This window comes from Watersipora subatra, chromosome 4 (genome assembly GCF_963576615.1).
Source record: "Watersipora subatra chromosome 4, tzWatSuba1.1, whole genome shotgun sequence".
NCBI lineage: Eukaryota > Metazoa > Bryozoa > Gymnolaemata > Cheilostomatida > Watersiporidae > Watersipora > Watersipora subatra.
This window is the reverse complement of record NC_088711.1, coordinates 30995791-31067879: the sequence shown is the minus strand read 5'-3', so window position 1 is coordinate 31067879 and position 72089 is coordinate 30995791. Positions and strand designations below refer to the sequence as shown.

At 36.5% G+C, this 72089-nt stretch overlaps 1 protein-coding gene across 1 annotated transcript; it reads right to left on the bottom strand.

The window, feature by feature from the left end:
• Positions 1-54524: 54524 nt before the first annotated feature.
• Positions 54525-55820, bottom strand: LOC137394145 (DNA repair protein RecN-like). Its single transcript, XM_068080865.1, has 2 exons — positions 55685-55820; positions 54525-55213 (listed from the first exon to the last, which is right to left on the bottom strand). The coding sequence occupies exons 1-2, from the start codon at positions 55818-55820 to the stop codon at positions 54525-54527; spliced, it is 825 nt and encodes a 274-aa protein (XP_067936966.1).
• Positions 55821-72089: the final 16269 nt, after the last annotated feature.

Sequence of the window (72089 nt, the reverse complement as noted above, 5' to 3'; positions counted from 1 at the left end):
CTAACCACTCACCATGATCTCTACTGAATAGAAAAAAGCACTTCTTGAGAAGTGTGGTGTGAGATATAAAAACCCACTCAGATCACGTCACAAATGTACCTGGAAAGGTAACTGAACCATCACATGTAGCGGTGCACTAAACATGGTAACACTAAATAAGAAAACAACTAAATATCACTTTGTAAATACATATAACAAGAGTAAAACAGATTAACAAGCAAACAGTGATTATCCTACCGCCTATGTGAAGGTATCTAACCACTCACCATGATATCTACTAAATAGAAGAGAGCACTCCTTGATAAGCCTGGTCTGAGGCAAAAAAACCCATTCAGATCACGTCACAAAAGTACCTGGAAAGGTAACTGAACGATCACATGTAGCACTGCACTAAACTTGGTAACACTATGTAAGAAAACAACTACATATCACTTTGTAAATCCCTATGGCCAGAGTGAAACATATTAACAAGCAAACGGTGATTTTCCTGCAAATTGTGTGAAGGTACGTAACCACCCACTATGATCTCTACTAAATGGAAGAGAGCACTGTTTGATAAGTCTGGCGTGAGGATTCAAAACCCACTCAGATCGCATCACAAAAGTTCCTGGAAAGGTAACTGAACCATCACATGTAGCACTGCACTAAACTTGGTAACACTATGTAAGAAAACAACTACATATCACTTTGTAAATCCCAAAGGCCAGAGTGAAACAAATTAACAAGCAAACAGTGATTATCCTACTGCTCAAGTGACGGTATCTAACCATTCACCATGATCTCTACTGAATAGAAGAAAGCACTTCTTGAGAAGCGTGGTGTGAGATATCAAACTCATTCAGATCACGTCAAAAAAGTGCCTGGAAGAGTAACTGAACCATCACATGTTGCACTGCGCTAAACATGGTAACACTATGTAAGAAAACAACTACATATCACTTTATAAATTCCTATGGCCAGAGTGAAACATATTAACAAGCAAACGGTGATTTTCCTGGAAATTGTGTGAAGGTACGTAACCACCCACTATGATCTCTACTAAATGGAAGAGAGCACTGTTTGATAAGTCTGGCCTGAGGATTCAAAACCCATTCAGATCGCATCACAAAAGTACCTGGAAAGGTAACTGAACCATCACATGTAGCGGTGCACTAAACATGGTAACACTATGTAAGAAAACAACTAAATATCACTTTATAAATCCCTAAGGCCAGAGTGAAACAAATTAACAAGCAAACAGTGATTATCCTACTCCTTATGTGACGGTATCTAACCACTCACCATGATCTCTACTGAATAGAAGAAAGCACTTCTGAGAAGTGTGGTGTGAGATATAAAAACCCATTCAGATCACGTCACAAGTGTACCTGGAAAGGTAACTGAACCATTACATGTAGCACTGCACTAAACTTGGTAACACTATGTAAGAAAACAACTACATATCACTTTATAAATTCCTATGGCCAGAGTGAAACATATTAACAAGCAAACGGTGATTTTCCTGGAAATTGTGTGAAGGTACGCAACCACCCACTATGATCTCTACTAAATGGAAGAGAGCACTGTTTGATAAGTCTGGCCTGAGGATTCAAAACCCATTCAGATCGCATCACAAAAGTACCTGGAAAGTTAACTGAACCATCACATGTAGCGGTGCACTAAACATGGTAACACTATGTAAGAAAACAACTAAATATCACTTTGTAAATACATATAACCAGAGTGAAACAGATTAACAAGCAAACAGTGATTATCCTACTGCCTATGTGAAGGTATCTAACCACTCACCATGATTTCTGTTAAATAGAAGAGAGCACTCCTTGATAAGCCTGGTCGGAGGCATCAAAACCCATTCAGATCACGTCACAAAAGTACCTGGAAAGGTAACTGAACCATCACATGTAGCACTGCACTAAACTTGGTAACACTATGTAAGAAAACAACTAAATATCACTTCATAATTACATACAACCAGAGTAAAACATAATAACAAGCAAACCGTCATTATCCAGCTAATGGAGTGAAGGTATCTAACAACTCACCATGGTTTCTACTAAATGGAAGAGGGCACTTGATAATCCAGAGTGAGGCAATAAAACCCACTCATATCATGTCACAAAAGAACCTGGAAAGGTAACTGAACCATCACATGTAGCGTTGCACTAAACATGGTAACACTTTGTAAGAAAACAACTAAATGTCACTTTATAAGTCCCTATGGACAAAGTGAAACAAATTAACAAGCAAACAGTGATTATCCTACTGCTTATGTGAAGGTATCTAACCACTCACCATGATCTCTACTAAATAGAAGATAGCACTCCTTGAGAAACCTGGCGTGAGATATCAAATCCCATTCAGATCATGGGACAAAAGTACTTGGAAAAGTAACTAAACCATCACATGTTGCACTGCACTAAACATGGTAACACTATGTAAAAAACAACTAAATATCACTTCATAATTACATACAACCAGAGTAAAACATATTAACACGCAAACAGTGATTATTTTACTGCCTATGTGAATGTATCTAACCACTCACCATGATCTCTACTGAATAGAAGAAAGCACTTCTTGAGAAGCGTGGTGTGACATATCAAATCCCATTCAGATCACGTCACAAAAGCACCTGGAAAAGTAACTAATTCATCACATGTTGCACCGCACTAAACATAGTAACACTATGTAAGAAAACAACTAAATATAACTTTATAAATCTCTATGGCCAGAGTGAAATATATTAACAAGCAAACAGTGACTATCCGACTGAATATGTGAATGTATCTAACCACTCACCAAAACTTCTACTAAATGGATAAAAGCACTGTTTGATAAGACTGGTATGAGGAATCAAAACCTATTCGGATCACGTCACAAAAGTATCTGGAAAGGTAACTGAGCCATAGCATGTAGCGGTGCACTAAACATGGTAACAATCTGTAAGAAAACAACTAAATATCACTTTATAGATCCATATAACCAGAGTAAAGCATCTTAACCAGCAAACAGTGATTATCTTACTGATTATGTTAAGGTAACTAACCGCTCACCATGATCTCTACTGAATGAAAGAGAGCACTGTTTGATAAGTCTGGCATGAAGAATTAAAACCCATTCAGATAACGTCACAAAAGGTACCTAGAAAAGTAAGTGAACCATCACCTGTAGCGGTGCACCAAACAAAATAACACTATATAAGAAAACCACTAAATATCACTTTATAAATACTTATAACCGGATTGAAACAAATTAACAAGAAAACAGTGATTATCCTACTGCCTATGTGAAGGTATCTAACCCCTCACCACGATTTCTACTAAATAGAAGAGAGCACTCCTTGGTAAGCCTGGTCTGAGGCATCAAAACCCATTCAGATCACGTCACAAAAGTACCTGGAATGGTAACAGAACCATCAAATGTAGCACTGCACTAAACTTTGTAACACTATGTAAGAAAACAACTAAATATCACTTCATATATACCAATAACCAGAGTGAAACATAATAACAAGCAAACGGTGATTATCCTGCAAACTGTGTGAAGGTATGTAACCACCCACCATGATCTCTACTAAATGGAAGATAGCACTCATTGATAAGCCTGGTGTGAGGCATCAAAACCCATTCAGATCACATCGCAAAAGTGTTTGGAAAGGTAACTGAACCATCACATGTAGCACTGCACTAAACTTGGTAACACTATGTAAGAAAACAACTAAATATCACTTCATAAATACCTATAACCAGAGTGAAACATATTAACAAGCAAACAGTGACTATCCTACTAATTGTGTGAAGGTATATAACCACTCACCATGATCTCTACTATATGGAAAAGAGCACTCTTTGATAAACCTGATGTGAGGCATCAAACCCATTCAAACACGTCACAAAACTACGTGGGAAGGTAACTGAACCATCACATGTAGCACTGCAATAAACATGGTAACACTATGTAAGAAAACAACTAAATATCACTTTATAAATCCATATAGCCTGAGTGAAACAAATTACCAAGCAAACAGTGATTATCCTACTGCTTATGTGAAGGTATCTAACCACTCACCATGATCTCTACTAAATAGAAGAGAGCACTCCTTGATAAGACTGGTCTGAGGCATCAAAACCCATTCAGATCACATCACAAAAGTACCTGGAATGGTAACAGAACCATCACGTGTAGCACTGCACTAAACATGGTAACACTATGTAAGAAAACAACTAAATATCACTTTATAAATCCCTATGGCCAGAGTGAAACAAATTAACAAGCAAACAGTGATTATCCTACTCCTTATGTGAAGGTATCTAACCACTCACCATGATTTCTGTTAAATAGAAGAAAGCACTCATTTAGAAGCGTGATGTGAGATATCAAAACCCATTCAGATCACGTCACAAATGTACCTGGAAAAGTAACTGAAATATCACATGTTGCGCTGTACTAAACATGGTAACACTATGTAAGAAAACAACTAAATATCACTTTATAAATCTCTATGGCCAGAGTGAAATATATTAACAAGCAATCAGTGACTATCCGACTAGATATGTGAATAAATCTAACCACTCACCAAGACCTCTTCTAAATAGAAGAGAGCACTCATTGATAAGCCTGGTCTGAGGCATCAAAACCCATTCAGAACACTTAACAAAAGTACCAGGAATGATAACAGAACCATCACATGTAGCACTGCACTAAACTTGGTAGCGCTATGTAAGGAAACAACTACACATCACTTTATGAATCCCTATGGCCAGAGGTAAACATATTAACAAGCAAACGGTGGTTTTCCTGCAAATTGTGTGAAGGTACGTAACCACCCACTATGATCTCTACTAAATGGAAGAGAGCACTGTTTGATAAGTCTGGCGTGAGGAATCAAAACCCATTCAGATCTCATCACAAAAGTACCTAGAAAGGTAACTGAACCATCACATGTAGCGGTGCACTAAACATGGTAACACTATGTAAGAAAACAACTAAATATCACTTTGTAAATACAAATAACCAGAGTGAAACAGATTAACAAGCAAACAGTGATTATCCTACTGCCTATGTCAAGCTATCTAACAACTCACCATGATTTCTGCTAAATAGAAGAGAGCACTCCTTGATAAGCTTGGTCTGAGGCATCAAAACCCATTCAGATCCCGTCACAAAAGTACCTGGAAAGGTAACTGAACCATCACATGCAGCACTGCAATAAACTTGGTAACACTATATAAGAAAACAACTAAATATCACTTCATAATTACATACAACCAGAGTAAAACATATTAACGAGCAAACCGTGATTATCCTGCTAATGGAGTGAAGGTATCTAACAACTCACCATGATCTCTACTGAATGGAAGAGGGCACTTGATAATCCAGTGTGAGGCATCAAAACCCACTCATATCACGTCACAAAAGTACCTGGAAAGGTAACTGAACCATCACATGTAGCGGTGCATTAAACATGGTAACAATATGTAAGAAAACAACTAAATATCACTTTATAAATTCGTATGGCCAGAGTGAAACAAATTAACAAGCAAACAGTGATTATCCTACTGCTTATGTGAAGGTATCTAACCACTCACCATGATCTCTACTAAGTAGAAGATAGCACTCCTTGAGAAGCCTGTTGTGAGATATCAAATCCCATTCAGATCACGTCACAAAAGCACCTGGAAAAGTAACTAATTCATCACATGTTGCACCGCACTAAACATAGTAACACTATGTAAGAAAACAACTAAATATAACTTTATAAATCTCTATGGCCAGAGTGAAATATATTAACAAGCAAACAGTGACTATCCGACTGAATATGTGAATGTATCTAACCACTCACCAAAACTTCTACTAAATGGATAAAAGCACTGTTTGATAAGACTGGTATGAGGAATCAAAACCTATTCGGATCACGTCACAAAAGTATCTGGAAAGGTAACTGAGCCATAACATGTAGCGGTGCACTAAACATGGTAACAATCTGTAAGAAAACAACTAAATATCACTTTATAGATCCATATAACCAGAGTAAAGCATCTTAACCAGCAAACAGTGATTATCTTACTGATTATGTTAAGGTAACTAACCGCTCACCATGATCTCTACTGAATGAAAGAGAGCACTGTTTGATAAGTCTGGCATGAAGAATTAAAACCCATTCAGATAACGTCACAAAAGGTACCTAGAAAAGTAAGTGAACCATCACCTGTAGCGGTGCACCAAACAAAATAACACTATATAAGAAAACCACTAAATATCACTTTATAAATACTTATAACCGGATTGAAACAAATTAACAAGAAAACAGTGATTATCCTACTGCCTATGTGAAGGTATCTAACCCCTCACCACGATTTCTACTAAATAGAAGAGAGCACTCCTTGGTAAGCCTGGTCTGAGGCATCAAAACCCATTCAGATCACGTCACAAAAGTACCTGGAATGGTAACAGAACCATCAAATGTAGCACTGCACTAAACTTTGTAACACTATGTAAGAAAACAACTAAATATCACTTCATATATACCAATAACCAGAGTGAAACATAATAACAAGCAAACGGTGATTATCCTGCAAACTGTGTGAAGGTATGTAACCACCCACCATGATCTCTACTAAATGGAAGATAGCACTCATTGATAAGCCTGGTGTGAGGCATCAAAACCCATTCAGATCACATCGCAAAAGTGTTTGGAAAGGTAACTGAACCATCACATGTAGCACTGCACTAAACTTGGTAACACTATGTAAGAAAACAACTAAATATCACTTCATAAATACCTATAACCAGAGTGAAACATATTAACAAGCAAACAGTGACTATCCTACTAATTGTGTGAAGGTATATAACCACTCACCATGATCTCTACTATATGGAAAAGAGCACTCTTTGATAAACCTGATGTGAGGCATCAAACCCATTCAAACACGTCACAAAACTACGTGGGAAGGTAACTGAACCATCACATGTAGCACTGCAATAAACATGGTAACACTATGTAAGAAAACAACTAAATATCACTTTATAAATCCATATAGCCTGAGTGAAACAAATTACCAAGCAAACAGTGATTATCCTACTGCTTATGTGAAGGTATCTAACCACTCACCATGATCTCTACTAAATAGAAGAGAGCACTCCTTGATAAGACTGGTCTGAGGCATCAAAACCCATTCAGATCACATCACAAAAGTACCTGGAATGGTAACAGAACCATCACGTGTAGCACTGCACTAAACATGGTAACACTATGTAAGAAAACAACTAAATATCACTTTATAAATCCCTATGGCCAGAGTGAAACAAATTAACAAGCAAACAGTGATTATCCTACTCCTTATGTGAAGGTATCTAACCACTCACCATGATTTCTGTTAAATAGAAGAAAGCACTCATTTAGAAGCGTGATGTGAGATATCAAAACCCATTCAGATCACGTCACAAATGTACCTGGAAAAGTAACTGAAATATCACATGTTGCGCTGTACTAAACATGGTAACACTATGTAAGAAAACAACTAAATATCACTTTATAAATCTCTATGGCCAGAGTGAAATATATTAACAAGCAATCAGTGACTATCCGACTAGATATGTGAATAAATCTAACCACTCACCAAGACCTCTTCTAAATAGAAGAGAGCACTCATTGATAAGCCTGGTCTGAGGCATCAAAACCCATTCAGAACACTTAACAAAAGTACCAGGAATGATAACAGAACCATCACATGTAGCACTGCACTAAACTTGGTAGCGCTATGTAAGGAAACAACTACACATCACTTTATGAATCCCTATGGCCAGAGGTAAACATATTAACAAGCAAACGGTGGTTTTCCTGCAAATTGTGTGAAGGTACGTAACCACCCACTATGATCTCTACTAAATGGAAGAGAGCACTGTTTGATAAGTCTGGCGTGAGGAATCAAAACCCATTCAGATCTCATCACAAAAGTACCTAGAAAGGTAACTGAACCATCACATGTAGCGGTGCACTAAACATGGTAACACTATGTAAGAAAACAACTAAATATCACTTTGTAAATACAAATAACCAGAGTGAAACAGATTAACAAGCAAACAGTGATTATCCTACTGCCTATGTCAAGCTATCTAACAACTCACCATGATTTCTGCTAAATAGAAGAGAGCACTCCTTGATAAGCTTGGTCTGAGGCATCAAAACCCATTCAGATCCCGTCACAAAAGTACCTGGAAAGGTAACTGAACCATCACATGCAGCACTGCAATAAACTTGGTAACACTATATAAGAAAACAACTAAATATCACTTCATAATTACATACAACCAGAGTAAAACATATTAACGAGCAAACCGTGATTATCCTGCTAATGGAGTGAAGGTATCTAACAACTCACCATGATCTCTACTGAATGGAAGAGGGCACTTGATAATCCAGTGTGAGGCATCAAAACCCACTCATATCACGTCACAAAAGTACCTGGAAAGGTAACTGAACCATCACATGTAGCGGTGCATTAAACATGGTAACAATATGTAAGAAAACAACTAAATATCACTTTATAAATTCGTATGGCCAGAGTGAAACAAATTAACAAGCAAACAGTGATTATCCTACTGCTTATGTGAAGGTATCTAACCACTCACCATGATCTCTACTAAGTAGAAGATAGCACTCCTTGAGAAGCCTGTTGTGAGATATCAAATCCCATTCAGATCACGTCACAAAAGCACCTGGAAAAGTAACTAATTCATCACATGTTGCACCGCACTAAACATAGTAACACTATGTAAGAAAACAACTAAATATAACTTTATAAATCTCTATGGCCAGAGTGAAATATATTAACAAGCAAACAGTGACTATCCGACTGAATATGTGAATGTATCTAACCACTCACCAAGACCTCTACTAAATGGCTAAGAGCACTGTTTGATAAGACTGGGATGAGGCATCAGAACCGATTCAGATCACGTCACAAAAGTATCTTGAAAGGTAACTGTGCCATCACATGTAGCGGTGCACTAAACATGGTAACACTATGTAAGAAAGCAACTAAATATCACTTTATAAATCTCTATGGCCAGAGTGAAACATATTAACAAGCAATCAGTGACTCTTTGACTGAATATGTGAATGTATCTAACCACTCACCAAGAACTCTACTAAATAGAAGAGAGCACTCCTTAATAAGCCTGGTCTGAGGCATCAAAACCCATTCAAATCCCGTCACAAAAGTACCTGGAATGATAAAAGAACCATCACATGTAGCACTACACAAAACTTGGTAACACTATGTAAGAAAACAACTACATATCACTTTATAAATCCCTACGGCCAGAGTGAAACATATTAACAAACAAACGGTGATTTTCCTGCAAATTGTGTGAAGGTATGTAACCACCCACTATGATCTCTACTAAATGGAAGAGAGCACTGTTTGATAAGTCTGGCGTGAGGAATCAAAACCCACTCAGATCGCATCACAAAAGTACCTGGAAAAGAAACTAAACCATCATATGTTGCACTGCACTAAACATGGTAACACTATGTGAGAAAACAACTTAATATCACTTTGTAAACACATATAACCAGAGTGAAACAGATTAACAAGCAAACAGTGATTATCCTACTGCCTATGTGAAGGCATCTAACCACTCACCATGATCTCTACTAAATAGAAGAGAGCACTCCTTGATATGCCTGGTCTGAGGCATCAAAACCCATTCAGATTACGTCACAAAAGTACCTGGAAAGGTAACTGAACCATCACGTGTAGCACTGCACTAAACTTGGTAACAGTGAGTAAGAAAACAACTAAATGTCACTTCGCAATTACATACAACCAGAGTAAAAGATATTAACAAGCAAACCGTGATTATCCTGCTAATTGAGTGAAGGTATCTAACAACTCACCATGATCTCTACAGAATGGAAGAGGGCACTTAATAAGCCCAGTGTGAGGCATCAAAACCCACTCATATCACGTCACAAAAGTACCTGGAAAGGTAACTGAACCATCACATGTAGCACTGCACTAAACATGGTAACACTGTGTAAGAAAACAACTAAATATCACTTTATAAATCCCTATGGCCAGAGTGAAACATATTAACAAACAAACTGTGATTATCCTACTCCTTATGTGAAGGTATCTATCCACTCACCATGATCTCTACTGAATAGAAGAAAGCACTGCTTGAGAAGCCTGGTGTGAGATATCAAAACCGATTCAGATCACGTCACGAATGTACCTGGAAAATTAACTGAACTATCACATGTTGCACTGCACTAAACATGGTAACACTGAATAAGAAAACAACTAAATATCACTTTATAAATCTCCATGGCCAGAGTGAAATATATTAACAAGCAAACAGTGACTGTCCGAATGAATATGTGAATGTATCTAACCACTCACCAAAACCTCTACTAAATGGATAAGAGCACTGTTTGATAAGACTGGTATGAGGCATCAAATCCTATTCGGATCACGTCACAAAAGTATCTGGAAAGGTAACTGAGCCATAACATGGAGCGGTGCACTAAACATGGTAACAATATGTAAGAAAACAACTAAATATCACTTTATAGATCCATATAACCAGAATAAAACATATTAACAAGCAAACAGTGATTATCTTACTGATTATGTTAAGGTAACTAACCGCTCACTAACTGAGCCATCACATGTAGCGGTGCACTAAACATGGTAACACTATGTAAGAAAACAACTAAATATCACTTTATAAATCCCTATGGCCAGAGTGAAACAATATAACAAGCAAACAGTGATTACCCTACTCCTTATGTGAAGGTATCTAACCACTCACCATGATCTCTACTGTATAGAAGAGAGCACTCCTTGATAAGCCTGGTCTGAGGCATCGAAACCCATTCAGCTCACGTCACAAAAGTACCTGGAATGATAACAGAACCATCACATGTAGCACTACACTAAACTTGGTAGCACTATGTAAGAAAACAACTACATATCACTTTATAAATCCCTATGGCCAGAGTGAAACATATTAACAAGCAAACGGTGATTTTCCAGCAAAATGTGTGAACGTATGTAACCACCCACTATGATCTCTACTAAATGGAAGAGAGCACTGTTTGATAAGTCTGGCGTGAGGAATCAAAACCCATTCAGATCGCATCACAAAAGTACCCGGAAAGGTAACTGAACCATCACATGTAGCGGTGCACTGAACATGGTAACACTATGTAAGAAAACAACTAAATATCACGTTGTAAATACATATAACCAGAGTGAAACAGATTAACAAGCAAACAGTGATTATCCTACTGCCTATGTGAAGGTATCTAACCACTCACCATGATCTCTACTAAATCGAAGAGAGCACTCCTTGATAAGCCTTGTCTGAGGCATCAAAGCCCATTCAGATCCCGCCACAAAAGTACCTGGAAAGGTAACTGAACCATCACATGTAGCTCTGCACTAAACTTGGTAACACTATGTAAGAAAACAACTAAATATCACTTTATAAGTACATATAACCAGAGTAAAACATATTAACAAGCAAACAGTGATTATCCTGCTAATGGAGTGAAGGTATCTAACAACTCACCATGATTTCTACTAAATGGAAGAGAGCACTTGATAAGCCCGGTTTGAGGCATCAAAACCCATTCAGGTCACAAAATAGCCAGCAGAAATTAAGAAGTAAAACTCTCAACAATAATTTAATTATAACAATAAATTAATTCAAACTACTTAAAAACATATCTAGGGTGAGCTTTGATTGAGATTTCTATAACTCACTTCATCTCTGAACCTGCATGTAGCTAAGTCTACATTTTCATTTATGTCTCTAAGGCTACATAAACATAGCACTATTTATATAGGTTACTCTTTTAGTAGCAACGTTTAACTTAGATATTTTCATATGTTAATATGATGCGCTAGTTTTAATGCTACTACTGTTATCAAGTTTGTTGAGCAGATATACTAATCTATTAAACTTTAATCTTACCTTATAAGAATATCTGCTGGTTTACACATAAGTACCAAAGATAGGAACAGATTATTTGGCTATGTCAAAGTTTGCTAAGAACTTTATTGCTGCACATACATCTATAAACACTCACAATATACCAAGCCATTAATTGCATATTCACTTTAGGGCCATTATGTGCAGATCCGCTGACAAAACAATAGCATAAACTTGCAGTGAAATTTACAAGTAAAATATGCTATGAAAGCCAGATGACCAGTTGATTATGTTAACAGTAATACACCATTCTCATTCAATACGTGAATATGTAATAAATGAACTTAATACTATGGACTCCTACAGCTCTTTGAACAAGATCTACAAAAGTATCATCCTTTGTGAATGATTAGCTGGAGATCTTATGAGACAGTCAGGGTTGACATCAACTGCTAACAAACCTCTTACAGAGAATTTCACTCTATTCAAATTTGCCTACACATCTAGCTGGCATGAGTTGGTACCACCAGAATAACCGTGTGAACAAATGTGAATGAGCCACACCTTAACATGTGACATGATGAAGTTGTAGACGGAACTAGTGTTTATGCTAGATAATGTATGTCAGAGTCAAAATTCAATAGCCTATCCACATATCTCTGCTTACTAAAAGCAAACTCAACCAAGACCCCTTGTGTTGCATAGTTAGTTTGGATATTGATGCCAGGATCAAGGCATCTCTAGTGGACACAGAGAAACCTAAAAAGATGAAGCAGCATGAGGATAGATAAGTGAGCTGGGAGTATATATTGTCACATACATTAGATAACACACTGAATACCGTACATGAACAATATGTACAAACCAGGACCATCGTCCCATACAATATTACTGTATTCTAAAGTACCACTCTTTAGAAAGGATGCCAGATTGACCGACTCCTCCTTTCCTCATTAGTACAGATATTTCAGAGATAATATAGATTAAATTGTTATTTTGGAGTCTCGTCTACAAATGAAAAGGCTTTGTTAATAATACTGAGTAACAACAGACTAATTCATAGCATAGCTCTGTAGTCATAGCAAAGCACGAATGTAGCCCTTTTTTTTAAATAATAAAGATACAATTGTCTATTAAATATCACGATGAACAATTTTTCAAGTGAAACATTTAGGTAGCACCATGTTGATACAAAGGATCTCAATTGGGTAGCACCATGTTGAAACAAAGAATCTCAATTAGGTAGCACCATGTTGATACAAAGGATCTCAATTAGGTAGCACCATGTTAATACAAAGGATCTCAATTAGGTAGCACCATGTTAATACAAAGGATCTCAATTGGGTAGCACCATGTTAATACAAAGGATCTCAATTAGGTAGCACCATGTTGATACAAAGGATCTCAATTAGGTAGCACCATGTTAATACAAAGGATCTCACATAGAAACCCCAAATTGCAGGTTAATAGAAACTTGCATCAGTTCTCCAGTAACTGGTCAAAATGTCCAAACATATTGGATAAAGTCTCAAACACCCACTACATTCACGGCCAGTGATTTGATAATATAAAAGAGAATTGTATGCTATTGTTTAGGACAACTGACCATTATAAGAATTAACTAAGTTAGCAATTAAGCTACTTGCTTGGTGTTTGCATAGCACACCATTTATATATAATCAGTAGAATATAAAAACCTCATCAATTAAACATAACTACATGTATATTCTAAACAGCCGATGAGAAGCTAGTAATTTACCGTAGGTCTGACATTGTGGGCCAGCCTTGTACAAATTAAGTACAATTAGCTTCGCTCAGTTAGCTAAGTGAACAAGTGTGTTCACTAGGTTACACCTAAACAAAGCATCGGATGCAAAGGTTTTAACGTTATTGAAAAGTAGACCACAGGGAGCTAGTAATAATGTGCTATAAATATTGTTATATTTTCATGCTGTAACACGTTCAGGAATAAAGAAACACAGGCTAAATAGACTACTAGAAGTTATAGCTACTGGAAACTATGGCTTGGACGGCTATTAGGCTACGGGTTAGAAGTCTAGGAGACACGTGACCTCCATCGATATATAGTGACTGGAGACAAAGCTGACGGCCTCTTGTGATCTTGAGTTCACAGTGACTGCTTAATTGCTCCCCCGAGCAATATAACATGTCGTCGTAGGCAGTCTTGTTCGGGGAGAATTGTGATCGGTAATACTTTATTATATAGTGGTGTAGTGGGGAATAACTAGTGATATCGGCGATCGATAGTGGTGATACAGTGGTTAGTGATTTTCCGTGGTGTATTTTCTGTGATAAGTGGGTGATACTATACAAGGTGAGTGGTAATTACACCGTGTTATAGAGGTTCCGCAGGGTGTTCGGAGGTAAGTTTAAGCTATTTTGAGTATGGCTAAAAATTTGAATTTTAAAGATTTTCCGAAACTAGTAATTTGTAGCGACGATGTTAGTGGATCATGGAAAAATTGGTTAAATGGTTTGATTTAAGCGTTGAAATGATCACACTGAGAATAGGTAAAGAACAAGTTACAATGGATGGTGAGAAAGAAACTGCTGATGTATTTAGAGATAGAATGAAATTAGTATCTTTGTTGAATGCCATAGGTAAGGCAGGTAGAGCAGCTTTGACATTTTTAGGTTTTGATCAAAAGATTGCAACTTCTACATACGAGGGAGCCATGGAACTTTTGAAAACTGTTTATGAATCTTAAGAAACTGTTTATGTTACAACGATGATATTGGTAACCGCTAGTCAGGCTATAGGAGAAAATAAAAATGATTATTTATTACGAATTGAAGATTTAAGAAGAAAAATGACTTTTGGAACTGAACATGATGCTTTGAGACAAGAATTTGCTTTAGCTATTGCAGTATATGAGATGAGAGAATCTTCTCTTCGATGTCAGCTGATGCAACAAAATGACTCGAATTGGACTAAGTTTTCAAGTATATTGAAAGCTGAAAAAATAGCTAGAGATTCAGAAAGAGCTATGGAAACTTGAAGCAGGCAATTTAAATGTGAAGTTGAAAGTATATGCAGTAGAAAACAAATCAGAAGGCAAGGATAATCAATTTGAATTTGACTCTGATTCGGAGATTGAAAAAGAAGTGAATAGAGTATCTTCTAGAGATAAATATAAATCTAGAGGGTATGGTAAGGATAGGAAATCAAGCAAATACAATAAAGACTATAGTAAAGATAGAAGCTCTAGAGACTATAGTAGTTCATCTAGGGACTCTGTTAGAAAAATACCACTTGAATGGCATAAGAGAAGTAGAGACAGGTATTCCCCGAAGAGATATGATGATAGATCTGGAAAAAGTTCTAGACGGTATCCATCTCTAGGGGCAGATAAATGCTATGGTTGTGGAGTGAGAGAACATGAAATCAGATTTTTTCCCGAGGTAAAGTGATTTTTTGTGCTACCAAAAGGCACACAATTAAGGACTGCAAGGTACGTAAGAGTCAAAGGAGAGATAGGTACAAAAGTAGTGAAAGTAGTGAAGGTAGAGAAGAAGAAGTCCTACTCCCAGAGTAAGGTCTTCTGAGTCTAGTAATAGCAGCTGACTAGACGAGAAATTTGTCAGAAATTCATCTGTAAATGGTAAAGATATGGATTTTACTTTTGACACAGGAGCCGATGAGTCTACACTGACTGAAAAAGCTAGTAGAATACTTGGCTTGAATTTAAAAGAACCAGAGCAAATTTTGAAAGGAGCTGATGGAAATAGATTGAATGTTTTAGGAGTAGCTGATGTAGCTATTAAAAGTACTTACAGAGCTATTGATACTTCTGTTTACATACTTGAAGGTTCTAGAAGAAATCTTTTAGGTATGCCCAAGATCAAGAGGTTGAATTTGTTAGCAGTTATTAATGCTTTTTGTGCTAACAAATTTGACCTTTTGAAGGAACTTCCTAAGACTTTCGAGGGACTAGGAACAATGCCTGGTATTTTCAGTATTGACTTAAATAGGAATGCTGAACCTGTCAGATTGTATGCACCTAGGCCTATTGCAGCAGGCTTGCGTGAAAAAGCTATAGGAGAAATTGATAAAATGTTTGAAAGTAAGGTTATAAAACCTATAGAAAAAGCAACTGATTGATGTTCTGGTCTTACCATTGCTCTAAAACAAGGTGGTAAGATTAGAATGTGTGTAAATTTGACCAATTTGAATAAATGTGTTAGGAGGGAAGTATATCCTTTACCTAGGATATCAGATATGTTGAGTAAATTGGCAAAAGGAGTTATGTTTTCCAAACTAGATGCTAACTCTGGATTTTGGCAAGTTAGACTTGATAAGAAATGCAAGGAATTGGCGATTTTTGTAACCCCATGGGGTAGATTTTGCTTTAAGAGTATGCCTTTTGGAATGTCTTCATCCCCTGAATTTTTTCAGAAAGAAATGGAAAATATATTGAAAGGTTTAGATGGAATTGTACGTTTGATGGATGACATTTTAGTTTACAAAAACTGTAACCAAACATTGGCAACAGTTACATAAAGTTTTAAATAGAATTGAGAAGTCTGGAATGACTTTGAGAAAAGAAAAAATGCTAATTTGGATGTACCGAGGTAAAGTTTTTAAGACATTTGGTTAGCAGTTCTGGTATTAAACCAGACCCAAGTAAAATAAAAGCTATAGTTGAAGTGAAGCCTCCAAGGAGCAAGGAGGCCAGGAGATTTACTGGAATGGTTAATTATTTGATGAAGTTTAATAAAAGGTTAGCTGGTTAATGTACTGCTATTTATGGAGTAGCGGGTAGTAAATCGAAATGGTGTTGGGGTCCTGACCAACAAGAAGCTTTATAAACTGTTAAAAAAGAAATTTCTAATAGTCCAGTATTATGTACTTTTGAAATAAATGCTAAACATAGAGTTTCTGCCGATGCTAGTAGAAATGCACTAGGCACAGTTGTGTTACAGTATAACGAAGAAGATGCGTGGCAACCTGTAGAATATGCTTCTAGGAAACTGACTGAAACTGACAGTAGATATGCCATTGTTGAAAAGGAAGCTTTAGCTACGGTATGGGCATGTGAGAAGTTTGATTAATATTTAGTTGGTAGAAAATTTGAAATAGAAACTGACCACAAGCCTTTAATTGCAATTTTAGGTGAAAAGGATTTGTCTAAGCTACCTGTAAGAGGACAACGTTTTAAGTTAAGACTAATGAAATATGATTATGACATTTTTCACACTCCTGGAAAAGATATGTTTATTGCTGATTTGCTTAGCCATCCGAAGAGTGGGGCTGTTTGTGATGAGGTAAGTAAAACTCTTTGTAATAAGCTAGAAGCTTATGTCAACTCGATAGTTTGCTCTTCTGAATATGGGGATGTTAAAGAAGAGAAACTAAGAGAAGAGGTTAGTAAAGATTCAGACGCTCTCAAGTGTATAGAGTATTTTTAATCTGGTTGGCAATCTGAATTGGATGATTTTCATAAAGAACTGATAGGTTTATATGGATCGTGAGAGATTAAGTAGTTATAATAATATATTGTTATATGACTCTAGGCTGTATATTCCTAAGTCATTAGGACTAAAGTATTTAGAAATTTGTCATGAAAGTCATCAGGGCATAATGAAACGTCGTAGACGAGCTCAGTGCCATTTTTGGTTGTCTGGTTATAGTAAGGAAATTGCAGATTATATAAATAGATGTAATGTTTGCATTATGCATAGTAAAGTCAAACACCAGCCTATGGTGATAGGTTCGGATATACTTATGTTTGATAACGAATATTATCTGATAGCTATAGACATACTCGTGTGTGCTCGTAAATGACTCCAACCTATTTCCATGCAGCAATTGGTCAGGAAGACGAAGCTCTCGACCCAACATCAAATAATTGGGTGTTTCCTTAGTGGCGGAGTGCGGCAGCCCTCGCAGTGTCTGCATGATCTGTGGCAATAGTTGATCCCAGTCCTCTTGTCCTCTGCCCAGAAAAAGTGCTCGTAGGGAGTCACCCAATATTCGATTGTTTCTTTCAACCACACCATTTCCTTCGGGTTGGTACGGAGTAGTCCTAGATTTGTCGACTCCCCACAAGTCACATAGCTCTTGAAACAAAGAGGACTCGAATTGGCTCCCCTGGTCGGTGTAGATAATTTCGGGCAGACCGAAGTAACTGAATACTCTTTCATCCAAGACTTGGCCACCGTTTGAGCTGTAGCCTCAGGGATAGCTAAGGCTTCCGACCACCGAGTGAAATGGTCAGTGAGTACCAACCCCCAGCTATTTCCTCGAGGTGTCTGAGTTAGGGGTCCCACTAAATCGACTGCTAGACGTTGCCATGGCCTCCCAGCGTACAACCGTTGTCGATTCCCGGAGGTCCGGGCCTTTCCCGTCTTAGCCCGCTGGCAAACTTCACAGGAGAGAACTGCCTTCCTGATATCTCCAGTCATGCCCGGCCAGTACCAATCCAGCTGGACGCGCTTCAGGGTCCTTTCCACACCGCAGTGAGTTTGTTCGTGGGCCTTCCACAGAATCTCCTGTCGCAGAGTTTGGGGGCATACCACCACCACCCTTTCTCGCCCATTCTGAATGAGATGAAGGGTCAATACACCTGATTCGTCAATCTAGAGCTGATGGAACATCCGGGCCAACCGCTGCAACTCGGAGCTGCCTACTTGTAATACTGCCTCTTCGACTCTTGTCCGGTTCCTGACGGCCTGGTAAATTATCCCTAGGTCGGTAGCAGGTTTCTGTTGCAATGCTCGTACTTCATCTAGTGAGGTTTACACTACTGTCAACAATTCCGGAACCTTTGGGGCAGCTGGCGGTGAGAGATCTAAACTCGTGGCTCTAGCGTCTGATTGTACTGCAACTTGGTCATTCTCCACGCCGAGTCCTGGCTCACCTGCCACCTTGATGGCCCGTAACCGAGGGTTTTGAGACTTTCTGAGGGGGTTGTCCAACACTCTGGGTGACCCCGCACCGCATGGCAGCCGTACTGGAACTTGGCTGGCTGGTGTGGGAGTCAGGAGGCTGGGCCCTGATGTATGTCTGCTGCTGGGTAGTCGAGGCCATTCGTCTTTGTCCAACTGGTGGGCGCTAGGACTGGGTTCTCCCGTACCTCTTGGTGGTTGTACTGGAACTTGGTCCACTAGTACAGTAGTTTCCCAATTAGTCCCTGGGGGTACTAGCGAGTCACACACTTGTAACCTAGTTGGCCCCCGATCCCGCTTCTCAATGGCAGCACACTGCCGGCACTCGATGCACTGTTGTCGACTCAACCCATCGGCGTTACCGTGCTTAACGCCTTTTCGATGGATGATTCGATACTTGTGCTCGGCTAGGCTTTCCAGCCACCGGGCTACCTGGCTAGAGGGTTCCATTCTCCGGTGCAGCCAAACCAAGCCTCGACAAGGTCGACAAGGTCGACCGGCGGTCGACAGTGTTTTTACAAGTCTATCCCCACAGCACAGTCCATAGACTAGGTCCTTGGAGATAGCTATATGCCGGGGTGGTTCTGGTATCACGCAAGGTAGCAGAAAGAGTATGGTTCCAAATGCACTGCATGTATTGAACGAACATAAAGTGCCGAGGCCCTGCCTTAAGTACATAAAATTATGCAAATGAGATGCTAAGACCAGCCTCCCTTAGGGGCGTGGCTACAAAAGGATAAAAAGGGAACATAACTCCAGTTAGAAACTGTACAAGAAGGATAGAAACTTGGTGTTCCACCACAGTTGTAGGGCCCAAAAGTGTAGAAATGTGATTACAAGCTCTAAAAATCTCAAAAACGAAAAGCCAGTGTAAATTGGAATCTTTTTATTTCTCTGACGTAGTCATGATAGTTTGGTTATTGTCTAGTGGCGCGATGTTCTCACGTGAATTGAAAGACTAATAACAAGCTCAATAAAAACTTATCGTAGCACTAGTATATGACAAACATTTCGGGTTTTACCAAAGACCCCGTATCAACTATAGATGCTCGCTACTTTACAGTTTTGTTTCGGCTTGAACTAATTGTCGAGTCGTAATCTGATCATGTGACCCAATACTTTGAAAATAATTTTTGCAGCACTTTTCAATTATCACAGTTGACCAACAGGCTCGTCATGCTCATCAGACAATGATATGTACGCCTTTGAGCTAAAGTTAAAAAGGTTAACAAATTTTTATGATTCGTTACAAGAGATCAGTGCTAAATCTGACAACATTACAATGAGGATGAAACAGAAGTGTAATAACAATAGACATGGTTTTATTGAATGCGTGAAGTATATTTGTGAAAATATTTTGACATATAAGGTTGCATGACAGTGTAAACAAAAACCATCTACCACAGCTATGTCATATTGAGCCGTTTTGGCAAGAGAATCCAAACTTCAGTGATCTCGTGTGGCTGCAATTAACTGTTCCTTTTTTGCTTTCGAGAGCTTGTAATCACATTTCCACATATTTTGCACCTCCAGCGCAACAGAGTAAGCCATGGTGAATCTTTTCATATTAAATAACTGTAATGTGAATTTTGTTACAAGTCAACCTTTAATTAAGCAAAAAGAGTTTTGAATTAGTTAGTATCACACATGATTGCACTGTAATGTATCCTTGTGTCTAGTTTCCTCATAAACTGCAAGTATTATCAACAGACTCATTTGATTATCATTATGAAATAAAAAACCTGTTAGTATTCAGTACAAGAGCTATTCTACAGAACTAAACATTCCCAATTTTCAATTACCATAATTATTGCAGGTCTACCATAAACTATTCACTCACTGAGTGTCAGTGTGTGGTACAGCACGTAACTTAAAGTGTGATCTACTGCCATATGTGTAGCAGTTACGAAAATGTTTCTCAAACAGTAACTTTATGATAACAAATAGTTCTGACCCATGATAGTGGTTACTGCCTATAATATTCCATTCGCTCGCCTTCTATTTGAACACAGGTAAATGTAATTTTCAAGTTTAGTTACCAAACCTCAACTCTGTCCACACTAACAGGAGTTTGATTCATTGTTTAGTGTAAAATTGAATATATTAACATAATGTGTAATTATAATTGCTTGAAGCTATTAAACAGTATCAGGACATTTTAAATAAATGACAATATACCTCAAGGTCATCATTGCAAACTTTCTCTCCACAGTCTACACAGAAGTTGTATGCTGTATTATTACATGTCGGTCTATCACAGGCCACTGTTGTTGGATGCTCTGACTCAAGAAACATCGCAATCAGCAGACTCTGAATGTCAAGCTTCTTGTACACCTTTGCTAAATATATATGCAGTCAAATTTCAAGATGTATCACACCGACTAGTGCCAGCTATAGCATGTAAGTTGGTGTAAATTCGGAATATATATTAACAATAGCATCTCATAATTATAGTTATGAGATATGAAGTTATTATGCGCTGTAATGGACTCTATTGAATCATATTTACTTCTTGAACATAGATAGAAATCGTCAGATTACCAGAGTGAAAGTAGCTTTTCCTATAACAGACCAATAAGGTGAGAGCATGTTTTTACTATTACCTACAGTACTTATTGATGGACATTTGCAAATTAAATCACAGAAAGCCTCAGATACTAGATAAAAGTTTCCATCCTCTTTCATACAGCTTTGCTGTTAGGTATTACCATGGTACATGGTAAAAGGGATGAAGTAAAGCTATGTGGTAATATATTCTATTGAATATTCTATTAGGTTTGCGACCTTGTTGAATATTCTATTGGCTCACTTTCAAACAATACTTCAGTACTATTGCTATTCAAGTGAGTGTAAATATCTAAAAATTACATTGACTACATATTACAAGGTTTTACTTACTGGCAGGTTTCACATCTAACACCTTTATGTATCTTGTACTTTGCCTCTAAACACGGGGTGCAGCTGATACGACCACATGGTAGGACACGAGGTTCTGTCAGCTTTGGTAGCTTTCCCCAACAGTGAGAACACTCTTCTTCTTTGTCAAATGTTGTGGCTGATGCCATTTTGAGAGGGAATAATATTTACTTGTTCTAACTGCTGATTGGCTGTCGTTATGAACTGGGTGCTTGACACTTAACTCTATATTCTTATCAGTAATAGATAAGGAATTGATTAGTATTCCATATTTGGTGATTACAATTCGTAATCAGTGACGATGATGTGTAGATGCCACCTACTTAATTTCTATTTAGTCAAGGTCATCTCCTTTAAGGGTCAGCAACAGGAAGCCGACTAAGTGCAGAGCCAGTAGTGAACTGGGTGGTGAACTTGGTGGTGAGATAATGTTCATTAGAAACGAGGCAGAATAAGCATAAGGTGTGTTCAAACTAAGAAGCAGTAAGTCATATCTAAACATTTAAAAAGTTTGGACATTAAAAATTGACTACTACACAGTTATAACCCAGTAATAGCACAGTAAATAATAACGCAAATTCTTTCAGATTTATTCACAAACACTGACAAAACATTTGAAAAGTTCGCCTATACTCTGGAACATGCAATGCTAGCAACATAACAAGTTTTCTATTGGTCAAGTCATCCTTCGGATAGAAAAAGTTGCAGCGAACCAGAGTCTAAATTCGAGATATTGCCTGAACAATTTAAAGTTGAAGAAAAAGAAATCTGAAAGAGGGGAGGGTTGACCGTATTGTAAAAGCATAGGGCCAACTGAAAGGTAAAAGCGGAAGGTCGACTGTAAAGTAAAAGTGGAGGGTCGACTGTAATGCAAAAGCTCACATAATGCAAATACTGATCAACCCCAGAGCTCTATGTCAGCTATTTGTAGCCTTATCACTATTTTATGGTATCACAGGTAGTATATACCTTATTCTGTGCCATGTATGCAACAAAATACCTTATATTGCTATATCAGCTTCATCAAACTAATAAATCATGCCCAACGCTTTCTTACTGAAAGTGAAAATGTTTAAGATTGTTGATTTGAGTAACAGAAGGATTTTATGTTATTAGCTATATATAAACATGGATTCATGATGTACTAATTCTATGGCCTCTTGTTTACATTAGAACTTTTACTTGGCTTAAGAATATTAGAAGAGCTATTTCAACAGAGAAAATTTACTAAGACTCGGTTATGATGTGCATTATAAAAACAATATGGTGACAGCACATTCGTATCTAATGCTAAAACTAGTGTTTCGTTACATCACTAAGGTATTCTTTCCTTTGCAGTATGAAAGAAATGAGTTTAGAAATGATCATGCATCCAAACCTTGATTTGTTAAAGTGATGTGTACAAAAATATCACTACACAGACTTGACCTATGTAAGTATGAGGTCCCTAACAGTATTAGAAGCCAGAGATAGCTGGTTTCAGTCACACTCCATAAGAGGAAAAAACTGCCTCGACCTAATCTTATTCAAGTTCTAAAGTGTTTGGTAAGAGACCAAGACATACATGTAGTTAAACAGAGCTGAATAAAAAATAACTTCAGGATAAACTGACTTCTCTAAGCAGCCACCCAAACTAGCTAGCTAGTACGTCATTTTTTACTACCTAGTATTAAGAAGTAGGGTTTATATTAAACCCCCAGTCACATAACACCCTGTAGATTAGAAGCTATTAACAACTTCACTATGTACAAATCTCGGAAATACTGTCTGAACTTCCAAAAAGTGATAAGGTGTAGCAAAAATCTGGGCTGGATGAGAATATGCTTCACCATCATATAATCTATGGCCTTGACCCTGTAGAAACTTACTCATGTTTATACTAGTCATTTTGTCACAAATTCTTTATCTCAATCCTCTTACACGAAAATATAGGATTTTAATCAATGGGTTGTGATGCGCTCAGCTATATCTGCACCAGGATAATCCTGACAATGAGTATTGGATAGGCACAGGTATCATGAATAGTTTTGATAATATGCAAGAATGAGCAATGATGACTTTACCATTCGAGATATAGTTTTTGTTGTCGTAATTTTGATGATTACATGATATAGTAATCATCGTTGATCTAAATGACAATCACATGCTCATCCCACTTACAAAGGAGTCTAAATGGTTGTTACAATGATGAGAGTACAAAGTGGTGTATGATAACTGAGTGGAGTTTCTATACCTTAGACATGAGCACTAGTAATAATGTATCATTCCTGCTGTAAACTGAGTCTTGTTTGTAAACTATGATAACTTACCACTTACTGTGTAACAAATATATTTGGTAACTACTAAAGTGTTTGCTTCTAGCAGCTTTGAAGCTAATTCAAAACATACAATCACAGAATAGTCAGAGACTGATGAGTGTCATGCTCAAAAAAATGTTGGAAATGTCACACAAAATAAATTTCAGTAATAAACCATCTAGCATATAATAATGAATCTAAATTAATATCGGTGTTTGTCTGATTGTTGGTCACTGAGTTTTGTGTCAAGTTATAGCGATACAGTTGTAGGAGCGAAAAATCTACATCGCACTGAATTTGAACTCCGATCCTCCAAGATTACAAGCAGAAATTCTCTTTACTAGGCTAAGCTGCTAAATAGCTAAACATAGTAATAATCGTGGTCATATTCATTACTTAACTATTCATTACTTATTCATGACACGTAACGATTACAAACTGGCTGCATGGCTCTTAGAATAGTAAATATTTAGACAAGTTTATGTTACTCAAAATAGTCATCTTGCTTATTTTGACATTGGCTAATTAGTCAACTTAGCCAGTACTGACTACATGACCTGTCACTTTTTATAAGCTGGCACTGTAATATACATGTATGTACTAGCAACACTACTACTGTATCAACACTGCACACTCTGCACTAGGTAATACCACAAACACTGGTTATTATGTATGAATAAAAAGTTGTACTGTGTTTATACGGTACACTGCATGTTCGACTTACACTCCGCTGTTACTCGACATAAGAAAGAATGTACATATATGTACTTCCTGTTGCACGCATAAAGCTAGCATTATGAAGGAAGATTTGACAACTCATCGATTGCATAATGAGTTTTCTATGAAATATTTACAAATATGTGTTACATGAAGACCCAACGCACCAGGTTTCATCTTGCATGCAAGCGCAACAACAGCAACAACAGCAACAACAGCACCTTGCTATGCTACATGCCATCAGATAGCATTATTCCAGCCGTTACTCTAGAATGGAGTCAACTTTTGTAAAGTAACAAAAACAATAGTTTTACATTTTTATGCTACAAGACGTATTCAGGCTACGCGTTAGCAACTAGAATTTATTATATATAAACATAACCGATGGCAAGAAACAAAACAGATTAAATATTTCACTAGATACTAACAGAAAACGACTAGATTTTGTACAGTACATGGCTAAGCCAAGGTTTAGATAGGTAAATGTTTGCTAGATCGTGAAATGATACGCTACAGCGAAAGGTCTACCCATTCAGATTTTGTGAATCAGCTGCTACATCAAAATGCTTGTTCTTGATGTCAAAGTGAAGCTCAGAATGTGCTTCCAAACGTCATAGAAACAGAATTTTGATATCGACTACAAAACTAATTTTTGAGCATAAGAATTGATACCGATCGATATGACAAAACTGTAACCGATGATTTACAGAATAACAAAAAAGGTATCGATTTCAGGTATGCAAGCAAAGTTTCTCGAATCTTTCAAGAGAATGTTCCCAACCAACTGCGAGAGAAGGTCAACCTTACCAATCCTATCTTCAACTGCTTGTTTGTAGTTGCTGTTGACTTACTTCAGCAGTTGGTCAATTCGCTACTCAACCTTTTCAAGAGTATGAAACTGAGCAACTGCGAAAGAAAGTAAACCTTACCGATTCCCTTTTCAACTTCAGCTCTTTATGCCACTGTCTCTGTTGCTCAGTAGTTCTGCAACATGCTGTTGATCTACTTTGGCAGATGGATGAAAATAATCTCAACTCTTTCAAGAGATTGTTCCTAACCAACTGCAAAAGAAAGTCAACCTTACCAATACTATCTTCAACTTCTGCTCTTTATGCCGCTGTCTCTGTTGCTCAGTAGTTCTGTGAGGTGCTGTTGACTTACTGCTACAGACAATTAGCCTTTTTTTCACATATTTCAAAACAAAAAGGCCAATGACCTACAGCAGAAAGTAAACCATACCATGCTATTGACTTATTCGGTCTTGACTGATTCTCCTTATCTTCAATCTCTGCTCATCTCGCATGCAACTATTTCTTCTTACCTACAACCCACCCAAAATAAGTTTGCACTCTATATACTTTAATCTTACTGCTATTGAATACTACTATGTATAATACTCTAACTAGCATTTTGCTATACCTCTGAATTAGACACCATATCATCCGGCCGCATAGGTTACTCCTTCTTTATGCCGCTGTCTTTGTTGTTTTGTAGTTCTGCGACGTACTTTCGACTTCCTCTGGCTGCCACTGACGATCTTTCTCTTCAATCTGTCCTCATCTTTGGTATCTGCATGCAGTAATGACTTCTCACCTACAAGCAGACCGAATCACTTTTGTACCCTAAATACTTCAGTTCTAACACCATTGAAGACCATCACAGCCATCGTCAAACCCACTGTCACTGCACGCTTACCATACCACTGGGTCTTTGGGCAGCGTCACCAGATTTTCCCATTCAAGCATTCGTTCGCATTCTGAGTACTCACATTCGCACACCGCTCCAACAATCTCTCGTCTGACAATCATTTGTATACAAGATCATACTCAACATCGCAATCGGCAAGTCAGGTTTCGAAGGCAACATGCCGAGATTCTTATACCAGCACTAGCTATCACGAGGGCAATAATCATGCTGCGGGTGCGAGTAATCATACGTGATGTGATACAGCGCGGCAGAAATTGCTTTTTTCATTCCGTCAATGTCGCCTGAATTCTGAGTGATGGCGTTGCGATAATAAGACTGCAAATCTCGCATCAATGTGTCTGCAAGCTTGCCTTTACCGGAAATAGGCGTCAACGTCTTTTTATATGAAACGTTGAGATTTTTCAAGTGAGTCCTCAAACGTTTAGCAACATGATTTATACACTCTTCCTTCTTGACACTGACATCACCGTATACGTTTAGACTACACACCGCATCATACGCTAAACTGTCACCATCACCAAGAAAAGCAGTATATCGTAAAGGCCCTGTTGTAGATCTCTGCCAGATGATCTTTGCTGCGTCTCTCCATAGCACCGCTCGAGCCCCCATGGTTCTTCTCGCAAGCATCTTGGTGTTTCTTCCAGAACTCATTGTAATCACTGTCATCCTTCTTCGGTCCTTTCTCACATACCTGGCAGTAGTTTGACATCACTTCAAAGTCTACAACATATCCAGTAAGAACATCTATAACAACAAATACACCATTGTGTGAACTATTTCCACGCTTCTGCCATGTACCGTCATAACTTACAGCTATATCTACAGTATCTACATCAACATCAGTCCTACGTTCCTCAAGCTTTAGATGCTCTTCCTTTACAATAATCCTAATGATTCTAAAATGCTTCTCTAAAGCTTTAGTGCATGCAGTAGTTAACTTATCTAACTTAGTGTAGTATGCACAAGAAGTAGTAGGCTGAGGTAAATTTAGATCTGAAATAAAGCTACACGCCTGTGCATATCCTACCCCGTTACTCTTACAAGAATAAACATCATTGATATCATAAGCCCTACCAATTACCACACTCGGGGATGTGTGCTGCGACATAATTGTGGCCTCACAATCTTGACAAACTACTTCAAATAAACTAGACATACCGTAGACATTAGCATTCTCAACTAACCCTACATTCGTACTAGAACAGGTGTAACAAACTATATAAGATACTATGCTATTTAGAAATTCTAAACTAACTACCCTATAGCTGCCTGCACAGACACTGCTTGCGGCAGCATCACCAGAAAGAATGTCGGCACTAGCATAAATAGGGTGGCCAGCAGTATATTCCCTGAAGGTCTCCAGCTTGCGCTTGGACGCAGCAACTGGAGTAGCAGCAGAAACTGGAACAGCAGCAGAATCTGTAGCAGCAGCAGAATCTGAAGCAGCAGCAGAATCTGAATCAGCACAAACTGGAGCATAAAATGTTGATGGTGCTGGTGACAGAAGAGATGTGCTCGGCGGTGTTGTGGCGGCATCAATTTTCTAGAAATAAAAAAAATAATGATGCTTAGGAATTATCGGTTACGGATAATTAATTTTTTTGCTGAGCCTTCACATTTATCTTGAGTTCATATTCGGCCATGTAGACAACATAAAAAGCATACTGAAGCACCATAGCTAACTTCACCACTGATAGAAGCGCTAATAGGAAATCTCCAACACGAATGTTTTGTAGCGAATAGCATAACACCAACTAGGTATTATCGATACATAACCAACATTTTATATTTGATACTGTTGAATTCTTTGGTTTAGCCTAATGAAATAGATGGACGCTGAAAAGATATCTAGTAACTAATTAGAACTAGTCATAGCGACAAAAGATTGAATCGAAATAAATAAAAAATAGCAAGACGAGAATACTAACATCATCATCAGTTTTTTTAGATGAAAGACTCTTTTCTTTTTCTTCTTGCCGTATGAACTGGGTGTATATGTCTTCACCATCTTGTAATTCGAAATAGCAACTTGTAATAATGTGTGAGAGTTTTAGAAACGCGTACAATTGGGTCTTCGGTCAGAGACAAAAGAAATGAGCTTATCAATGGCTTCGCAATGTTTACAATCGCTAGCTACATCCGCACCGCGGCATTCCATTGGTCAATTTTAATTATGCGTTGATTTCATTTGATAAGAAAAAAGCAGCTCCGACGCAAATCAAACTAGCAGGTTTCACTTGCTTCAAGGTTATTCTTTTGGCGGGAATAAAAAGGCTCTCACTCTTTATTGGTTGATTGAAAGTGAATATTATCAGTACGATTGAAAAGATCACGTGTTGAGCTTTCGCTTGGTGTATAGATTTCATTTGATAACGGCCGATAAGGAGCCATTTATTATGCCAATAAACAGGTCGTAAGGGTTGCATTTTTTGCGGTTTTCTTGCGGTTTGGTTTATTACAGGGTCGCAATATAAGGCTTATTTGTATAGTTTGCATTAGTTTCTGTCAATAAAATGCATACCTGTTGAAAGAGCACATTCTACTGCTTACAGTACTTCATAAATCTGCAATTTTAGAAAATTTGACAAAAAGTCAAAGATTTTGTACAAAATTGCCATTACATTACATTGGTTGGATAGAAGACTGCCCATAAAGTACATCTAGTGATTCCACCTGCCATAAAGAGATACCAGATTGGTCACTCTCTATGAGAATAACAAGTCCTTAGCTGTAAATGAGTCAGACAGGCTGATTTTCAGTATGTTGGGAGAATACAGAAAGTAGATTAATGTTCTAGGGAAACTAAACAATCAAACAAGGATTTAATATTTGTTTCAAACAAATTTATACCAAATGTTAATTGTATATTAGATCTCTTTTAACAAAGGTAATTCATTATAGAAAACCCATTGATAAAGGAATTCATCGTTAAATAGGTCCATCTCATTCTCACTCGGCAATATGGCGCCGTTATATTTGTTCCTCTTTTACACATTAAATTCCTATTCACTGCTTTGGTAGTATATTAAAGTATCATATTAAATATGAGAACTTGTTTAGTAGTATGAATTAATGAAACTCGATTAAAAATTGATTATTTTATTCTTCTAGTTCAGAATCTCATATCAATCAGAGTGAATGTGTAAACATTGTCTATGTGAGGAAGTCTATGAAACAAAGCTCCACCTACCTGGTGGTGTGACCTGTTTAGTTGATGAAGGTACTCATTAGTGAAATGTAAATGCAAAAACATGAGAGCAAACCAGCATCCTTTGATTTGAACCACAGCAGCCATCTTTATAGCTACCTGGATAATCAGAATTATTTCAAATAAAAACTAAGAAATAAATTATTTCAACTAAATAATAGGATGATTATGTTAGTCTTTTAGTTCTGAATCACATATCAAACAGAATGCATGTGTAAACAATGTCTATGTAAATAAGTCTATGAAACTAAGCTCAACCTACCTGGTGGTGTGACCTGTTCCATCAATGCAGGTACTTATGAGTGAGATGCCAAGCCAGGAGAGCAACACAGTAGAGTTGGCAGTATCCCTTAGTTTAAACCACGGCAGCCATCTTTCTCGAATATCATCTGTCCACAGCTAAAGGGCAAGTTGAAGAGATAAAGTAGTTTCAAAAAATCGGTATTTGCTCTACCTACAAGGGAAGATAAATACTCTGTAGCATTTGAAGAATACGATAGCAAAATACAAGTTGATCAAAAGTAGATCTATGTATGAAAGAACCTGTCTGCCGAGAGGGTGGGTAGCCATGCTACAACATCCCACAAAGATTATGGGTTAAATATTAGTTACCCTAGGACATAGTTACCCTATAATTCGCTAATATTTAGTTTCGTGAGTAGCATACAGAGTAAAGTATTACTGCAACTTAACTTCGCAGCGCTGGAGAGTGCGAAAATATAGTGATGTGAAAATAAAAGCAGTGGAACAAACAATTAGATTCCACAAGTTCAGTTCACTGCAGGCCTGTATTCACTAGTTGCAAGTTGGGGTGGCTAATGTTAGGCGACTGGTTATGAACACCTGGGGGTGTGGAGGGGGCGGTGGAAGCCACCAACAGGTTTTTTTTAAGTAGGGCCTCAGCCGGGCCTCTTGTGTTAGGTTTTAAAAAAAATTATCGGAAAATATCAACATTTTTCTATCTTTTTGAGATTTGTTTTGTTTTAGGTGATGTAATTGACGAGACGTCTTTAAATTGAAATAGGCAAAACTTGACCGCAGTTGAAACGCTCAGAAAAAAGACATCTTTTTCTTTTGAGCGTTTTAACAAAGATCAATTTTGCCGATTTTATTTTAAGTTTATACGGAGATTTCCACGCTTTCGATGGAACATGGCCAAACGGATGTTTGGTAAAATTGATATTTTGCAAACCTTTATAAAGATCGCGAACAAGAATATTTTGCCACTGATGAGGATAATAATGATGCCTAAGAACTACTGAAAGGTGATGTTTGTCTATATGGCTTCGAATAAAGTGATATTCTACAGCGATAAAAACAGTTTCCATAGCCGTTGGGCAAATAACTTTTCGAATAAACGGGATTGAGGTCGAGTTATCTGAAGCAATTTATCATTGTGTGGGAATGGACCAAACAAATCCGTTCGAGTTAACCTTGTGTTTGAGATGAAATGTTACATTTTATTTGAGGGCGAGTTATCCGAGTTTGACTGTACTTAGCCGCAGAAAGTTCCTAAAAAGTTGGAATGGCTCAGCTGGCCAGCCGCCCCAGGGAATACGGGCCTGGTTCATCGATAAGAAAAACATTTCAATTTGGGAACTGTGAATAATTGCGGGTAATTGTGAACTGCAGGTAGAATGGCGTGGGCGAGGTCAATAATGCAATTTGATCGCTTGCTGCCATTTGTTTTTTGGACTATCAATGAACAAAGCTATTTAATTTCGCGTTTTCGCTCATTCGTTATGATAGTTTAGTTTCGCACATTAAATTTTCGCGGGAGGATGACTCCGCGAAAATACGAAGGTTAGATGTGGTGAATACATAAATGTCCTAGGGTATATAGGTCTGACTACAAGATTAATCCATCCAATCACAGAAGCTGTTGTAAGACTACCATGTGGACATATCTAGAAAAGATTTTGTTTTACAAAAGGTCACTAGTCTGCAGTATGCCAATAAGATGGCAATTTGCCAGATTTAACAAGTTCTTCCATAAGCCTGGTTCCCATATCGATTGCAAGACTCCGGCAGTAACACGCCCAGCAAATCGCTTGCGCCGCTCGCTCGCATCTGTTCACATAAAGCCACATCGTTAATAATATCGTAAACATAATTGCGTTATCAAATAAAATACTCCAATGCCGTTTCTATAATGGTGACCTGTACCCGTACAGTGCATTTCGGGAAAGTTTTGCCTGCGGTCTTTGGCGAAATTTGAGCAGTGCAAAACTATTGCGATGCCGCCGGCAACTACCGGTCGTACCCGGCGCGTAAATTCCCATTTCACCGCTAATAGCTTGCGGTACTGATGGGGTGCTTTGCGATGTATTTGGGAACCAGGCTTTACTGAATTACTTGGGACCACCAAAGTTGTTCACAGTGTCACAGTTGTTCACAACAAGTCAGTTAGTTTTACCATAGTAACTATGGCACGGTTGGATATTCACATCTAGTTGAATGCTAAGGGGAGGGGTTGATGATGATACCCAGCTATGATCATGATACCATGTGACCCGTTATGATTTTGATACCACGTGACCAGCTAAGCCGTGATACCATATGGCCAGGTATGCCCGTTATACCATGTGACCAGCAATGACTACCAGAGCATTCGACTAGCTATAACTATGATAGCTTGTGACCAGCTGTGATCATGATACCGTGTGACTAGGTAGGGGAGTTATACCATGTTACCAGCTATAAAAATTATATCCTGTGAGCAGCTATGAATGTGATACGATGTGACCAGCTGTGACTGTTATACCAAGTGACCCGCTATGACTGCAATGTGCTCGACAGTCAGGACATCAAAGAGTTAGATTGAAAGTGAGTCCATACAGCGAGGAGATCAAATATCCTTTTTAGTCTGTAGTTATTTTAAGAGCAGAGACAGAAGGTCTATGACTATAACTGCTATCAAAGTTGGCTGTCAGAAGATACGACCTGATTAAAAGCTATAATCTACTCAAGTTTTAAAAAAGTGATATACAGTACATACCTCCTAAACAGCTAGCTATAAAGTACACCATGATGGTTATAGAAACCTCACCTCTTCTGATCTACAAAGTAAATACAAATAGAGTGATAGTATGTATGTCCAGTGCTTATAATGATACAAAGGCCTGAACTAGTTACAACTAACTATAGATCTAAATATTGTTATTAATAAAGTTAAACTTACAAGAGATGATGTGAGTCTATGTCAGCGTGGAGCACTTTATTGCTATAAACTATTATAAAAGTATTTTTAAAATAAGAGCAGTGACAATAACCAGAGTAAGATGTACACACATTATATAACATTGAGGCATGACGTCATGCAACCTTTGTTAGCCCTGTGTAAGGACTGCTGAATTTTCATAAGTAGAGTTTAGGTGAATCTTGATATGGCTGGTTTAACCAGCTTCGAAAATGACCACCATATTGACTTTGTTCTTGTTACATTGATATCGCTATCATCAGGAGTTGTGTTTACCTTCTCGTGTTATCTTAACCTAATATAAACAAAACAAGTTGTGAAAGTCACCAAAATGACTCACTCTTTAATTATTACCATTCTGGCCACCAACATCTACATTGTATAGATGGTGTGTAGATAACAGAACAAACAACTACTCTGGTAGTAAATATTTTCTTTTTAAAGACAAAGGGCTTGTTATTAGTTACATTCTTTGTATCTATTTTAAAGCACGTAAATTACATAATATTTTTATTTTGTATTTTAATACATCATAGTCTTGGCTTTCGAATGAGCCTATATTCAATACACAAAGAATGATAGAACTATAAAAAAACGGGGTGTCAAAAGTACGTCCTGCAAAAAAAAACACTTGGTTCAGGTACTCAAAATGTGACGCCCTAATTCTCATTTAGCCTTAGGTCGTCAATCCCTTTTGCCGCCATTGAGGCCGCGTTTATCTGTGACAATCGATGCTGTTAAATCCGGAGAGCGCTAATAATAAACTAAGATTCTAGATAATCAACAATGCCCGCGATCGTGCTAACGCCCAACCAATACAAACACATGTTCTGGGTTAATTAATTATGCTTGAATAAATGTACTGTTGTTGATAGAGGTAATGAAATCACATCGATTAAATTATGACCTGCGGTTGCGTGGCCCTTAGACTAAATGTCAACCGCATTTTCGCCGAGATCACGCAATGCTTAAAATTAATTAGTCTCAGTCGTCACCCTCAACATTACATTAAAAATAAAGAGCTAGCGCATAATATCATCGGGAAATTATAGTATGGTGCTTTGAGTCTGAGGTACTTATCATAGAAATAATATGTACGTGGAGAACTAATGACACTGACTGATTTGTCATCTTCATTCGTTCTCTGGAGTTATCCTACCTTAGCCTGCCACTAGCGTCATTATCGCCATTATCGTAGTTGATAAATAAACAATAAGAGCACACAACAACGAATATGAGAATTGCGACATCACAATTTTCGAGACTATGCCAGTAAACTCTTTCGCGGTAGAGCTCTAGGGAAATCCTATAAACACCAACCAATGTCTGTCTCACTATGGCAAACAATAGCTAATTTGAAAGCCAAGACTCTAATGTATTGAAATATACCATAAAAAAATTATGTAATTTATGAGCTTTAATGTTAAAGGTTGACTTGCAACAAAATTCACATTACAGTAATTTGGTATCGGAAAATTAGCTATGTCTTACTCTGCTGTGTTGCAGGTGCCAAATATGTGGAAATGTGATTACAAGCTCTAAAAAGCTCAAAAACGAACAAATAATCGCCGCCATCACAAAACCGCTGCAGATTAAAATTTCTTTAAAAAAGATCTTGAGCTTTTAAGATCTTGTAACCACATTTCCCCATATTTTGCACCTACAACACAGCAGAGTAAGACATGGTGAATATTTTGATACCAAATAACTGTAAAATGAATTTTGTTGCAAGTCTATCTTAAACATTCTTTGAAATTCTCTTCATATGGGGGATATCTATTTAGCACGTGTGCATACTAATGTATTTAGGAGGTGTCATTTATGTTACAACCATATCACTGTACAATAATTACAGCCGTTATATTCTAATGACTTGGGCGCGCAATGTTACATTTGTCCTTGACCTTGCACACATATTAATAACCACCAATATAGTCAGTTTGTAAACCATGGGGTGAAGGAGATAGCGGTAAAACAAAAATATACAGACGCATAGATATATTTGGTTCATCTTAGGTTTTATGCAGACGTTACCATCAATAAATGTTTGTGATATACCTACTTTCAAATGTTAAAAAATAACTATGAGTAGGAACTGTCAGAAAGCTTTTGGGATCCTACAGTAAGCTGAGGGATCCCAACAGAAGATCTCGCAGTGAGTGGGATTCTCTGTTGGGATTCCACTCACTATAGCTGGTACCCTGCTCTGGTGAATGGGACCAGTTCACTAGAGTCCAAACTGTTAATGAACTATTTTAATGGTTTTCCATAAATACTGATCAATATGTTATGTTTACACGCCAAATAAGAATTAACTGCAGTCAGAAAAAATGGAACAAATCTTGGAACGTACCTCCAGCTGTCTCACTATTTTGCAATTCATGAATTTATACGCTTCCTGATGTGAAAGGCATTCAAATCTGTCACAATCTATAGGTTGAATACGACTGTAGATGGTGAAGGTATAGAACTTGGTCTGGAAGTTGAGGTACTCTTGACAATCCTCTTCAGCTAACACTAAAGGAGACAGGGTAAGGTACAACATGACAGTTCTTTGGTTCAACAAATTACAGAGGAAAACAGCTCATCAGTTGACTACCTGAAGAAAATATAACAAATTTTTGTATTACTAACCACCAGTGATAGAGCTCTAGTCACAGCTTACTGTCTACTAAGCTGTGACCAGAGGAGAGGAGCTTTAATAAAGTGACTAGAACTAACAGAACTACACTCAAGACACACTAACACCCACAATGCACTAGTCTGTTCTTTGAAACTTCCTGTTAGGCACAATCAGTCTTCTCTACTTGAGAGAGATTTTCCAATATCTACACTAATATATTTCTAACCTTCTGATCAATAATATTTTCTCAGTGTATTCCAAAGTTTCTCACATAGTACTCGGTTAGAACTAGCTTGAAAACCTTACAATATACTTCAACTTACGAGTGCCCCAACTTACGAGAAACTTGAGATACAAGTCAGCTTTCAAGCAAGTTTTAGCACTACCATACGAGCCATGTTTGATATATGAGCACCTGAATCAGTTGCCCAGTACGTCGAAGGTGTTTTATGAGAACAGCATCGCGCTATATTTTTCAACTGCTCTGGTTACACTTTTGTACTGTGTTTTTGTTGTGCGCAATTTTCAGTGCAGAATCATGTGAATTAAAAGTACTGTGCGCCGACGGAGTTTTTGCCAGTAAAATAAATAATAATGCAAAAAAAACTGAATGATAGCAATTGATATTAAATGGACAAGTATTGAAAAATAGGCGAAATTTGTATGCGTGATTGAGCTAGCTCAGTAAAATGACAGAAATACATCCACAATTATCAAACAGAAAGTTTATGTTCAGGGCATTTAGTTTGCTAAAGGCCAACCATAGTTTCTACACAACACAGCGATCTTCACGACCGCTGATGGAGAGACTGCTCAGGTATTGAATTAAAGACAAACAATTGGCCGGCGACAGCGTAACTGAAACGATGCTATGTGAAAAAGCCAGTGATATCTATCACAACTATAAAAAATAGACATTCGGACAAGCTGGTTAGTGGTCGTGCATTAACCCTTTGTGATGACACATGTGTTTGTCCTAATTGCAACATATTGAAAGGGCGACAAAGGCAAATGTCCTTAGACAGGTTTCGGTTAAACAGCCAGCTGGTCGTGAGAGCGAAACAAAGGAAAATTAGCTAACTAACGTGAAACTAGAACCACCATACCATACCAGAATACCATAGAACCTTACAATAGATCAAACAGCATAGAATGTTACAAAGATCAGCAATCATAGCACCTAAAGCCGGGTTCCCATATACGTCGCAAAGCACCGGCGACACACCGCAGGCTATTAGCGATGAAATGGGAACGTATGCGCCGAGGACCGCCGAGGATCGCCGAGGATCGCCGGTAGTTGCCGGCGGCATCGCAATAGTTTAGCGCTGTTCAAATTTCGCAAATGACCGCAGGCAAAACCTTCCCGAAATGCACTGTACGGGTAAAGGTCATAGAACCTTACAATAGATCGGGTACCATATAATCGTACAATAGATCAGATACCATATAACTTTACAATTTATCATGTACCATTGCGGCTTATAATAAATCAGGTACCATATAATCTTACAATACTGACATTAAATTTGATCTTGATCGAGGATGTAACAATAGAATACATATATCAAAGCAAAAAATTGCATTAGATTATTGTTAGCCTGAGTAACTTACGTTAAAGTAAAGCTAGTTGCATCTCTGGCGCTAGGTTCACGACCTTCAATTAGATTAAAACTAACTTGTGTGCATTGCTCTATGTTAAAGTTAGTTTCAGAAAGTATGAGTTATAGCTTCATTTAAGACCTTGTACTGAATCACAAGATATTTGTACTTACTAATAATACCGGATAGAACGGAGTTGAGATTGACAATCCATCTTTGAAGACAACCCAATGTCCCGGAGTTGATTGAACAGTATCACAGCAATCAATGAACCTCCGATAAAAACATGTGGTTGGCACTATGGATCCAGCTGCAATAGAGGTAACTCTCAAATCTAAGAGACATTCTCTATAGATAACACAAGCTTAACAGCAACATTTTAACTAGTACCCAACTATTCCTCTACAGATTTAGAGTTTATAGAGAGAAATTTCTTATAAGTTGACAGTGAGATAAACATCAACTATTAATCAAATAATATACTGAGTTTATATACTACATGAACATGTCTAATATACCATATTATACAAATGTGGTACTTTATGGTTGAATTATTAAAACATAAAATGATGGCTTGTAATGTTAGAATTACTGAGACAAGCTTGTGAAGAGAGTTTGGTGCTTTGAGTTAACAGCTAGGAGTGAGGCGGAACAATGAATGAAACACCAGTGAGACGCCGACTAACCTTAACGGTATTCAGAGAGTGAGTTGCCAGGCAATCAGCTATTCCTAAATCAAACAAAGTTAATGGGCTAGATATTACTTTGTTGATTCTGACCCGCAATGGCTATGACACCGTGTGATCAGCTTTGACTGTGATATCATGTGACTAGTTATGAACATGATACCATGTGATCAGCTATGATTGTGATACCATATGATCGAAGTGACCAGCAATGATGCAGGAGCATTCGGCCACATAGCATGATGTAAGGTAAAACAGTCATAGCTGGTCACATGGTAGAACTCCTTAGTTGGTCACGTGGTATCATGGTCATATGTGGTCACAAGCTATCATGGTCAAATGATGGCTTGTGACCAGTTATGATTGTGATACTATGTGACCAGCTATGACCATAGTAATATCATGTTTGCACGAGGATGAAATCTGACAAATATAAATTATTTTTATGTAAAAAATACATTAATAAGCATATATCAAGAGTTACATTGCCAGAAAATGAAAAAAAATTTGAGTTTTACGTGACGCTAAAATAGCTTGAATCTACAAAACTTGATAAAAATAAGGCCCGCTGACCTACTTTAGCGACCTCTGACCCTAAATGACAGCCTCCGACAGAAAAGTTTTTAAATGAAAATGATAGATCACATGTGGAAGAAGACAACTAAAAATTCAGATTATTAGAAGATATAGTTTTCGAGATATTTGTTATCAAAAAACCTAACAAATCCGACTCGGAGTTGCCCCTCCTGAATGGCAAAATTTGAGGTGATGCCGGCAGCGCCACTAAATGTTGAGAGGCTAAGAAATTTAGATTCCCACCAAGTTTGACATGCTCTTTAACATAGAATTAGTTTTAACCATATCTGTGACAGGTCAGCACACACATTGGACCAGTCCCCATGGAATGGCCCTTATGCATGAGATAGCATGGGACTAACTAAGACAGTGATGTGATCAACGGCCAGCATATCAAAGAGTTGCACTTAAAGGGAACACTAAAGTTCACCTCAGAGTTCTAATACCCTTTTTAGCTTCTGCATGTTTTAAAATTGGAGGCAGCAGATTATGTTACTATAGGCAACCCTAGTTGTTCGGACTAATATCGGCACCTAAGAAACTGGTTAAAGATCACTAGCCCGCATCACTTGGCTCGTCTGTCATGACAACATCTATTGGTCAGAGCCATCATTCTTCAGACAGGCCTGGCGTATCGAACGAACGACTGGACAACTGAATGTTCAGAGTTGTCAAGATTTATAGAGAGGATCTATGGGTATATCTACAAACAAAGTTGACTGTCAAAGATGTAACCTTATCCAATACTATCAGTATCTACTCAAGTATAGTAATGACATACAGTACATACATCCTATACAGCCAGCTATAAAGTGCATCATTTTGGTTATAGAAAGATGGAGACAACCTGTGATATCAAACACTACCTTCTCCAGTTCTGATCTACAAAGTAAATACAAATAGAGTGATAGCATGTATACCCAGTGCTTATAATGATACAAAGGCCTAAACTAGTTACAACTAACTAAAGATATAAATATTATTATTAATAAAGTTAAACTTACAAGAGATGATGTGGGTCTATGTCAGTTTGGAGCAGTTTATTACTATAAACTATTATAAAAGTATTTTTATAATAAGAGCAGTGACAATAACCAGAGTAAGATGTACACGCATTACATAACATTGAGGCATGGCTTCGTGTCACCTTTGTTAGCCCTGTGTAAGGACTGCTGGCTTTTCATATGTGGAGTTTAGCTGAATCTAGATTTGGCTGGCGAAACCTGATTTTACAATGACTACCATATTGAAACTGTGGTACGTGTTACTACTATGCGCTACCGTGACAACTATGTGTCATTTCATATAAGCATGCACATATTAGCAAAAGTGTACAAACTATGTATCACATACACAATTTTACATACGACATTTGAAGGTTTTGAAATATTTCAGATAAATCTATCACCAAATTGTAACAGAGACTTCACTTAGTTTACTAAAGCTAACAATAGAGTGTTTGTTGTGATATAAAGAGAAACTTGGAGGCATATAAAACTACTTGGTAAGCACACAATAAATTCGTTAAAACAATAGATAGTTTGACACAAGTGTAGATACAGATATGATATATATACAAATACATGGACATGTTGAATATAGATAGCAACTGATCATAAACAGGAAATGAAACTATAGGTAAACAAGTAGAGTTCTCACTGTATGACCTTGCACGTAAAGCTGACAGAATCTACTTCACTTTTTTGTTCTCAAATTAATTTTTTTTCACTAGGACATACTTACATACTTGTTAAAACCTAATATTTCATTAAGGTGCATCCAAAGTTCAAAGCTTTTGAACAGCACGGTCTTTAAAGGTTGACTAGCAACAAAATTTCCATTACAGTTATTTGGTATCAAAAGATTCACTATGTCTTACTCTGCTGTGTTATAGATGCAAAATATGTGGAAATGTGATTACAAGCTCTTGAGAGCTCAAAAACAAACGGTTAATTGCGGCCATTACAAAAACGCTGTGGATTAAAATCCCTTTGCAAAACGGCTCAAATGGGACGTAGTTGAACGAGATGGCTCCCGGTTACACTTTCATGCAACCTTATTCGTCAAAAAATTTTCACAAATATACTTCAAGCATTCAATAGAACCATGCATATTGTCATTACGCGTCAATTACATAATCATTGTAATGCTGTCATTTTGAGCATCGATATTTCAAAACCTAACGTAAAAATTTGCTTAATCTTTTAACCTTAGCTCCTAGGAGTGCATATCATCCTCTGATAAACATGACGAGCCTGTTGATTACCTGTGATAGTCGAAAAATGCTGCATAAAATTATTTGCGCTGCTTGGCAGGAAGTATGGGTCACATGATCAGATTACGACTAGACGATTAGACCAATCCGAAACAGAACTGCAAAGTAGCGAGCATCTAGATTTGACACGGGCTTTTCGGTAGAACCCCCGAAGTGTTTGTCATAAACTAGTGTTACAAAACGTTTTATATTGAACTTTTTATTAGCCGTTCAATTAACGTGATAACATCACATGTCAAAACAATAATCAAATTGTTTGAATACGTCAGAGAAATAAACTAATTCCAACTTACAGCGTTTTGTGATGACGGCGATTAACTGTTCGTTTTTGAGCTTATAAGAGCTTGTAATCAGATTTCCCCATATTTTGCACCTACAACACAGCAGAGTAAGACATGGTGAATCTTTTGATACCAAATAACTGTAATGTGAACTTTGTTGCGAGTCAACCTTTAAAGTTTATTTAAAGGTGTAAACCTTTTAATGTATTCCGATATACTGTACAGTTAATCAGCATAAATTGGTTTTACCAACCACAAAAATGTCCGAAATGTTTTGCAGGAATTGCTTGGACATTTTCAAAGCCAGTTTAGCTTCTACCGCAAGCACGTTCATCTCAGACGAGCAATTAATATTATTACAGCGTGCAACATTATTATTACTAAAAAAGTAAAATAATAATTCTCAGTAGAATGATTGTACAACTTATATTAATCTGTGAATGATTTGGTCAATCGATACAAATATATACAATTATGCCTATTCATAAGGCTAATGGTCTGAGATGATTATATTTCTTTTAATGTATGTTCATTCATTTTTGGAAATTGAAATATATTTACTGACTATCTCAATAAAAACAATTTAATATGGTAACCTGCCAGGCTGTTCTAGAAGGAATTGAACTTACCACAATAATGTGGTACAGATCATTCAATACCAGAGGACGTGTGAAGCCACAAAAGTAAGTTGTTCTATGAGCAAATACTCTGTACTATAATTTATCAAGGTAAGTATATTAATACTATAAACTAGGACTAAAGAACTGAAGCTTTGTAGACAGTTGTAGATAGGTACTGACACTTAGTGTTCAGTACTAGCTTATGATTGGCTTAGCAAAATGACTAAAATCTCGTTCTTTAGACTTATTTTGCCTTAACTTGTCCAAGTTTTGGACAAACACAAATCTGGTATTCACATGTTACAGATGAGGTTGGACCAACTATTTTGTTGGAAATACATATCATAATCATTATGAATAATATTGATTGTGTATAAAGCAATAGAAGACAATTTTAACAACCAAACTCAACCTTGGTTGGGAATATATATAAATTAATAAGCAACTAACTTACATCTATTATTAACAGTAATTCTCAAGACAGTTTGTGAATTTTCAGTAGAAGTAAATCATAGGGTTTAAAAACATACTTGGCAAATTATTAAAATTTGTCGTTTGATTATTCGATTAATAATCCATAATTAATTAAACATATGACTATATGAGTACCTAATGTGAAAATAATTGAATGCTAAAAAAAGTGCATTTCCTCTAGTATCAGTTCTGTCACAAAAAATCCCAAAGAGATACTATTTGTACATCATCTGGCTTTTTTAAAATGTTTTTTTATCATACTTTTTTTAAATAACTACACACTGACATATAGACAAAGATTTTAATGGATATTATTTTACAAATTTGATTCGATGTGGGAAAGGAAATTGTTATCTTATCTCAAACATTCATTACCTTTATTGACACTAAAGTTATAATTATCTGATTTTAGCTTGATATTCTTTATTCTGTTTGATACTTATAGAAAACGTCTGTGCAAATAGGAAAGACAGGCATTGCCATATAACTCATTGGCTTATGGTGGTAAAAGGTTTAGAAGATGTGTTCTTTAAACTGAAACCAGATGTTTCATGTGATAATGGACTCAGCTTTGCTGTAACAATGAACTAGCCAGATGGAGAGCATCAAAAATACAGCTAACTCGTTGTTTTATTGCTTTAAACTTCCTTTTCGATTGGTTAATTCTACACAGCAAAAGTGCTTCGTGATTATGAAACGACCTTCAACAAAACCTTGAATGTTAAATGACAGCATTTTAAAATGATTTTAATTTCTCCAATTATAATAATGATATATCCTTGTTCACCAAAGATTTTGAACTTGAAAAATCAAAACAGTTTGGAAAACACAAAATAATTATGATGGAAGCTCTATGCTGTGACACAAGGTCACTTGTTTGGTAAAACACAGACATATTATATGTGATGTCAATACCGAGGATGAGCAATGTATGATTGCAATATATTTTTACACATTTTCTATCATCCAGATGTCAAACTGAAGGCTTTGATTGCCAAAAATGGCAGATAATCATAATGTGAGGTGGAAACATATTCCACAAAGTTCGAAAAAGGTTGCTTCGTATTTATACGCCCAGCATTAACTTTTAAGTGGAGGTTATAGAATTCTACTAACCAGCTTGTGAGCTAGCAAAATGTTCTTTTACACAAACGGGTCCATTAGAAAACTCGAATTCATCAAAGTCGTAGGGTTCGTAGAATTAGCTATTCTCAAATTGTTTGTTCAAAACACAAGTTTTAAACAATAAGCTTAGAAGATGTGTCAGTTTTAATGCTTGAGAATTGCTTCCATCTTATAAACACTTGCTTTGCCTTCATGCTCAAAGATAGTCAAGTTTAAAAATGAACGTTTTAATATGATTATATAATATTGCAACTATTTCTAGTCAAAATTTCCCAAAGCTCTGTCTATTTTTACAATTTAAAAAGTTGATAAAAACCAGTACATGTTTAAAGTTACACAACAATATTACTCAACCACTAATCTGTAATGTTATCTCTGATTATTAATACAGTAACAGTTTGTGTCATCACTGTACTTTTAAACAGGCCATGATAAGTGAGTGTTGTGTCTTGTTACCATATTAGCTGTTGTGAGTGTGTTTTATCAGAGCAGCTAATCCGCACTTGAATATGATAGATTATTCATTGTATAAAATAAACGTGTACATGGTCATATTTTTATAGCAGCCTCCTTAATGGGCTTAAAATAGGCAATAAACCTATAGAGTTGCATTTCACCAGATATTATCTACTAAGAAGTTCTTGTTTTACCACCACACTTCAATTTTACACAACATCTGAATTCTCAGTAGTGATTAGCCCATTTCTCACAGCACAAACTACTGCTTCCAATTAAAAGGCGCCCAAACTTTTTCATAGCTTAGAAATGCTGGTTCTTTTGTAATTAGTATTAAATGCTTGTCTTTATTACTATTACTACTATTTTCTTCTGGCAGTTAATGTTTTCATGTTAAAATATAGAAGGTTGTGATCAGACACTCAAATATTAAGTTTGTAGTTTCAGTGTTTTCATGTACTAGGTCATACTTTAAAATTATTAACAAAGACAAATCCTTACAACTAAACAGTCTGCACCCTAAAATATTTTACATGTTATTATCAAATTGTATACTTCTTAATACCCCTAATTGTCTGTTTGTTTGTTTCACCTGACATCCAATAGCAACCCAGAGCGGATGTTTAAACAGTGACAGCAATTATTTCACCAACATCTATGGGAAATGGTTAAACAATGATTATAGTTTAACCTGAATCTTCTCGTTATAAAGGCACAAACAAGCATACTTTTATCTATGACAGGAAATCATAGCATAAACTAATAAAAAAATATGATTCTGTAAAAAATTCAGAACAAATTCTTAACAATTAACTTGTTACATACACTTAAATCATTTCAATTTGTCTCAAGGCAGAATTCGTATTAGTGCAATCAAGCTAAGAAATTTTATCTTTCTGAAAAGCTCTTATCACAGCTTTTCTTATCAACTTAAACCATAACTGCCACGAACAACTTTTATCGTATTTACTCGGTAAATCAGACATGCTGATTCCGATTTTGTAATCAAAATAAAGATTAGGCCACTAACTTTCAGAGTAATAAAGGATTTTTTATAGCGTTTTAATATCGGTCTCGAAAACAACACGATCGGCATAACAAGCTCCGCCCGTAAATACTTGATGTAACCTAGCTTTTTAGGAACAGAAGTTACGTAAAGATGTTTAGACCGATTTAGAATAATAGAGATGGGTGTTTTAAAATCAATTAATATCTAAATCCAGCTTTAAAAATAATATCAGTTTTTTCTGAAAGATAGATAAGCTATTCAGCATTGCGTATTTAAAAAGCGCGATAACAACGCTAGCTCGTGATAAAACCGCGCTTTTTGAGCTCCTTTTTCTCGGCGTCCAGCCCATTTAAACGTCATGTAACAAGCTGCGAGCAATTTTAAATAGTTTATATCCCTTTCATAAAAAAACTGAAATTATTTTACAGGCTGGATTTAGACAATAATGGGTTTTAAGACACCCATCTCTATTATTTTAAATCGGACTAAACTTTCCTAACTTCCGTTTCTGAAAAAGCTAGGTTTCGTCACATATTTATGGGCGGAGCTTGTAATGCCGATTGTGTTGTTTTCGAAACGGATATTGAAACGCTTTAAAAAAGCCTAAATGACTTTGAAGGTTAGTGGACTAATCTTTATTTTGAGTACAAAATCGAAATCAGCGTGTCTGATTTACCTAGTAAATACAATAAAAGTTGTTCGTGACAGTTATGGTTTAATAGATGATACAGTTTTATCAGCTTATGTATTTACATTAACTGATATCACAATCTACGGTATCTTTTACAGGAACTAAAATTTCCGTTACAAACATTTGCGCACATAATTTTATTCTGTAAGCAAACTGAGCAAAGCAATGAATTTAAACAAACTACAAGACTTAAAACTATCCCAATGACTAGAAATGTTTCAATTAATAATACAAAAATCAGCTTGCATAAAAAATCAAATGACAGAAAACAAGACTTTCTATAAAAAAACAATGGCAACCCAAAATGCTGGTAGAGATAAAAGAGAGAATGAAAAACCTGTGAACAATGAAGCAAAGAGTAGCGAAATTGACAACTACAAAGAAAGGTACTTTTTAAGTCACCTAAAAGACCACACTGCGGTAACAATGATAGACCTCTGCACAGCGGGGTTCGAATATACACCATGTAAATGTTTGCATTTGCTTGTGTAACTATTTGGGTACTTACTAATGTACACCCATTTCAGTATTATGTTTGATATTATCCAGATGTATTTGATTGCTATCTACCTTTTCATCCTTACTGTAAAATATGAAGAATGCGGAGCCATACTGAGCAACCGGTGGTGTTGCTTGCAGCGATTGAGGTTGTGCATGAAAGCTCTTACTTATCCCTTGTAAGACAACTCGGACGCCGAACAAACTCACCAGTGGCTGGTCGACACCGACTTTCTCAACACTTTTTATACAAACTAACCATCTGATCTCTTGAAATCTTCTGGTTTTTCGAAATGATATAATGCATAAAAAGCTATTGAAAATTCACTATTTACTATTTTTGATTATAGCCGTGTGATCAAATTTTAAACGAACAAAATGATCATTGAAATTACTATTGAACTTATTGTTTGTTAGTCGTTAGTATGACTAAATTTTCAAGTAAAAGATCAATGAGAATAACGAAAGCAAATTTAATTTTCCTTATCTGTAGAAAAAGTCAGATCAATATTGTAAATCAAGTCTTTTAGGTTAATTCATGTAGCCCTTGTCGCCAGTAAGGCTTACCAAACAACTGAAAAAATAGCACACCTGAAGCAAATGTCATCTGTGACATACAAACAATCCCTCGCAGTACACAGCCTCCCGTTATTACGATGGCAGACTGGATTCAAACAGCTTCGTTACTAAGCTCCGCCTACTTAATTAGTTAATGACATAGAGCGTGTATGTGATTGCACTTGCGAGCTTATGTGTCAAAAAATAGTTAGCGTAACGTAAATGTCAAGGAACTCTGCCGTCATAACGTGTCCATTGTTGTACGTTTATACAAAAACAAATCGCTCATAATAACCGTGGCCAGGCTATTAGCAAACCATTCACAGCTAGTATTATGAACGGTTTCCACTGTGCAATAAACTTTTCCATAGTGTAAGTAAAACAAAGGTCAAGTAGCCCTACAACTTTGTATTAAGTCATTATATCTTGTTTTGTTTATCGCGTGTCAATGGCGTACGTGTCATTTAAACCTCGCCTTGTTACATATGAGCAATCTTTATTGTGGTAATCAATAGTCATATTTTACAATATGTTTTCCACAAGGTACCACAGCAAGTAAACTAACTAAAAAGCGGTGTACAACAAAAAAAATAAAAAGGACTGCAAAGAAACTATAGTCTAACTAAAAAACTAGTGAATAGTCTAACTAATATAATAATATTAGAACTGAATGCATAAAATATGTAGAACACAAGCTTGAAGATTGATATGAGTATTGTTTAAACAAAAAGTGGACAAATAATAGCTCAGTGAAAATAGTATACAAATAAATGACAAGTTTTCTAGTCATGAAAACAAAGTGTAATATGAAATGGTTAAAATAGGTAAGGCTATATGGTGAATGGTATTATTGGTCAGAGGAAAGTAGATGTAGTTTGAGTTTTTTTTTAAAAGATTGCAGAGGAAGAGTTCTTAAATGAGTGCAGAGATTATTAAATGAATTTAGCAGGTTGCTGTTGAGTTTGTTGTGGCTTATGGCACTAGGTAATTTGAATCTGTTTCTGGTTTTGTGACTATGGTTTACGGTTTGAAAGCTATAGCTGAGATATTTAGGGCAGTTATCGTGGAGTATTTAATGAGCAGCGAGGCAGGTGAAGTAATGTGATAGCTTAGGTAAGGGAAGAACACCGGTAGTGCTTGTTATTAAGTTGGTAGATGGTAAGTGCTGGTTTTTATGGGGTATGTTTAGGTCTTTGCATATAAGTCGTAAAGCTTTTTTGTAAAATAAATAGTGTGTTGGTATATTTTACAGGTGTTGTAGGGTAAAACACATGCAGGCCATATATAAGATAGGAATGGATAAAATTATAGTGATATAGTCTGGCAGTATCAAAGTTCATAAGATGACGAATGTTATAAAATAAACTTAGGTTAGATGATATTTTATTTGAAATGAATGAGATGTGGTCTAGCCATGATAAAGCGTCGTTGATGATGAAGCCAAGTAGTTTAGAAGTAGATTGTCTTGTTAGGGTACTGTCAAATATAGAAATTGTCAGAGGGAAATTCAATGGTGGATTTACTAAGATATTGTGAGATTTTGAAATTGTTGCTGTACCTTTTCATCACATTTGCTTGCAGTGCTGGACCATCGTTGTCATTGTTTGCTTATCGTTCATGCGGTGTTATTTTTAGTATATTTTTGTAAGGTATATTGTTATATTGCTCGGGGGAGCGATTAAGCACTCCCCGTTGACTCAAGATCACAAGAGGCCTTTGTCAGCTTTGTCTCCAGTCACTATATATCCATGGGGGTCACGTGTCTCCTAGGCGTTTAAGCCGCAGCCTAATAGCCGACTAAGCCGTAGCTTCTAGTAGCTATAACTTCTAGTAGTCTATTTAGCCCAGGGGTTCCCAACCTTTTTTACTATGTTCCCCCTCAGACATGTTCAGAAATTTCAATTCCTCCACACATACTTCATGGCTAAAAACGAAGACTAATACAAATTATAATGAGACTTTATTGTACATTTGCAAACACATAACAAAATATTTTTATACAACATGTAACTATGTAATTATTGAGAATTCTGTTGCCGCTCATTCGCGCACAGTACTTCAACGAGAGGCTTTGTTTTGGACAGAGCACAGCGCTGATCATTTTGTACGATCAATTGATCACAAGTTTTAGACTGAATGGGAAGTACGTGTAATGTTGAGAAGCCTGACTCGCACAGTTATGTAGTCACAAATGGCAGCAGTTTGTGGAGTTCAATTTTCACTACCTTGGGATAACATGCGGTCATTGTTGGCTAAAAGTCAGCAATGGACGTTATTCCAAATGAAAGTTTTGCAGCCGACTCAAGTTTTAACTCTAGAAACTTTTTCTGACAGTCATCTGGTACCATGTTGACTTCACACTGAAATGGATGGTCAGATCCTAGTCTTCGCTAGGTATTTTAGGGAAATATCTTTTGGACTCTGTGTGAAGGTGTTCTAGATGTTCTGCAATCTCGTCCTGGATTTCAGGAGGAAGATCCAAGTTGCCACTGTCCAGCAAGTTGTCTAAGCTTTAAACATTGCAAAGTTTCCACAGCAGACTTTCCTCTTCTAGCTCATCAGCTTTGCTTGAAAAGCATTCAGCTGGTTGATAAATATAATCATGTCAGTATTAGGACCCTGCATCTTCAGATTTAGTTAATTAAACTGCTCAAAAATATCTACTAGATATGCAATCTGAATAATCCAGTTGTTGTCTGTGAGATGCTTATGGAAACTCTCTTTTCCCTGTTGCTCGGTAAACAATATCAGTTCATTTCGGAGGCTGTAAACTCGAGCTGTGACATTACCTCGTGATAACCAACAAACATGTGTGTGATACAAACGTGTTTGGTGCTCAACATCCATGTCTTTGCAAAGTACCTTAAATAGCCTTGTGTGCAGTGCATTGCTCTTCATGTAGTTAATTAATTCGATTACCTCCTGTAAGACAATGGAAAGAGATGAAGGAAGGGTTCTAACTGCCAATGCATGCCGGTGCAGCATACAGTGAGTGCTCTCTACATTAAGTGAAACTTTTTTACAAGAGCTTGAAAGCCTGATTTTGTGCCTAGCATAGCTGGTGCCCCATCTGTACAACAGCTAATAACATTTTCCCATTTTAGATCTACTTCATCAAAAAAGTTGGAGACAACATTAAAAATGTCTTTAGCTTTGGTTGTGGTTTCCAGAGGTACACGAAACAGAAAATCCTTTTTTATTTCTTCGTTGTGTACATAGCGGGCATACACCATTAACTGTGAGCATGAAGCTACATCAGTTGACTCATCCAACTGAATAGCAAAGAGCCCAAATGGAGATAACATTATCTGCTGGACAACCTGATCTTTAATGTCATTGACCATGCTGCAATTTCTTCTCTGCACTGTGTTATTAGACAATGACACTGCAGCCAGCTTCTTCTCAGCCTCCTTTCCCAATATAGGTTTCGCCATCATCAGTGTACATGGCTTTAATAAATCTTCTCCAATGGTATGGGTTTTTTTCTGATTAGCGATTTCATATGCTACCTTGTACGGAGGCTTCCAGTAGTTTGGAGTTTCATTCATGAAAAGCCCCAATTGTGTCTAGCCTCATCTGCTTGAGCGGTTTTCCATGTCGCTCAAAGAGGTTTTGTTCTTTTGCTGAGGAGAGATGATGCTTCAATTTGTTAGGTCGTATTGAATCATTGCCCAATACTTTTATGCATTACATACATTTGGCTTTTCTTCACCCTTGCTAACTAGACATTGAAATAAATATTGCATGTAGCTTGCATCATATTTTTGTTTCTTGCTAGTACTCATTCTGTAATGAAAGATATTATTAGTTCAATATTTAGGCCGCATTTTAACATGAAATCTGTAGTAAGAACAATATTACACACTGTATTACATCCCAAATACACAAATGCAAATTATATAATATATACCGTAAGTTCTCGTGCTCAAGTCGCGCGGCTTGTCGTTGGGCATGGCTTCTGGTTCAAGGTCATAGACAGGCGTGGCTAAGGCCATTCTTTTAAAACTTATGTGGAGCTCAGGGCGGCTTCTCGATAAATGCGGTCTCTGCTCAGTTGCCGCACTATAACCATAGAAGCGCATTCATAATAAACTTTTATGTATGGGGTCTTGGCAACCTACTTGTTTATTTTCAAGAACATGTTTAAGGAATACTTTACACTAAAGAAGAATTTATCGCCCAAGTCGAGATGAATTATCAGTGAATTATCAATGAAGAATTTGTTTAGTTTGAATTCATGACACTCAAATTCTTGGGTGTTTTTTCGGTATTTTTTAAAAGTAAATTTAAATTCCAAACGAAATTTTTATCTATGAAGATGATGAGGTATGTTTAGCTCACCACAGTCATAGATTATTAACACCTTTTCATTCTTGACCGGCATCTTTTCATAAAGATGAAGCCCTCTAACAGTGCAATAATGATCTAGCTGAGACATGGCAAGTGAGTTCTTGATGCAAGGGTTCAGGAATTTTAATTTGAACATGGAAGTGAACGAAAATTCTTTTCACATGCACTGATGTAGCCTGTTTTTTTATTCAAAAGGACACAAGTATAGCGAAACCCGTCTCAACACTCGCTCCCGAAAGAGTCAATGATGACAAAACTTCAGTCGTTAGCCGCGTGTTCTGTGAGCATATGGGGCTTGTTGGTAAGGGCGGCTAGATACCACTGACAGCTTATTTGAGAGTTATTTTTCCGTCATGAGTCATCTGTTTGTGAGCATAAGCCCACGGCTTGAGCATGAGGACTTATGGTACTGACCTGATGAAAATCAGAATGTACTGTACTGCAGCTTCCCTGTTGACTGTAGAGTAATTACTGTAATTAACATCCACTATTACTTGGTACAAGCAGCCAATAAAAATGCAGCACTACTAAACATCATACTACAGGAGTTCCCAACCATAGGGGAATTCCCCTGGTTGCCTTATCGTACTACAGTGCACCCTCGAGATACGATGTTAATCCGTTCCAAGATTGGCATCGTATGGTGAAAAAATTGTATGTCCGGGTATAGAAACCATTGTAATTATACAAAGAAAAAAAAGGTAAAAATCGTCCAAATTTTTATAAAAATGTGGTACATATTGAAATTTAGTAACAAAATGGTATGTTAACTTTAGTAACTATAGTTACATACAGTAGCTACATTATATTAAGAGCACCTAGTGATTATAATCTGCAATACTGTAAAACGCAAAATTACGTATAATCTGTTTACCAAATGCAGATTGTACAGTAAGAAGTTCTTACCTTCAAAATGTACACATAACATAAGCATTGAATTCACTTCGAATAAGTTTGGCTTGCAAAACTTACACTTTAAACTGAGTTTTAGTATGTATTTTGAACTATTTTACTGAATTTCAACTGTTTATCACAAAGTTTTATCATTCATAAGTTTCTGTCTTCACTTTCATTATAAAATTTAGCATGTCTGGTTGAGACATTTTTTTTAACCAAAATTAATAAGAAAGGCCGAGCGATGCAGTTATCGAAAGCGGCCTCTCACACGCCTGACCATTTAATGGTTACCGACAAAAATGAGATTTTATTTACTATGCAGGACATACATACCTTTGGAGTAACTTGACTCTAGCTGGCACATATAGCAAATGAAGCAGAAATGAGGGAAAAACGTATCAATGCTAATTATGTTGCTGTACACTTGAAGATTAATTTAATATTTAATGAAATGGAGTTTTTAGCAGTCTAAAGAAGTTGTCTAGTCCTGTCCAATTTTTCTCCTAGTTTAAAAAAAAACTGCTAACTAGCTAACTCTTGTAGAAGGATCCAGAGAGAGTGCTACAGTATTTTTTTTGTATGAAATGTGCACAAGAATCAATGTAGCCATACGTACAAAGTTTGTACGTATTTATACCGTAGAGGACAGGGCTTTAACAAGTTTCAGAAAGTAAAGTGGATGCGTCAACTATCTTGAGTAGTTAGATATATGAGTTACATACATATGATGAATTGTATTCACGTAGGAGATAACAAGCCTACCTGCAAAGACATGGTTAAACAAGGAAATAAAATATAAAATCAGAAGGAAACAAATAAAATGAATAAAATATGAAAAACCTGTCACACAAGAGATAAAATATTATACATGCATTGTTTTAATATACCAGTCCATATAACTAAATTAATCACTTGAAATATTTCTGCCGATGTGGGGATTGCTGTATCTTCTACTTCCTCGTCCTTGCTAAATGTTTGCTCATTTGGAATGCTGGTCGAGTGCATGGCCTTCTAACTGCTTTGAATCTTCAGTCGTAAGCTCCTTCCTGTGCTTGCTTTAATGGAGTTCTTGTTTTGATAATAATTGCAAATGATGATTGGCTACGATCATATTTATAGTTTATAGTTCATATATCATAGTTTATAGTAAAATATATTATAACGCTGCAAATGAATATTTGCCCTCTTGTGAATTTCACACGAAACTTTCCACGCGGAATGATGCCGTGAGAGAAGTCGATCATCGTGTCTCTTCTAAACGTTCTGAAAATGTATTCGGCAAACTATATTTTGGTGTCTTTTTTATTTCGCCATGCGTTATGAGCACACCGACCGCCAAATTTTAACACGGGCAAAACTTCTTTCAAAATCGTATGGTGAAATAAAACTCGTATAGCGAGGTAAAGATCTCACAATATTCGACTTCGTAAGGTGAAAGAATCGTATATCAGGGTAATCATATCTCGAGGGTACACTGTATAAGCAAAGCATTCATGCCTGGTTGTAGCTGAACATGTCAGCATGGCAGTTGTAACTGCCCTCCCAAAATTAGGAATGAAGTTCCGAACAGATGTATAGATGCATTTGTTGTGGTATATTTACATCTTAACACCGTGAAATTAGGTTTTTAAAACTTGATTAACATATGACATTTAGCTAATAAAACATAATGTTAAATGTTGACAAGAATTGCAGAAACTAAAGACATAGATAAACAACATTAATCTCAAAAATAAAGGAATACGTATAGATAGACATACCTTTTTCACTCCTTTCCAGGAGAGAGTTAGGTATACAATCAGTTTTATTTCTTTTTAGTTATTAAAAAGTCTACACTTTCTGAGAGTATAATATGAAATGAATGAGACAACGGTTGCTTAAAATTTATATAAAATTGGAGGGAAATAATCGTATAGCAAATAGTGACAACATAAGAGCAGCAGTGATTTCATTTATTTCTTTTACTTTGTGGGGCAAAACTAAAAACAGCTATTTTTAAAGGTAGGAGGATGCTGAAGAGTGGTGAATCTTACCAAGGTAAACAATTAGAGCAGCTTGTGGTTGTCCATTTGAATAAGAATCGGCAGCGATAAGGCTTTGGACTTGATTGCAGACTGGTTTGCACTTGTGGTTATATCATTACATTTATGGATTGGCAGCTAGCTGATAATAAACAAGTTGACCAGAATTTACGTTATAAAATTTCACAATTATTATTCAAAAACATTACAGCAGTTGATTAGTTTTACTTATGGTGGAAAGTGGAAATTGTTAGAGGAAGGCACTCGAGCTTACACTAAAGGGTACCAACAAAACTCTAAAAAGTCAAACACCTCTTTGTTCCACCCTGTATGTTCAAAATTCCCCCCAGGGGGCAATTCCCTCTTGGTTGGGAACCCCTGATTTAGCTGTGGCTCTTTATTGCTGAACATGTTACGGTATGAATATATAACATGCTCTTTTTTTCTCAAGACTACACTGCCTAATCCAAAATACAAACTTTGACTCCAATACACTCAAATTCACCCAAGTGCAACCACAATCAGCAGAACAAATAATCTCTCAAGAAAAGAGTTAAATTCAATGACGCGGGGTTATCAAGCCAAGCAGGTTAGTTAGTCACAAAAGCTTCAAATCATAGTTACCGTATCGAAGATGAGATAAAAATCTTTCTACTCACCCAATATTCTGTTTAATTACTCGTCTTTTCTTCAGTCATCAGTTATCGCAAATTTAACAGTTTTACTCGCAACCCAGTCCGTCTCAATCTATCTCATCTTCATTTACCCAAATCACCTTCATACTGACAATATCCCCATACCAATTGGCCTTCTCAGGTTTCGCCTCCATTACCACCGGGTTATCTGAAACTTTTGGCTCGGAACCAGCAAGCTGGTCGTCATTTCCACTCTAAACTTTTGACTCAGAACCAGCGAACTGGTCGTTGTTGCCACTCTGAACTTCTAGCTCGGAACCAGCGAGCTGGTCGTCATTGCCACTCTTTCCGGAGCTTTCAGGTTGGACCTCCTTTTTGGGTTCCTCAACCTTACTCTTCTCAAAACTAGCATCTCTGCTAGGGACTACTCTCACAACGGAGGTTTCAGATTGGATCTCCTCTTTGGATTCCTCAACCTTACTCTCCTTTCCGGTAATCGTTACAGAACTCGCGTCCCTTGCACCCCTCCTCTGAGCCCTCTTTTGCTTTACAGCAGACAAGTGCAACAGAGCCTCTCTATACTCCTCACTTTTAATCTCCTCCTCCAACTCTCTTATGTCTTTCTTTATAGCAGACAATGCGTGCTTGTACTGCTCCTCTACTTGCCTCCTCCTATGCAACATCATAGCTTTCCTCTGCCTGATGGTAGTCTCAGTCGAAACATACTCTGTCTCCATCTGTTCTGCAAAACTATCCATCTTAGCAACAGAGGGTAAACTCAAACTAGGCTTCTTCAACTTAGAGTCCGGTCCCCTATTGTTACCCTCCTCCACCCTACGCTTAATACCCGCTGCAATATCTCTATAGGAAGACCCACAAAAATTACAACCTTCAAGTCCATGGTCTAACTTCTCACGAAATCTACACAATATCTTTTTGAAACCTACAGCATAATGTCCTTGAACTTTACATTTATAACAAATAAATCCAGGACACTGAGCAGCCTAATGGTCTTTAATGCTTTTGCAGACAACACACTTAATGTTACCTGGCTTACCGTACACTTCTTTCTTACCTTCGCCCTCATTCTTACCCGACTCGCTCACCTTCTGCTTACTAAACACCGTGTTACCCTCCGAATCCTTTGTCACCTTCACACCCCACCCCTGCCTCTACTTACACGGCTGCTCTCGGCACCACCACCTCCCGGCGAATCGCCAGCACTATTCATAAGTGATAGTCCAGTGAGAAGTAAGATTTGTCAGATATCAATCTGAAACTATAACAAAAACATTTATAATATTCCATATGGTATTTCTTAGGTGGTTTACTAACTCGACCTGAGATAGTGACGGCAGGTCTTTTACTAAGAGGCACAATTCCATTTCTAGAATTTCTTTTAGGCAAACATTACTATTTTCTAGAACAAGTCTATTCTCAACAACAGAAGTCTCCTCCTCGTGTTCACCGATGTCGGGAGTTTCCTCCACGTGCTCAGCCACACCAGGTGTTTCCTGCCCTTGTTCAAGAAGCTCTAAATCAGGGATCATGTTCTCCTGACTTTCAGATAAACCGTTGGCATTTTCTACTACTTCAGAGTTGTCATTTTTTTAGGAGTAGCTACCCAAGGGAAGACAATATCATCAGAAGAGTCAGACGATGTATTTTCGTCATCAGATTTCAACAAAAACAAATGTTTTCTATTTCTGCGTATTTCACTCATGCCTACATTGACCCAGTAACTTTCAGAAGATTTATCCTTTCACAAAACTATACCTTTTGAACCTACATCAGTAGAGGCTTTTGCATAAACCATTTGACCAGCTTTTAACTGGTCTAACTTAGAAACTATACTTTTTATCCCAATGTTTCCTAATTTTGTTTTTGCGGCTAACTTCATTTTCTTCAAACAGTTCATAGTCTTCATCACTTTCTAATGGGAAGCTCAAGTTTGATCTAATAGCTTGACTAAAAATCAGATCACTTGGCGTATATCCTGAAGCCAAAAGTGTAGTCCTATATGCAGACAAAGCCACATCTTTATCTCGACTTTTCTCCCATAATCCTTTAACAATTTTACGACACTTTTTGCTAAACCATTAGAACAAGGATACCGTGGGCTACTAGTAGTTAGAATGAAACCCATTTTCTCTCAAAAGTTTTTAAATTGTTTACTAGCATGACAAGTTCCATTATCAAACCTGATAACGTTGGGTATACCAAATCAAGAAAACAGATACTTGAGTACTCGAATTATCTCTCTAGCAGTTTGAGATTCTATATGCAGACATTCTATCCACTTTGAATAATAGTCTATAGCTATCAGATAATATTCGTTATCAAACATAAGTATATCCGAACCTATCACCATAGGCTGGTGTTTGACTTTACTATGCGTAATGCAAACATTACATCTATTTATATAATCTGCAATTTCCTTACTATAACCAGACAACCAAAAATGGCACTGAGCTCGTCTACGACGTTTCATTATGCCCTGATGACTTTCATGACAAATTTCTAAATACTTTAGTCCTAATGACTTAGGAATATACAGCCTAGAGTCATATAACAATATATTATTATAACTACTTAATCTCTCACGATCCATATAAACCTATCAGTTCTTTATGAAAATCATCCAATTCAGATTGCCAACCAGATTAAAAATACTCTATACACTTGAGAGCGTCTGAATCTTTACTAACCTCTTCTCTTAGTTTCTCTTCTTTAACATCCCCATATTCAGAAGAGCAAACTATCGAGTTGACATAAGCTTCTAGCTTATTACAAACAGTTTTACTTACCTCATCACAAACAGCCCCACTGTTCGGACGGCTAAGCAAACAGCAATAAACATATCTTTTCCAGGAGTGTGAAAAATGTCACAATCATATTTCATTAGTCTTAACTTAAAACGTTGTCCTCTTACAGGTAGCTTAGACAAATCCTTTTCACCTAAAATTGCAATTAAAGGCTTGTGGTCAGTTTCTATTTCAAATTTTCTACCAACTAAATATTAATCAAACTTCTCACATGCCCATACCGTAGCTAAAGCTTCCTTTTCAACTATGGCATATCTACTGTCAGTTTCAGTCAGTTTCCTAGAAGCATATTCTACAGGTTGCCACGCATCTTCTTCGTTATACTGTAACAAAACTGTGCCTAGTGCATTTCTACTAGCATCGGCAGAAACTCTATGTTTAGCATTTATTTCAAAAGTACATAATACTGGACTATTAGAAATTTCTTTTTTAACAGTTTATAATGGTTATTTTTTCTTTAATTCAGAGTAACAGAGGACATCCGGAACCTTATACTTCTGCATGCCATTGACAGCGAGGACAAGCTGTTATCAACCTTAATGAGGTCACACGCTTGCATACCAGTAACACCTACTGGTAAAAAGCTCAACTTCCCACAAGATCTGATAAATCCAAAAAGTCAGCTCGCTGTTCTCTACTGCAAAGGTACCAGTCAACCTGACAATGTAGAATTGACATCACAAGATAGTTTTAAAACAGTTGTTTTCAAATAAACATGAGTGTTGAATTTGCTTGTCATATTATTCTATTTTGACTATGTTTAGTTTGTGCACTTTTACTTAACTTGTAGGTGCTAATTAAAATATTATTGGTTCAGATATAGTGAAAGTGTTAAGCTCTTGTAAGTAATGCTGATATTTACCAGTACAAGTTACTTCTTTATTCTATAAGTCAAACAATCATCTATTGTACCTGATATATTGTTAGGTTCTGTAGTACCTGATATATCGTAAGGTTTTTGGTACTTGATCAATTGTAAGGCTCTATGGTACCTGATCATTTGCAAAGTCCTATAGTAACTGAGCTATTGTCAGGTTCGCCCTTCACTCAGTTAGAGTACAGCAAATGGTGTATCGATAACTAACCATTATATTTAGAAGGTTGAAGTAGAGTAATAAAACTATGATGGTAAAATCCTATTGGTAAAGACAGTGACGGCGGTATTTATACTTTAATACATTTTTTGTGCTACGCTAGGTAACTCTATGTTTACACATAGAGTTTGCTAGCGTAGCACAAAAATACAGCTCAAGTTGATATTACTTACAGCTGTGACAAAACATCTAATACTAGTAGTTAGTAACACAAGAGATCTGTTATATTTTTTTTCAGGTGGTAAACTGATGAGCTGCTATACACTGTTGCACTATGGAACTGTCACATTTCCCTGTTTTCTTTAGTGCTCGCCGTGGAGGAATGTCAGTTATACCTAAACTTTCATGCCAAGTTCTATACCTGCACCATCTACAGTTATCGCCACACGATAGGTTGTGACAATTTTGAAGGCAGTTCTGATCAGCAAGAGTGTAAATTCATGAATTGCGAAATAATGATTAGGCTTGAGGTACGTTTCTAAAGTTTTTCCATTTTTCCTGACTAAAGGTGATTTTTATTTTCCGTGTAAACATATAAAAGTGACTAGCATTGATAGAAAGCTATGTATTTTCTCTATTGTAAGGTGCTATGGTACCTGATCAATTGCAAAGTTCTATAGTAAATGAGCTAATGTCAGGTTTGCCCTACATACAGTTAGAGTACAGCAAATGTTGTATCGATAACTAACCATTAGATTTGGAAGGTTGAAGTAGAGTAATAAAACTATGATGGTAAAATCTTATTGGTAAAGACGGTGACGGCGGTATTTATACTTTAATACTTTTTTTGTGCTATGCTAGGTAACTTTATGTTTACACATAGAATTACCTAGCGTAGCACAAAAATACAGTTCAAGTTGATATTATTTACTGCTGTGACAAAACCTCTTTTACTAGTAGTTAGTAACACAAGAGATCTGTTATATTTTTTTGAGGTGGTAAACTGATGAGCCGCTATACACTGTTGCACTATGGAACTGTCACATTTCCCTGTTTTCTTTAGTGCTCGCCGAGGAGGAATGTCAGTTATACCTAAACTTTCATGCCAAGTTCTATACCTGCACCATCTACAGTTATCGCCACCCGATAGATTGTGACAATTTTGCAGGCAGTTCCGATCAGCAAGAGTATAAATTCATGAATTGCGAAATAATGATTCAGCTTGAGGTACGTTCCTAGAGTTGTTCCATTTTTCCTGACTAAAAGTAATTTTTATTTTGCGTGTAAATTTTAATAAGTGGCTAGCATTGATAGAAAGATATGTATTTTCTCTATTTTAAAGTTTTATGGTACCTGACCGATTGTAAAGTTTTATGATATCTGATATATTATCAGGTTCAATGGTATCTGATATATTGTAAGGTTCTATGGTATCTATTCTATTTGGGTGTAGCGGATTGAAGGTTGCAAATTCGAATCCTACGCAATGTAATGTTTTTCTAAACCTGTAATTGTGGTTTCAGACAGACAAAAGGACACGACTCATATGATAGCATAGAATGCACATGTTGCATATTATTCATTGAGTATGCTCACTAAATTATTCACTGAAAAAGAAACTGTTCAATTGCTTCACATCTGGTTAAAGTTGAGAATTCTTTTGAAACTAGTTAACATATGATTGGTTTTTATGACATGGTTATTTTTTCTTTAAGTCAGAGTAGCAGAGGACATTTGGAACCTTTTGCTTCTGCATGCCTTTGACAGCGAGGACAAGCTGTTATCAACCTTAATGAGGTCACACGCTTGCATACCAGTAACACCTACTGGTAAATCTCAACTTCCCAAAAGATCTGATAAATCCAACAAGTCAGCTCGCTGTTTTCTACTGCAAAGGTACCAGCCAACCTGACAATGCAGAATTGACATCACAAGATAGTTTTAAACAGTTGTTTTTAAATAAACATCAGTGTCGAATTTACTTGTCATATTATTCTATTTTGACTATGTTTAGTTTGTGCACTTTACTTAACTTGTAAGTGATAAATTAAATATTAATGGTTCAGATATAGTGAAAGTGTTAAGCTATTGTATGTAATGCTGATGTTTACCAGTACAAGTTACTTCTTTATTCTATAAGTTGAACAATCATCTACTGTACCTGATATATTGTTAGGTTCTATGGTATCTTATCTATTATAAAGCTTATTGGTACCTGATATATTGTAAGGCTCTGTAGTACCTGATGTATTGTAAGGTTTTTGGTACTTGATCAATTGTAAGGCTCTATGGTACCTGATCAATTGCGAAATTCTATGGTAACTGAGCTATTGTCAGGTTCGCCCTTCATACAGTTAGAGTACAGCAAAGGTTGTAACGATAACTAACCATTAGATTTGGAAGGTTGAAGTAGAGTAATAAAACTATGATGGTAAAAATCTTATTGGTGAAGACAGTGACTGCTGTATTTATACTTTAATACATTTTTCGTGCTACGCTAGGTAACTCTATGTTTACACATAGAGTTTGCTAGCGTAGCACAAAAATACAGTTCAAGTTGATATCACTTACTGCTGTGACAATACATTTAATACTAGTAGTTAGTAACACAAGAGATCTGTTATATTTTTTTTCAGGTGGTAAACTGATGAGCTGCTATACACTGTTGCACTATGGAACTGTCACATTTCCCTGTTTTCTTTAGTGCTCGCCGAGGAGGAATGTCAGTTATACCTAAACTTTCATGCCAAGTTCTATACCTGCACCATCTGCAGTTGTCGCCAACCGATAAATTGTGACAATTTTGCAGGCAGTGCCGATCAGCAAAAGTATAAATTCATGAGTTGGGAAATGATGATTCAGCTTGAGGTACGTTCCTAGAGTAGTTCCATTCTTCCTGACTAAAGGTAATTTTAATTTTGTTTGTAAACATTAAAAAGTGACTAGCATTGATAGAAAGTTATGTATTTTCTCGATTGTAAGGTGCTATGGTACCTGATCAATTGTAAAGTTTTATGATATCTGATATATTATAAGGTTCAATGGTATCTGATATATTGTAATGTTCTATGGTATTTAATCTATTTGGGTGTAGTGGATTGAAGGTTGCAAATTCGAATCCTACGCAATGTAATATTTTTCCAAACCTTTAGTTGTGGTTTCAGACAGACAAAAAGACACGACTCTTATGATAGCATAGATTGCACATGTTGCATATTATTCATTGAGTATGCTCACTTAATTATTCACTGAAAAGAAACTGTTTAATTGCTTCACATCTGGTTAAAGTTGAGAATACTTTTGAAACTAGTTGACATATGATTGGTTTTTATGACATGGTTATTTTTTCTTTAATTCAGAGTAGCAGAGGACATCCGGAACCTTATACTTCTGCATACCATTGACAGCGAGGACAAGCTGTTATCAACCTTAATGAGGTCACACGCTTGCATACCAGTTACACCTACTGGTAAAAAGCTCAACTTCCCACAAGATCTGATAAATCCAAAAATTCAGCTCGCTGTTCTCTACTGCAAAGGTACCAGTCAACCTGACAATGTAGAATTGACATCACAAGATAGTTTTAAAACAGTTGTTTTCAAATAAACATGAGTGTTGAATTTGCTTGTCATATTATTCTATTTTGACTATGTTTAGTTTGTGCACTTTTACTTAACTTGTAGGTGCTAATTCAAATATTATTGGTTCAGATATAGTGAAAGTGTTAAGCTCTTGTAAGTAATGCTGATATTTACCAGTACAAGTTACTTCTTTATTCTATAAGTCAAACAATCATCTATTATACCTGATATATTGTTAGGTTCTATGGTATCTTATCTATTATGAAGCTTTATGGTACCTGATATATTGTAAGGCTCTGTAGTACATGATGTATCATAAGGTTTTCGGTACTTGATCAATTGTAAGGCTCTATGGTACCTGATCATTTGCAAAGTCCTATAGTAACTGAGCTATTGTCAGGTTCACCTTTCACTCAGTTAGAGTACAGCAAATGGTGTATCGATAACTAACCATTATATTTAGAAGATTGAAGTAGAGTAATAAAACTATGATGGTAAAATCTTATTGGTAAAGACAGTGACGGCTGTATTTGTACTTTAATACATTTTTTGTGCTCCGCTAGGTAACTCTATGTTTACACATAGAGTTTGCTAGCGTAGCACAAAAATACAGCTCAAGTTGATAGGCTATTACTTACTGCTGTGACAAAACATCTAATACTAGTAGTTAGTAACACAAGAGATCTGTTATTTTTTTTTTCAGGTGGTAAACTGATGAGCTGCTATACACTGTTGCACTATGGAACTGTCACATTTCCCTGTTTTCTTTAGTGCTCGCCGTGGAGTAATGTCAGTTATACCTAAACTTTCATGCCAAGTTCTATACCTGCACCATCTACAGTTATCGCCACACGATAGGTTGTGACAATTTTGCAGGCAGTTCCGATCAGCAAGAGTATAAATTCATGAATTGCGAAATAATGATTCAGCTTGAGGTACGTTCCTAGAGTTGTTCCATTTTTCCTGACTAAAAGTAATTTTTATTTTGCGTGTAAATTTTAATAAGTGGCTAGCATTGATAGAAAGATATGTATTTTCTCTATTTGAAAGTTTTATGGTACCTGATCAATTGCAAAGTTCTATGGTAAATGAGCTAATGTCAGGTTTGCCCTACATACAGTTAGAGTACAGCAAATGTTGTATCGATAACTAACCATTAGATTTGGAAGGTTGAAGTAGAGTAATAAAACTATGATGGTAAAATCTTATTGGTAAAGACAGTGACGGCGGTATTTATACTTTAATACATTTTTTGTGCTACGCTAGGTAACTCTATGTTTACACATAGAATTACCTAGCGTAGCACAAAAATACAGTTCAAGTTGATATTATTTACTGCTGTGACAAAACCTCTTTTACTAGTAGTTAGTAACACAAGAGATCTGTTATATTTTTTTGAGGTGGTAAACTGATGAGCCGCTATACACTGTTGCACTATGGAACTGTCACATTTCCCTGTTTTCTTTAGTGCTCGCCGAGGAGGAATGTCAGTTATACCTAAACTTTCATGCCAAGTTCTATACCTGCACCATCTACAGTTATCGCCACCCGATAGATTGTGACAATTTTGCAGGCAGTTCCGATCAGCAAGAGTATAAATTCATGAATTGCGAAATAATGATTCAGCTTGAGGTACGTTCCTAGAGTTGTTCCATTTTTCCTGACTAAAAGTAATTTTTATTTTGCGTGTAAATTTTAATAAGTGGCTAGCATTGATAGAAAGATATGTATTTTCTCTATTTTAAAGTTTTATGGTACCTGATCAATTGCAAAGTTCTATGGTAAATGAGCTAATGTCAGGTTTGCCCTACATACAGTTAGAGTACAGCAAATGTTGTATCGATAACTAACCATTAGATTTGGAAGGTTGAAGTAGAGTAATAAAACTATGATGGTAAAATCTTATTGGTAAAGACAGTGACGGCTGTATTTGTACTTTAATACTTTTTTTGTGCTACGCTAGGTAACTCTATGTTTACACATAGAGTTTGCTAGCGTAGCACAAAAATACAGTTCATGTTGATAGGCTATTACTTACTGCTGTGACAAAACATCTAATACTAGTAGTTAGTAACACAAGAGATCTGTTATATTTTTTTTCAGGTGGTAAACTGATGAGCTGCTAAACACTGTTGAACTATGGAACTGTCACATTTCCCTGTTTTCTTTAGTGCTCGCCGTGGAGGAATGTCAGTTATACCTAAACTTTCATGCCAAGTTCTATACCTGCACCATCTACAGTTATCGCCAGACGATAGGTTGTGACAATTTTGAAGGCAGTTCTGATTAGCAAGAGTGTAAATTCATGAATTGCGAAATAATGATTCAGCTTGAGGTACGTTCCTAGAGTTGTTCCATTTTTCCTGACTAAAAGTAATTTTTATTTTGCGTGTAAATTTTAATAAGTGGCTAGCATTGATAGAAAGATATGTATTTTCTCTATTTTAAAGTTTTATGGTACCTGACCGATTGTAAAGTTTTATGATATCTGATATATTATCAGGTTTAATGGTATCTGATATATTGTAAGGTTCTATGGTATCTATTCTATTTGGGTGTAGTGGATTGAAAGTTGCAAATTCGAATCCTACGCAATGTAATGTTTTTCTAAACCTGTAATTGTGGTTTCAGACAGACAAAAGGATACGACTCATATGATAGCATAGAATGCACATGTTGCATATTATTCATTGAGTATGCTCACTAAATTATTCACTGAAAAAGAAACTGTTCAATTGCTTCACATCTGGTTAAAGTTGAGAATTCTTTTGAAACTAGTTAACATATGATTGGTTTTTATGACATGGTTATTTTTTCTTTAATTCAGAGTAGCAGAGGACATTTGGAACCTTATGCTTCTGCATGCCTTTGACAGCGAGGACAAGCTGTTATCAACCTTAATGAGGTCACACGCTTACCATACCAGTTACCATACACCCGCTTACTGTCATACCAGTAACACCTACTGGTAAAAAGCTCAACTTCCCACAAGATCTGATAAATCCAAAAAGTCAGCTCGCTGTTCTCTACTGCAAAGGTACCAGTCAACCTGACAATGTAGAATTGACATCACAAGATAGTTTTAAAACAGTTGTTTTCAAATAAACATGAGTGTTGAACTTGCTTGTCATATTATTCTATTTTGACTATGTTTAGTTTGTGCACTTTTACTTAACTTGTAGGTGCTAATTCAAATATTATTGGTTCAGATATAGTGAAAGTGTTAAGCTCTTGTAAGTAATGCTGATATTTACCAGTACAAGTTACTTCTTTATTCTATAAGTCAAACAATCATCTATTGTACCTTATATATTGTTAGGTTCTATGGTATCTTATCTATTATGAAGCTTTATGGTACCTGATATATTGTAAGGCTCTGTAGTACCTGATGTATCGTAAGGTTTTTGGTACTTGATCAATTGTAAGGCTCTATGGTACCTGATCATTTGCAAAGTCCTATAGTAACTGAGCTATTGTCAGGTTCGCCCTTCACTCAGTTAGAGTACAGCAAATGGTGTATCGATAACTAACCATTATATTTAGAAGGTTGAAGTAGAGTAATAAAACTATGATGGTAAAATCCTATTGGTAAAGACAGTGACGGCTGTATTTGTACTTTAATACTCTTTTTGTGCTACGCTAGGTAACTCTATGTTTACACATAGAATTACCTAGCGTAGCACAAAAATACAGTTCAAGTTGATATTATTTACTGCTGTGACAAAACCTCTTTTACTAGTAGTTAGTAACACATGAGATCTGTTATATTTTTTTGAGGTGGTAAACTGATGAGCGGCTATACACTGTTGCACTATGGAACTGTCACATTTCCCTGTTTTCTTTAGTGCTCGCCGAGGAGGAATGTCAGTTATACCTAAACTTTCATGCCAAGTTCTATACCTGCACCATCTACAGTTATCGCCACCCGATAGATTGTGACAATTTTGCAGGCAGTTCCGATCAGCAAGAGTATAAATTCATGAATTGCGAAATAATGATTCAGCTTGAGGTACGTTCCTAGAGTTGTTCCATTTTTCCTGACTAAAAGTAATTTTTATTTTGCGTGTAAATTTTAATAAGTGGCTAGCATTGATAGAAAGATATGTATTTTCTCTATTTTAAAGTTTTATGGTACCTGACCGATTGTAAAGTTTTATGATATCTGATATATTATTAGGTTCAATGGTATCTGATATATTGTAAGGTTCTATGGTATCTATTCTATTTGGGTGTAGTGGATTGAAGGTTGCAAATTCGAATCCTACGCAATGTAATGTTTTTCTAAACCTGTAATTGTGGTTTCAGACAGACAAAAGGACACGACTCATATGATAGCATAGAATGCACATGTTGCATATTATTCATTGAGTATGCTCACGAAATTATTCACTGAAAAACAAACTGTTCAATTGCTTCACATCTGGTTAAAGTTGAGAATTCTTTTGAAACTAGTTAACATATGATTGGTTTTTATGACATGGTTATTTTTTCTTTAATTCAGAGTAGCAGAGGACATTTGGAACCTTATGCTTCTGCATGCCTTTGACAGCGAGGACAAGCTGTTATCAACCTTAATGAGGTCACACGCTTACCATACCAGTTACCATACACCCGCTTACTGTCATACCAGTAACACCTACTGGTAAAAAGCTCAACTTCCCACAAGATCTGATAAATCCAAAAAGTCAGCTCGCTGTTCTCTACTGCAAAGGTACCAGTCAACCTGACAATGTAGAATTGACATCACAAGATAGTTTTAAAACAGTTGTTTTCAAATAAACATGAGTGTTGAATTTGCTTGTCATATTATTCTATTTTGACTATGTTTAGTTTGTGCACTTTTACTTAACTTGTAGGTGCTAATTCAAATATTATTGGTTCAGATATAGTGAAAGTGTTAAGCTCTTGTAAGTAATGCTGATATTTACCAGTACAAGTTACTTCTTTATTCTATAAGTCAAACAATCATCTATTGTACCTTATATATTGTTAGGTTCTATGGTATCTTATCTATTATGAAGCTTTATGGTACCTGATATATTGTAAGGCTCTGTAGTACCTGATGTATCGTAAGGTTTTTGGTACTTGATCAATTGTAAGGCTCTATGGTACCTGATCATTTGCAAAGTCCTATAGTAACTGAGCTATTGTCAGGTTCGCCCTTCACTCAGTTAGAGTACAGCAAATGGTGTATCGATAACTAACCATTATATTTAGAAGGTTGAAGTAGAGTAATAAAACTATGATGGTAAAATCCTATTGGTAAAGACAGTGACGGCTGTATTTGTACTTTAATACATTTTTTGTGCTACGCTAGGTAACTCTATGTTTACACATAGAGTTTGCTAGCGTAGCACAAAAATACAGCTCAAGTTGATAGGCTATTACTTACTGCTGTGACAAAACATCTAATACTAGTAGTTAGTAACACAAGAGATCTGTTATATTTTTTTCAGGTGGTAAACTGATGAGCTGCTATACACTGTTGCACTATGGAACTGTCACATTTCCCTGTTTTTTTTAGTGCTCGCCGTGGAGGAATGTCAGTTATACCTAAACTTTCATGCCAAGTTCTATACCTGCACCATCTACAGTTATCGCCACACGATAGGTTGTGACAATTTTGAAAGCATTTCTGATCAGCAAGAGTGTAAATTCATGAATTGCGAAATAATGATTAGGCTTGAGGTACGTTTCTAAAGTTTTTCCATTTTTCCTGACTAAAGGTGATTTTTATTTTGCGTGTAAACATATAAAAGTGACTAGCATTGATAGAAAGCTATGTATTTTCTCTATTGTAAGGTGCTATGGTACCTGATCAATCGCAAAGTTCTATGGTAAATGAGCCAATGTCAGGTTTGCCCTACATACAGTTAGAGTACAGCAAATGTTGTATCGATAACTAACCATTAGATTTGGAAGGTTGAAGTAGAGTAATAAAACTATGATGGTAAAATCTTATTGGTAAAGACAGTGACGGCGGTATTTATACTTTAATACATTTTTTGTGCTACGCTAGGTAACTCTATGTTTACACATAGAGTTTGCTAGCGTAGCACAAAAATACAGTTCAAGTTGATATTATTTACTGCTGTAACAAAACCTCTTTTACTAGTAGTTAGTAACACAAGAGATCTGTTATATTTTTTTGAGGTGGTAAACTGATGAGCCGCTATACACTGTTGCACTATGGAACTGTCACATTTCCCTGTTTTCTTTAGTGCTCGCCGAGGAGGAATGTCAGTTATACCTATACTTTTATGCCATGTTCTATACCTGCACCATCTACAGTTATCGCCACCCGATAGATTGTGACAATTTTGCTGGCAGTTCCGATCAGCAAGAGTATAAATTCATGAATTGCGAAATAATGATTCAGCTTGAGGTACGTTCCTAGAGTTGTTCCATTTTTCCTGACTAAAAGTAATTTTTATTTTGCGTGTAAATTTTAATAAGTGGCTAGCATTGATAGAAAGATATGTATTTTCTCTATTTTAAAGTTTTATGGTACCTGACCGATTGTAAAGTTTTATGATATCTGATATATTATCAGGTTCAATGGTGTTTGATATATTGTAAGGTTCTATGGTATCTATTCTATTTGGGTGTAATGGATTGAAGGTTGCAAATTCGAATCCTACGCAATGTAATGTTTTTCTAAACCTGTAATTGTGGTTTCAGACAGACAAAAGGACACGACTCATATGATAGCATAGAATGCACATGTTGCATATTATTCATTGAGTATGCTCACTAAATTATTCACTGAAAAAGAAACTGTTCAATTGCTTCACATCTGGTTAAAGTTGAGAATTCTTTTGAAACTAGTTAACATATGATTGGTTTTTATGACATGGTTATTTTTTCTTTAATTCAGAGTAGCAGAGGACATTTGGAACCTTATGCTTCTGCATGCCTTTGATAGCGAGGACAAGCTGTTATCAACCTTAATGAGGTCACACGCTTACCATACCAGTTACCATACACCCGCTTACTGTCATACCAGTAACACCTACTGGTAAAAAGCTCAACTTCCCACAAGATCTGATAAATCCAAAAAGTCAGCTCGCTGTTCTCTACTGCAAAGGTACCAGTCAACCTGACAATGTAGAATTGACATCACAAGATAGTTTTAAAACAGTTGTTTTCAAATAAACATGAGTGTTGAATTTGCTTGTCATATTATTCTATTTTGACTATGTTTAGTTTGTGCACTTTTACTTAACTTGTAGGTGCTAATTCAAATATTATTGGTTCAGATATAGTGAAAGTGTTAAGCTCTTGTAAGTAATGCTAATATTTACCAGTACAAGTTACTTCTTTATTCTATAAGTCAAACAATCATCTATTGTACCTGATATATTGTTAGGTTCTATGGTATCTTATCTATTATGAAGCTTTATGGTACCTGATATATTGTAAGGCTCTGTAGTACCTGATGTATCGTAAGGTTTTTGGTACTTGATCAATTTTAAGGCTCTATGGTACCTGATCATTTACAAAGTCTTATAGTAACTGAGCTATTGTCAGGTTCGCCCTTCACTCAGTTAGAGTACAGCAAATGGTGTATCGATAACTAACCATTATATTTAGAAGGTTGAAGTAGAGTAATAAAACTATGATGGTAAAATCCTATTGGTAAAGACAGTGACGGCTGTATTTGTACTTTAATACATTTTTTGTGCTACGCTAGGTAACTCTATGTTTACACATAGAGTTTGCTAGCGTAGCACAAAAATACAGCTCAAGTTGATAGGCTATTACTTACTGCTGTGACAAAACATCTAATACTAGTAGTTAGTAACACAAGAGATCTCTTATATTTTTTTTCAGGTGGTAAACTGATGAGCTGCTATACACTGTTGCACTATGGAACTGTCACATTTCCCTGTTTTTTTTAGTGCTCGCCGTGGAGGAATGTCAGTTATACCTAAACTTTCATGCCAAGTTCTATACCTGCACCATCTACAGTTATCGCCACACGATAGGTTGTGACAATTTTGAAGGCAGTTCTGATCAGCAAGAGTGTAAATTCATGAATTGCGAAATAATGATTAGGCTTGAGGTACGTTTCTAAAGTTTTTCCATTTTTCCTGACTAAAAGTAATTTTTATTTTGCGTGTAAATTTTAATAAGTGGCTAGCATTGATAGAAAGATATGTATTTTCTCTATTTGAAAGTTTTATGGTACCTGATCAATTGCAAAGTTCTATGGTAAATGAGCTAATGTCAGGTTTGCCCTACATATACAGTTAGAGTACAGCAAATGTTGTATCGATAACTAACCATTAGATTTGGAAGGTTGAAGTAGAGTAATAAAACTATGATGGTAAAATCTTATTGGTAAAGACAGTGACGGCGGTATTTATACTTTAATACATTTTTTGTGCTACGCTAGGTAACTCTATGTTTACACATAGAATTACCTAGCGTAGCACAAAAATACAGTTCAAGTTGATATTATTTACTGCTGTGACAAAACCTCTTTTACTAGTAGTTAGTAACACAAGAGATCTGTTATATTTTTTTGAGGTGGTAAACTGATGAGCCGCTATACACTGTTGCACTATGGAACTGTCACATTTCCCTGTTTTCTTTAGTGCTCGCCGAGGAGGAATGTCAGTTATACCTAAACTTTCATGCCAAGTTCTATACCTGCACCATCTACAGTTATCGCCACCCGATAGATTGTGACAATTTTGCAGGCAGTTCCGATCAGCAAGAGTATAAATTCATGAATTGCGAAATAATGATTCAGCTTGAGGTACGTTCCTAGAGTTGTTCCATTTTTCCTGACTAAAAGTAATTTTTATTTTGCGTGTAAATTTTAATAAGTGGCTAGCATTGATAGAAAGATATGTATTTTCTCTATTTTAAAGTTTTATGGTACCTGACCGATTGTAAAGTTTTATGATATCTGATATATTTTCAGGTTCAATGGTATCTGATATATTGTAAGGTTCTATGGTATCTATTCTATTTGGGTGTAGTGGATTGAAGGTTGCAAATTCGAATCCTACGCAATGTAATGTTTTTCTAAACCTGTAATTGTGGTTTCAGACAGACAAAAGGACACGACTCATATGATAGCATAGAATGCACATGTTGCATATTATTCATTGAGTATGCTCACTAAATTATTCACTGAAAAAGAAACTGTTCAATTGCTTCACATCTGGTTAAAGTTGAGAATTCTTTTGAAACTAGTTAACATATGATTGGTTTTTATGACATGGTTATTTTTTCTTTAATTCAAAGTAGCAGAGGACATTTGGAACCTTATGCTTCTGCATGCCTTTGACAGCGAGGACAAGCTGTTATCAACCTTAATGAGGTCACACGCTTACCATACCAGTTACCATACACCCGCTTACTGTCATACCAGTAACACCTACTGGTAAAAAGCTCAACTTCCCACAAGATCTGATAAATCCAAAAAGTCAGCTCGCTGTTCTCTACTGCAAAGGTACCAGTCAACCTGACAATGTAGAATTGACATCACAAGATAGTTTTAAAACAGTTGTTTTCAAATAAACATGAGTGTTGAATTTGCTTGTCATATTATTCTATTTTGACTATGTTTAGTTTGTGCACTTTTACTTAACTTGTAGGTGCTAATTCAAATATTATTGGTTCAGATATAGTGAAAGTGTTAAGCTCTTGTAAGTAATGCTGATATTTACCAGTACAAGTTACTTCTTTATTCTATAAGTCAAACAATCATCTATTGTACCTGATATATTGTTAGGTTCTATGGTATCTTATCTATTATGAAGCTTTATGGTACCTGATATATTGTAAGGCTCTGTAGTACCTGATGTATCGTAAGGTTTTTGGTACTTGATCAATTGTAAGGCTCTATGGTACCTGATCATTTGCAAAGTCCTATAGTAACTGAGCTATTGTCAGGTTCGCCCTTCACTCAGTTAGAGTACAGCAAATGGTGTATCGATAACTAACCATTATATTTAGAAGGTTGAAGTAGAGTAATAAAACTATGATGGTCAAATCCTATTGGTAAAGACAGTGACGGCTGTATTTGTACTTTAATACATTTTTTGTGCTACGCTAGGTAACTCTATGTTTACACATAGAGTTTGCTAGCGTAGCACAAAAATACAGCTCAAGTTGATAGGCTATTACTTACTGCTGTGACAAAACATCTAATACTAGTAGTTAGTAACACAAGAGATCTGTTATATTTTTTTTCAGGTGGTAAACTGATGAGCTGCTATACACTGTTGCACTATGGAACTGTCACATTTCCCTGTTTTCTTTAGTGCTCGCCGTGGAGGAATGTCAGTTATACCTAAACTTTCATGCCAAGTTCTATACCTGCACCATCTACAGTTATCGCCACCCGATAGATTGTGACAATT

Excerpts from the sequence above, each read along its gene's own strand:
- LOC137394145 (XM_068080865.1), bottom strand. The coding sequence starts at position 55,820 with ATGATCCCTGATTTAGAGCTTCTTGAACAAGGGCAGGAAACACCTGGT. Across the intron at positions 55,214-55,684 it reads TAGACTTGTTCTAGAAAATA|GTTTCAAAAAGATATTGTGT; the intron begins GTAATGTTTGCC and ends ATTATGCTGTAG.